General features: G+C 33.0%; 4 protein-coding genes and 1 non-coding gene across 5 annotated transcripts; 2 read left to right on the top strand and 3 right to left on the bottom strand.

Moving 5' to 3' along the window:
• Positions 1-20,673: 20,673 nt before the first annotated feature.
• On the bottom strand, positions 20,674-21,150 carry LOC131641735 (E3 ubiquitin-protein ligase RHA2B-like). Its single transcript, XM_058912037.1, has one exon. The coding sequence runs from the start codon at positions 21,148-21,150 to the stop codon at positions 20,674-20,676; it is 477 nt and encodes a 158-aa protein (XP_058768020.1).
• Positions 21,151-24,336: 3,186 nt separating this feature from the next.
• Positions 24,337-28,491, bottom strand: LOC131641732 (uncharacterized). The gene is made up of 5 exons (XM_058912035.1): positions 28,160-28,491; positions 27,082-27,975; positions 25,885-26,076; positions 25,363-25,514; positions 24,337-25,251 (listed from the first exon to the last, which is right to left on the bottom strand). Exons 2-5 carry the CDS (start codon positions 27,944-27,946, stop codon positions 24,532-24,534), a joined length of 1,929 nt encoding a protein of 642 aa, XP_058768018.1. The 5' UTR covers positions 27,947-27,975; positions 28,160-28,491; the 3' UTR covers positions 24,337-24,531.
• Positions 28,492-30,885: 2,394 nt separating this feature from the next.
• Positions 30,886-34,784, bottom strand: LOC131641731 (uncharacterized). The gene is made up of 10 exons (XM_058912034.1): positions 34,619-34,784; positions 34,509-34,540; positions 34,362-34,429; positions 34,100-34,165; positions 33,687-33,727; positions 33,433-33,569; positions 33,042-33,132; positions 32,646-32,717; positions 31,498-31,613; positions 30,886-31,272 (listed from the first exon to the last, which is right to left on the bottom strand). The coding sequence occupies exons 1-10, from the start codon at positions 34,687-34,689 to the stop codon at positions 31,082-31,084; spliced, it is 885 nt and encodes a 294-aa protein (XP_058768017.1). The 5' UTR covers positions 34,690-34,784; the 3' UTR covers positions 30,886-31,081.
• A 70-nt stretch (positions 34,785-34,854) lies between these two features.
• On the top strand, positions 34,855-34,938 carry TRNAM-CAU (transfer RNA methionine (anticodon CAU)). Its single transcript is given in 2 exon segments — positions 34,855-34,892; positions 34,903-34,938. It is a non-coding gene; the product is annotated as a tRNA-Met (tRNA).
• A 2,441-nt stretch (positions 34,939-37,379) lies between these two features.
• On the top strand, positions 37,380-45,608 carry LOC131641743 (MICOS complex subunit MIC60, mitochondrial-like). Its single transcript, XM_058912047.1, has 12 exons — positions 37,380-37,673; positions 37,912-37,975; positions 40,909-41,604; positions 41,842-41,964; positions 42,076-42,231; positions 42,336-42,413; positions 42,799-42,891; positions 43,023-43,142; positions 43,905-43,982; positions 44,132-44,311; positions 44,748-44,849; positions 45,056-45,608. Exons 1-12 carry the CDS (start codon positions 37,663-37,665, stop codon positions 45,287-45,289), a joined length of 1,935 nt encoding a protein of 644 aa, XP_058768030.1. The 5' UTR covers positions 37,380-37,662; the 3' UTR covers positions 45,290-45,608.
• The last annotated feature ends 20,847 nt before the right edge of the window (positions 45,609-66,455 follow it).

Genomic DNA, 66,455 nt, shown 5'->3' with positions numbered 1-66,455 from the left:
AAATTTCTAAGACCTAATCATTCATATCATAGATTGCAGAAGACTTTTAATAGAAAAAAGGAGTTTGGTATCGCTCAAAAGCCCTTAACCGAGAATGACGTTTTTAAAGACAACAATACATTAATGTTGTTTTTAGAAAGAAACTAAAAGGGCATGTGGAGAAAAATATTTGTAAAAACAGGTTGGTGATCTGTGATCTTTCATATTGGTCTAGCCTCGATGTAAAATATTGTCTTGCTATCATGCATTTGGAGAAAAATGCATGTTATAGACAAGATAAGATATACTAAGAAATAAAATATATTTTCCCCTAAAAGATATAAGAAATAGATATAAGACAAGAGTTATCCCTAAAAGATATAAGAAATAAAATATATTTTCCCCTGCATGTCACACTATGTCAAAAAAAGAATTGTTCCGATTGTTCACAGTACCGTTATGGAGTGTCATGTGGTTCAGTCAATGGCTCATTTAAGTGCATGGTACCTTACTGTATTTTTTATCCCACTTAAGTATGTTGTATCTTACAGTGTTCTACAATTCACGTAAGCTTAACCTACATTCACCTAAACCTGATGAAGGTCTCTTTGAATGTGCATGTATTTTGAAGAAAACTCTCCTTGAAGACAAAGACCCGAATGAAGACAAAGAAAAAGATCTAGATCAAATTAAAGAAAAAATCAAATATCAAATCAAAAAAACAAATAAAGACAACCATCAGTATCTACCTAAGTAATGGGTAACAACAATAGGTCATCCAATCCATAACATAGTATGGGACAGTTCAAAAGGGGTAACCACATGACACTCCCTTAATCAGGTATGTAACTTTATTATCTTTATTTCTAAAGATGAGCTAAAGGACGTCAATAAAACTCTCATTGATGAAAATTAGTCTCTTTCTATTCAAGAAAATTTAAATAAAATTGAGAGAAACAATATTTGGGAACATGTTCCCAAACCTTGGAATAATCTAGTGGTTGGAGTGAAATGACTATTTCGTAACAAACTTTATGAAAATAACATTGTTTTAAGAAATTAAGCGAGGCTTGTTGTAAAAGGATAAAATCAATAGGAAGACATATCTTTTGATGAGATTTAAACATATGTAGCTTTATTAAGGGCTATACGGATTCTTCTAGCTTTCTCTTGCATCATGAATTTCAAACTCTTCCAAATATATGTACAAAGCATTTTTTTTTTAAACAGTTACATCTAAGAGGAAGTGTACATTGATCAACCTCTTAGTTTTATGAAATTTCCTTTTCCTAATCAGGATTCAAAGTGGAAAAAGATCTTTACATTTTAAAACAAGCGCCCTTGATTAAAGATTTAAAAACTGTGTGGGAGAAAAATATTTGTAAAAAGAGGGTAGTGATATGTGATCTTTCATATTGGTCTAGCCTCGATATAAAATATTGTCTTGCTGACATGCATTTGGAGAAAAATGCATGTGATAGTTTGATTAGAACACTTATAAACATTAAAGGCAAGACAAGATATACTAAGAAATAGAATATATTTTCCCCTAAAAGATATAAGAAATAGATATAAGACATGAGTTATCCCTAAAAGATATAAGAAATAGAATATATTTTTCATGCATGTTACATTATGTCAAAAAAAGAATTGTTATATATATATATATATATATATATATATATCACATATCAGGTGAGATCATTTTTAAATAAGAGATGAGAAGAAGAAATATCAATCATTGAATTCATCAAAAGATAGAATGTTAATACATTAATGAGACTATTAATTTCTCTCTCTTAATGAATTCAATGGTTGATATTTCTTCCTCTCATCTCTCATTTAAAAATGCTCTCAGTTGATATGCTCATTATATATATATATATATATATATATATATATATATATATATATATATATATATATATATATATATATATATATATATATATACTAGTAGGAAACCTGTGCTGTCGCACGGGTCTGGTCGGGATCATATTACATGAATCAGTCTATCACTTGTAATGTTCCCTTATATAAATTAACAACATATATTTAGCCAAAGTGTTTTCCAAGTTTTAGTAAATATTAATAAATGTTAAACACATAATACACAACGGTAAAACAATGAAAAAGCTATTAATACATTCAATTTTGATGTCTTTAAATAAAAACAGTAAACATATTTGCTGGTATAAATATCAGATGCTATCTTCTTGTATGATTGCAACCAGCCAACAACATGCATCGTATACCTACATTATAAAATGTAGAAAACAGTATATGATTCAGAATAAACTTTAAGGCATATAAATATTGTGTGTTTCATATACAGATACAAAGATAGAAAAGAAGAATAAGCTTATCATCAAACAAAGTGATTGGAAAACCTCCTTGTATACAACATTTGTGGTAGTGGAGCACGGAACATTCTCTTTGTCGTGTATTAAGATTTTAAGACCACTTTTTGTAGTAACTCTTGAGATTGCAACATAAAGTTGTCCATGACTAAACACGGGAGAAGGCAAATACAAACCAACACTATCAAGAGACTGGCCTTGAGACTTATTAATTGTCATTGCGTAAGAGACAATAATCGGAAATTGTCTCCTAATCAACTTAAATGGCCACGGTGACTCAGAAGGTGACATAGACATTCGAGGAATGTAAAAAAGGTTACCTATGTTCTTGCCAGAAATAATTTTTGCACGGGTCTGGTCGAGGTTTCACATTACATGTATCCAAATATCACTTGTAAAGTTCATCTATATAAATCAACCATATATATTTAACCAAAATGCAAACAAATTTTAGTCAATGTTAATCCCAAAAACATAATAGTTAACAATGAAAGAGCTAATAATACATCAAATTTTTTAGTTCTTTAAGTATAAAGAATAAACATATGGATTCATATTACACATATCAATGACTAAATTATTAAATATGACATCATATTTTCAGTTAGATAACATTAATATATTTATACATTATAATCATTTATCAAAATTTAATTCATGTGTTTGGAATATCAAACATAATATAACTTATTTTGCAGTTGATAAATATTTACGTAATTTCAATCAATAAATGATATCTCATAGATATATTCACATCTACCCGTCAATTAATTTTATAACTTCAATATATATAAAACAGTAACAAAAGAAATAGTTAAAAGATAGACATTAAAATGATCCTTCAATCACTGGTATCTCATAGATGCGTTCACATCTACCTGTCAATTCAGATGAGTTAAGAAACGTCAATCACTGGTATCTACGTTCACATCTACCCGTCAATTCAGATGAGTTAAGAAACGTCAATCACTGGTATCTCATAGATACGTTCACATCTACCCGTCAATTCAGATATAGTATCATTACCCCTAGTCCAATATAGTTATGCCATTAGTAATTAAAAACTGACTTTTAATTATTTCATACCTATAATTATAAAAATATTAAAAAAATAAAAAATCTGATAATTATGTTTTCCACGTAAAAGTGGCATTATCAATGACGACTCAACTAACCAAAATATTACATTAATGACGACTCAACTAACCAAAATATTACAAATAATTTAGAGAGTGATATTTTTTTTATAAATAGAGAGTGACATTTAATCTAAATAAAAAGTTACACTTTATTCTATTGAAAATTGACTACTACACTTTATCACCATAAGTAATTTTTAAAGTACTATCATTACCCCTAGTCTAATATAGTTATGTCATTAATAATTAAAAACTGATTTTTAATTATTTCTTCCTATAATTATAACAATATTCAAAAAAATAAAAAATCTAATAATTATATTTTTTTCAGGTAAAAGTGGCATTATCAATGACAGCTCAACTAACCAAAATATTTTCCATGCATGTTACCAATATATATATATATATATATATATATATATATATATATATATATATATATATATATATATATATATATATATATATATATATATATATATATATATATATATATAAACTAGTACTTAGACCCGTGCGAGGCACGGGTTAAATATTTTTTAAGTAAAAATTTTTATTTTAAAAACACTTATAATTTATAAATTTTGCTTATAGTTAGATTACTATTGTAGATAAAATGTCATTGTTATTAATAATATATATAAAAAAGTTTACTTAACTAATTTATTTTGTAAATTATAAAATAATTTGGGCATTTCTTATTTATTAATAATTTGTGTAAATTTTAAAAAAAATTAACTCGTTAAATAATTGTATCAATAGTTGCATTTTTCCGTTTAATAAATATGTATTGATAGTGAGAAAACTTGCTAAAGAAGGAAATCAAAAGATAAAAAAAACATCAAATCTATTTGGAGGACGGCGGGTCGCGCAACGTTATTATAAGTAGTAAATAATTATGTTAGAGTAATGATTAAAAAATATAGATAAAAAATATACTATTAAAAATAATAAATAAAAATATGTCAATTCGTGCTTGTGATCCAAATATGAATTAATTGTATAGTGTAGAATTATTTTATTAATTTTTAAAGGGAAATTGTGTTAATTCAATAAAATTAGAAATACAAATTAAGTAGTCTCGGCTCGTATGTATTATCTATTTTAGTAGAAAAAATGAAATAAATAATAAAAAATTTAAGTAGTCCTAGTCCCTAGGGCATGTTTATTTTAAGTAGTATTGACCCGTAAAAAATGTATAAAATAGATCTTTTATTTAATATATAATAAAATAAATTGAACAAAAAGAATGACAAATTTGTGTTTTTCATAAGAAAGTTGTGTTTTTCATACATCATAATTGTCTCATGCCTAAAATAAATATTTATAGTAATTTTTAGTATAAATACAATTTGCATAGGTATATAATTATGCGTAATTTCAATGTAAATATTTTTAATATTAAATTTAAATATACCATAAATATTAAGTTGTATTTTAGTTATAAACTAAAACCCGTTTTAATATGAATCTATTCAATAATAATATATAATAATATATGGTTTATGTAAGAAAATTATATCATCTCATTCACTAAAACAAAAACAAAAATGTCAAACTACATTAGCCCCTAAAATATTTTACTAACACAAATGAAAAATGACTCTTACGATATTAGAATATAAAAAATTGAATATAATAAAATATATCAAATTAATTTATTGATCCTTTGTTAAATATAGTAAGAGAATATAAATTGTCCAAATTCTACAATATCAAATTTTATAATAATAAATTGATGTATTAATCAAATATTTTAAAAAAAATTTAGAATAAATATTAACATTTCATTTAAAAAAATACAAACTTTTTTGATAAACTAATATTTTAATATGATTCACTACACTATGATTGTGTTTGTAATTATAGTTAATATAGTACATATATTTTTTATTAAAAAATATCACAAATAAATAAAATTTATAGATACAAATTATTATATATTATTTTATTTATTTTTTAATAAGATAAAATATATTTTTGATGCAAAGTAAATTTTATGTTAAACAAATTTTAGATTCTCAAAATAATATTAAATTTAATAAATTATTTAATTATTGCTCTAAATTCATACTTTGGTTATAGGTTTAAAAGAATAAATATGTCAGTTAAACCAAGTTTCTATGTATTGGTCAAAAGAAAAAAAAACTTCAAATATAAACAAAGGGATAATATTGAAATAAAGTAAGTAAAAAGATAAGATACAAAGGTCTATTTCAATTTAATACAAAGTAAATAACTTATTCTACCATTGTTACGACACAAAAAAATGATAAAATGATAAATGTAATAAGATGGAGGTATATCTACATTGTAACGACAATAAAGCTAAGGATGGATTATTGTGGATTTTAAATATAATAGTAATAATGAAATACATTAATGAAATACATATATTAAAAAATAAAATAACATTTCGTTTTTATTTTTTTTAATTGGAATATATGTATTAAAAAAAAAAGAACAATCTTCATCTTCAAGTCTCAAAGTAACTGAACATTGCTATCAGTAATGTTATGGAACCCACCATTAATCGAACTGTCATCTCCTCTCAGCTTCTTCACGGTTCACACACACAAAATCAAACATTTTTAAATCTGAAAAATTTTAATAATCAAAAAGTTATCTCCAGAAAAAATAAAAAAAGCAACCAATGATGTGGAACTTAAGAAACATTATATACTTATAACAACAACCTTTGATATCCTTACCCTTACCGAAGTCAAATATTTTATACATAATTCAGAAAATCAATATCTACTAACAATTGCCCAACCAAACACCCAACCCAAACCTTTTCAATTTCATCCAATTGCGAAACCACCTAACCACCACAAACTTCACAAAAAAACCATTACGTATTAAAAAAATGGCTCTGAAATGGGATTAGGGCTCTCTCTGAAGTTTATATAGGAATATGTTAGAATTCAAAAAGTTTGTATTTTAATGTAGGAGGAAAATTCAAAAGCCTTGTTTGAATTTGAATAAATGAATATTTTGATTACTATGTGAAAGAAATATCAAAAGGCATGAAAATTGTTGGAAATGGAAAACTGAATTGATTTAGCGTAAAAGTCTATCATATTGGAAGCATTGGAACTTGATGAATTGTGAAAATGAGTTGGTTCACGTGAAAAAAATTTGGGGAAAATAAATGGTCCTTAATTATTATAAAAAATCTATAAATTAAATAGGCTGATAATTAATTATTAATTATAAATAATAATGATAAGACCTAAGTAAATATATAATAATTTTTTTAAAAATTGAATTATTAAATTAACAATTATAGTAAGATTTCCTAATGTAGGAATAATAAAAATAGTAAGCTCTCTAGAATTGTGACATTTGTCAAAATTGCCAAAAATCTCATTTTGCTTTATTATATTGTATGATGCTCTCAATATGAGACAAACAAATTGGATGCTTTTAAGATCTAGAAGAAAAAGAACCATTGCATTGAATAACTTTGAGTATCGAACCAAATTCTAATGGTGAGACACAAATTATAAGATGAATGTGATACCAAAAAAATTAATTGTTCTAAGTTGTTGTTCAAATATAATTTAATTTTTAAGAATATTATTTTCTAAACCAATTTTAACGGTTGTATGTTTAGAGAGAGGTAGGAAAAAGCAGGCGACCTACATGATATATAATATAGTGTTTTACCCGTCGGTTTTATATAAAATCTGAGGTGAAAAATGTTTTCTCCAGACTCCATTTAATATTTCCAAATATGAAAATCCTGGGGATTAAACCCATTCCCTTTAGAGTTTATCCGTCGGTTTTTTAAAACCGAGAGGTCAAGTTGCACATTATTATGACGCTCTTTGTTACATCGTTTATGTAGCCGAGAATAAATGTATTTTATGTCCGAGATTAAATGTGTTTTTATAATAGTGGTGGTACATTAGATATACTAATGTTTTTATGAAGTTTTACTTTTGTATTAAAAATTTTTATTTTCATTAAACATTTATTTAGCATTAAGGAACTTGCCATTTAAAATAAAAAATTTCAAATTTTTATGATGGGTGATTCGAGTCACAGGAACCCATGACTCAAATAAAGAAGAAATTATGAGGTTGGGATTTAAGTCACAAATTTTTTTGAATCAAGTTAAAATATTTTTTTGATTATACATATGATTGTGGGATATGTGACTCGAGTCACATACCCCCTTGACTCAAATCAAATATGACCCTTACAAATTTTTAAAAGGAGTGTTTGATAATGAAGCTTGTATGGCAACATGAATAACAACCTTACAACCTTTGAGGATTCAAATATCACAAGTGTTTAAGGATGCAAACAGATAAGTTAGAGTTTGATGATCACGACAAACATCCTTTAATGATGGTACTCAACTATAATAAATCTTAATCCTCATCTCCGAGAAGATTCAAGCAAGTGTCTATATGATTTTGTACTTGACAAGTTTTGAAACTTCAAAGTCTGAAAGAGAGAAAGTGTGAAAGCTCACCCTGTCGCGCCTGAGTGAACTGTGTTTTGTAAAAACACAAGGGCTTTTTCGTAAATTTATAAGGCTAAATCACACACACATACTAAAAAATGTTTTTAAGCCTTTATTTCTGAAGAAAATATTCCTAAAAAAGTTTTTGAAACGTGCAAGTTGAATTGAGAACTATAAAAAGACAAAAATTGTATTGTCTAATCGAATGGCACTCCTACCCAATCGACTGGGTTAGTGCAAAAGCTATCTTTAAAAATTTGTGATAGTGTATTAATGAACACCAACATCTCTTTATCTTTTATTTCCTTTTAAACAATCATAATATATTATTTTTAGGATTCCTTATCAATTAGAGCAATGTGTCAATCGATTGACTCGTAAATTTTAACCTATAGAAATTTTCTTTTTTTGCGCCAACCTCTAGACTATAAATAGAGAATATCCTCTTCACAAATTCACATCCATAAATGTGAGCATTCTATCTCACTCCTTGTTATGTCTCTCTAAAATACTTTCAACTTTCTCTCACATAATTTTAAACGTAGCGCTTTGAGAAAGTCCTTTTGGTTATATAGGTATTTTTGTATTTTGAAAAGAGAATTATTGTAAATTAATCAAGGAGTATCTTCTCTAGGTTGAATAATTTATCCGTAAGGGATTCTTTGTTTGGATTTAATGTTAAACCCTTTAAAAGCTTTGGTTTGGGTATGTAGGTTCTAAGTTGCCGGTTCGGTTCGTGAGCTCAGCCTGGTTCAAAAACTCGCCTTGTTTCGCGATAAGCTTGGTTCAAAATCTTATCTTGGTTTATGGTCAGCCAGGTCAAAACATCGGTTCGTGAATTCATCTTGATTCAAAAGCTCACCTTGGTTTGAGATAAGTAGATAGAAAATCCCGGTTTAGCTTGGGGACTAACCACATCAAGTCGTTGTTTAGAAAGAAGATTAATCGCTTCAATCCATTGTTTGAAAAGAAGACTAAATGCTTCAATTTATTGTTTAGAAAGAACACTAACTGCTTCTATATGTTGTTTGAAAGGAAAACTAGTCGCTTTTCTCCACAAGTTTTGTTTGGAAGTAAAATTAACTACTTATCTCTGTTGTTTGTTGTTTGGTTGGTAGTTAGCTTGAAACTTCATATTTTCTTGTATAAGGGGGTTAGAGAGTATAAACTACTAAAATATCTTAAGTATTACTGGATATTCTCAAGATCAAATATTAGGGACAAGACTAATTCTTCTTGGTTTAACCTCTATAAATTTCAAGTGTCTTTTCTCTTTCCCTTTTTAACATTTTATTTTCTACACCTTTAATATCCGCTGCTAATTTCCAATGATTGTGTTGAAATCTCCAATAAAGTACTAGGGCAAAGGGTAGTTGGCTTGAAGATTGGAGAGAACATACTACATGGTTCCTTCTTATAAGATAAATGCATCAATGTAAATTAGAGTTGAGTCTTGATCAATAAAAGAACCATTGTTTGAATTTTCTCGAGTTGGTAGCAAAAAGCTAAAGGTTTAAGGAATCCAGAAATTTAGGGGGAAAGTCTTGCAAATTCATCGAGGTTTCAGCTAGAAAATAAATGTAGGATTTATGTGTTTTTAGGATTTATCTATTATAAAAAAAAATAGTTAATTCAAGTCATATTTTTATGCGTTTTAAATTAGTTTATCCGGTCGTTTATCAATTTGTTTATTAACTATCTATTATAAAAAAAAAAAAGTTAATTATCCGCAATTTTTTATGAAAAAGTATCTTAGTGTGTACCCATAACTTTGTAGGTGAAATAATTGTAAAAATGAATAGAAAGATAATGAGAGTGCTTCGCTCTGGAAAAAGTACAAATACTAGTTGTAGAAATAAAAACAATGAGTTTTGCATTTAAAAACATTTATGAGCCAACAATAATACTATGCTCCATGCTTTCGTATGAATGGGAAGATGCTCACTGTCTTTTTCTTATTATTATTTTGAAAGCTCAATGTCTACTTTATTTAATTTGCAGGATTGATTTGTATCTTCTTGCCTATGCAAATAATGATACTCCATTCCCTCTTATTTATAAAAAGAAAAAAATTACACATATTAAAAAAAATCATGTAATAGTGTATATAAATTGTTGATGATTATTACTATACTAGTTTCTATATATAAATGAACAACATTATCTTTGAAGATGCGTAAGATGTACATAGCCTCAAAAATTATGTTAAAAAAGATTTTATAATAAATTTGTCCGGATTAAATTATAATTGTTAAGTGAAAATTGATGTTTCAAGTGTTATAACCGGTTATTACCGGATGTAATCTGTTATAGCTGGGCAAAATTTACTTCTGAGTTGGAAAAATAGAAAGTTCATCGTGGGCATAATCGGTTATCGTAACCAGTTACTATTGTATTGATTTTATTTTTATAACAGTTGTAATCTAGTATAAGTTTTGTGTAATCGGTTACAGATTCAAGAATTTAGTTTTTTTTCTTCTGTTATTTGACTTATGTAACTTGTGTCTCAATCCACTTGTATTGATTGTAAAAATGTCTTGGAGGATAACATGTATAGAAAGATAATGAGAGTGCTTCACCATTAAAAATGTCTCATTAATGTTAATGAAAAGATACTTTCTCACCCTCAATTATATATCTCTCTCACTCTCCACTTACAAACCCTCCATATTTACCAACCGAGTGATTCCAAGTTCTAACATTTGGCATCTAGATCCTGGTTTGATCCACCAAACACCTAGTGTACAACACAAATTTTGTCTCCAATGAAAGGATCCCTACAAACCTACATATCCTTGATGCGAAGAATTACGACAAATGGTGCAAGCAAATGAAAGTGTTGTTTGGCTGCCAAAATGTTCTTGAAGTTATCAAGAATGGGGTGAATCCTTTTGTCGAAGGTGCAATGGATGCATAACAAATAACGCATAAGGACGAGAAGAAGAAAGATTTTAAGGGATTGTTTTTATCCATCAATGTGTGGATGGTGACAACTTTGAGAAAGTTGGTGATTGCGAATCGTCGAAGCAAGTGTGGGAAATCTTGGAAAAGGCATGTGCAGGGACTAATAAAGAGAAGGTGGTCAGGTTACAAACTCACAAACGTCAACTCGAATTAATTTAAATGGAGGAAAATGAAACAATCAACGATTACGTGACGAGAATTACTCGATTATGAACCAAATAAAAGTATGTGGAGAAACTATTATGGAGCAGAATGTTGTCGTGAAAAATCAGGCATTCTTTGACAACGAGATTTGATAACATTATAATGGTGATTGAGGAATTGAAGGATCTTGCGGAAATAAGCAAAGAAGAGCTACAAAGCTCTCTTGAGGCTCATGAACAAAGGATGAAGGAGAGAAATAGTGACAAGGAAAGCGGAGATCGCCTTTGCAAGTTGTTTCAATGAGAAAAACAAGAAGTCAAAAGCAAAATGGCCTATGAAGAGTAAATGGAATTTTCAGAATTTTGGTGGAAGAGAATCCCAAAATTCAAAGAATTCTACTTGTCAAAAGGGTGAGAGCAGCTGCAACAAGAATGGTGGTCAATGCAACTTTAGAGGTGAAAGGAGAAAGATTGACAAAAGCAAGATACAATGCTTTAATTGTCAAAAGTTCTGCCATTTTGCAAGAGAATGCAACGCGAACAAGAAAGAACGTCAAAGGGATGAAGCCAAGGTTGTAAGACAAGAGTTTGATGAAGAGAACACACTCTTGTTCATAATCACAGAAGGTGAATGTGGCAGCAGTAGTTTCGAGAACGTTGCATAAATAAGTTGTAACTGGTTGCGTAAAAGCTGTAACCAGTTACAGGCAGAAAAAATGTAATGGTGGCAGTGAGAGAAGCAGTTCATAGCACTAAGGAATGGTATTTGGATTCTGGATGTTCAAATCATATGATGGGGATGAAGGATTGGTTTGTGAAAATTAATCGTACCACGAAGAACAAAGTGAAGTTTGCGGATGACACCACTCTAGCGGTCAATGCGATCGGTGATGTTTTGATCATGAGAAGGGATATTGGATATTCCTTGATCAAAGATGTATTGTACATTTTGGAAATCAAATGTAAATTTATAAGTATTGGTCAACTGCTTGAGAAAGGTTAGAAGATTCACATGGAGAACAAGGCGTTACACGTTATGAACGCAAACTGGGTTTTGGTCCTAAAAGCTCCTATGGTTGCCAATAGAAATTTCAAGTTTGATTTTAATGTGATGAAGCATAGATGTCTAGCTACAGTGGCTAGTCGAGAAGAGTGGATATGGAACTACCGTTTTAGGCATCTCAATATTAGAGATCTCAATGCTTTGCAAAAGAATAGAAGGGTAATGGGGTTGCTATAGATTAACGTATCAGATAAAATTAATGAAGAGTGTGTTCAAGTGAAGCAACACAGAGGTAAATTTAGCGAGGATGCGGATTGTAGAACCAAGCATGATCTTAAGGTGGTGTATTCTGATCTTTACGGACCGATGCAAGTTGACTCGATGGGTGGCAATAGATATTTTGTCACATTCATCAATGATTATAGTAGAAAGCTATGGACGTACCTAATCAAGAAAAAATATAAGGTATTCAAAGTGTTTAATAAGTCTAAGTCCATGGTTGAGCGGCAAAATAGTCACAAGCTCAACATTTTCAAAACAGGTGGTGGAGGTGAATACGTCTCAAATGACTTTAGTTGGTTTTGTTATCAAGAGGGGGTAGTACATAAGGTAGTACCACCTTATAAACCCAGCAAAACGGTGTTGCCGAAAGGAAGAATCAATAAATTATAAACATGGTGAGAATCATATTGAAAGGGAAGAACTTGCCAAAAGAGTTATGGGAAGAAACAGTATCCATAACTACTTATTTGTTGAAAGGGTGTCCAATAAAGAAGCTTAAGAAGATAACACCGAAAGAGGCATGGTTCAGATTCAAACCAAATCTAAACCATTTGAGATTTTTTGGTTTCATAGCATATCGACATGTTTCGGAGCATCTTAGAAAGAATTTGGACGATAAGGGAGAATTGGTGATACATGTTGGGTATCACTCCACCAGAGGTTACAAGTTGTATGATGCCGCAAACTAAAGAGTTATGATCATTCAAGACGTTGTTCTTGACGAAATAAATGAGAAACAATAGCCTGTAACTGCTTACATAAAAGCTAAAATCGGTTACAACATTGAAAATTTAGATTCTGCAAAGTTTGAGAGTGCAGAACCAACCCGTGTCAAAACCCGTATTGAAGAAAATGTGAGAAGATCAACAAGGCAAAGAGGTTTTCCTCCTAGACTCCAAGATTGTGAGATGTTATAGGCAATAAAGTCAATAATGATGGTTATTTCGTCAATTTTGCACTTATGGCCGAATCTGAACTGGTTAAGACGGAAAAGGCCTTGAATGATCCAAAATGGATTTGTGTTAGGACGGATGAGTTGGAATCGATTGAGAAAAAAATACTTGGGAGTTAATTGATCTATCGGAAGGAAAGAAGATGATCGGCGTTAGATGGGTCTATAAGGTGAAGGTAAATCTGAAGGATGAAATAATCAAACATAAAGCTCGATTAGTTGCAAAGGAATTTTTGTAAAGATAAGGCATAGACTTTGAAGAGGTATTTGTACTGGTAGCTAGAATTGAAACCATTGGACTAGTTATTGGTATTGCGAATAACAATAATTGGCCCATCTATCAAATGGATGTCAAATATGTATTTTTGAACATATCGCTTGAAGAGAAAGTTTATGTAGAATAGCCCCCTGATTTTGTTGTGAAAAACCAAGAGTTAAAGTTCTACAAGTTGAAAAAGTGTAATATGGTTTGAAACAAGCTCCAGAGCTTGGAACACAATGATAGATGGTTTCTTAAAGGAGATTGGCTTCAGGAAGTGTGTATTCGAACATGGCATGTATGTGAAGAGGGATACAAATGAAGGGGTGATAATCCCTTGTCTGTACGTAGACGATTTTTTGAATATGGGAAGCGACGAAAAATGAATTTCTAAGTTTAAGAGTGAACTTATGAAAGAGTTTGAGATGATCTACCTTGGCCTCTTGACATACTTCCTTGGTATTGAATTCCACAAGTCCAAGAAGGGACTGCTCGTACACCAAAGAAGGTATGCTCTTGAGATATTGAAGAAGTTTAAAATGGAGCATTGTAATGTTGTCATTACTCTAGCTGAACCAATGCTACAATTGTTCAAGAATAAGGATGAGCAAGAGGTGAATCCAACTCAGTAAAGGAGGTTGATTGGATTCTTGTGTACTTGTACAATGTGCAACCAGATTTGACGTTTAGTGTCAATATTGTGAGTAAATTTATGGAAAGACTGAGGTTGTCTCACTTGGCAGCAGCCAAGAGGATTCTAAGATACATCAAAAGATCTATTGGTTGTAGAATTCTCTTTTCTGCGGCAGACACGGGAAGAAAATGCAATTTACTTGGTTTTATCGATTCCAATTGGTGCGGAGATAAAGATGATAAAAAGTCTACAGCTGGATATATCTTTATGCTCACTGGAACACCAATCTCATGATATTCAAAGAAGAAACCGGTAGTAGCACTATCATCTTGTGAAGCCGAGTATATTGTTGCTTCGTTGTGTGGGTGTCAAGCCGTGTGGTTGATGAATATTTTGAAGGAGCTGGGCAGCGATGAGGGTGACGTTATAACGCTCATGGTTAATAATGTTTCCGCTGTTAATCTTGCCAAGAACCTAATTTCAGATGGGAGGAACAAGCATTTTGAGATGAGGTTTCACTATTTGGGAAAACTTGTTAGTGAAAGATGGTTGAGATTGGGATATTGTAGAAGTGGAGACCAAGTGACTGATTTGTTGACCAAGGGAATCACAATTGACGTGTTCAAAAGGTTGAAGATGAATTTGGGCATGGAAGACTTAGAGCACTTGAATTAAGGTGGTGTGTTTAATGAAAATTGATAATTCAAGTGTTGTAACCGACTACCACAGGGGTGTAACCGATTACAACTTGGCGAAATTCACTTTTAATCTGAAAAACAAAAAAGTTCACCGTGGACGTAACCGGTTACCACTGTATTGATTTTATTTTATTAACGGTCGTAACCAGTTACAGGTTTAGTGTAACTGATTACAGGTCCAAAATTTTAGTTTTTTTATGTAATTTGGCTTATGTAACTTGTGTCTCAATCCACTTGTATTGATTGTATAATTGCCTTTGAGGCATCTTCATCAATGTTAATGAAAAGATATTTTCTCACCCTCAATTATCTCTCTCTTTAATTCTGATATATCTTTGTCTTACTTTCCACATTCAAACTCTCCATTTTTATCAACTGAGTAATTCTAAATTCTAACAATAATTGAATATTATTTCAAGTTATTTTATTAGGATTAAACCATAGCTAATCAACAACATCTAAAATGTATTATATTTTTAAGATAACTTAATGATGTTGATAAAAAATTATGTATGTAGTAGATTTCAGAATGAATAAATGTTCCAAAGAATCTAATTGATTTTTCATCTATATCTATTATTGTTTATAATCATGTGAGTAAACATTATAAAGAAAATAAAAATCATGTTGACTTGTATTCTACGAGCCAAAGGTGTGGGTGCCAGTGCCTAAACTTAAATTTTAAAACAAAAAACAAAATGGATTACAAAAACAGAAGGGGGGAGGGGGTTTTAAAAAAGTGAAACTGGGTAAGGTAAGACTTAAGTATTTGCAAACCGTTTTTCTTCTCTTAAAATGTGAAAAATCAACCATTTCATATTGCAAGTTAATGCTGTACAATTGTTTCATATATTTCTAAGATACAAAGGACCACAAAAAAAAAAAGAGTTTGTTTCAAGCCACAAATTGGTCCGTATGTGCTTAATGACTTTTATAGCACCACCAGATAACTCAGCATCAAAGGTTGAGGCGGCACCAATATTTTCGACAAAGCATCCCAGAAAAGAAGCATGATTGTTCCTAAAAATTTCACCATAAACAAAAGAGATTGTATTAAAAGTCTCGACTATATTGACTTTAGTCTAACCAATAATTAGGGAGAGCAAATTATTGAAGTTGAAACTTTACACACAAGAATGGAGTGAATTGTGTGGTTTAAAAAAATTTGGTTTAGAAAACTTTTTGCAAATCAAAGTTTAAAAACATTTTGAAAAACTAAGCAGCGGAAAGTAAATAGCGCAAAGTAATTTGCAGAAATTAAATAGTTGAGGGAAGAAGAAGAAGAAGAAGAAGAAGAAGAAGAAGAACACCGAGAATTATATAGGTTCACCCAAAAATAACTTAGTCATGTCCTTAAGAATTAGTGTTGAGTGTTTCCAATATTTGTTGAGAGCATTTAGTAGGAAAGACTCACGAACCCCCTTATATAAGAAAATGATGGTTAAACTTCAACCAATTATTACAAGACGATAAATATGGGCGTTTGCGTCTTTTCTCCAATATATTGCTGAGAGTGAAGTGGTCAATCTTCCTTTTCAATGGTGGATTGAAGCAGTTAGTCTCTTTTCCACAAACCAGGACATTGGAGCAGTAAGTTTTCAAGTTCCATAATATATGAGCTCAATTCCTTTGATTTTAACATGACAAACCAAACAACTTGCAAGATTTTAAGCGGAATGATCTCTAATCTATGAAGATTTTAATATAAGGTTAATCTTCAACCTATCTTGGTTTTAACTAGGCTAACTAATAACCAATGAAGATTTTAACAATGGCTAATCTTCAACCAATTATAGGACTGGTCGTACAATTCCCAAACTCAAGCTTTTATCGGGTTTAGCTTCGAACCTCAAATAATCCTTAATTAGACAGTATTCAACCAAGGTGTATATAAACGATTCCCTTGGTGAATTTTAAAATTCTACGCTTTCTAGAATTACAAAAGTATCCTCATTCACAAAGGAATTTTTCTCACAAAAACATTTGGCTATAACATCTAGTGAGAGAAAGTTAAATAAAACTTTAGAGAGAGAGTGGAAGATTGAAGTGTCAAAACACGATTTTGGATGATTCTACATAGCTTGTACCATCGAATTTCCCCTATAATATTTCATAAAGCCCTTTTTCTTCTTTCTTTTCCTAGAAACGCACCTAGTAAAATTTCTCATCTTCGTTCTTCTACTTTTAGCGTTCATGGGAAAGAAAAATAAACTTATCCATGTTAAATATATTGTATCTCTGTACTCTACTGTAGACATGATCGAAAGTTTCGTCACGGTATTAGATTCTCCAATACATAATTAGAGAGAAATACATAATTATGGAACCTTGTTCCAAGGAGCAGAGGACAAACATGGATACTTTCAACAAACTGTCCCCTCCCTATTTCTACGTCCATAACCTCATCATTTATGAACTGAGAGTTTTGATTCTATTTACATCTTATGAAATCGAATTTTTGAAAATGATCAATGTTGTCCCTTCTTAGATTACCTCAAATGTGCGGGGTTTACTCAGAGCCTTTCAAATAATTTGTTGTAGCCTAGGCGGTGTCTCCACTGTCAAAGGGTGTATGTTGAAACTCTTTGCAAATCTTTATGAGGACTGGATTTGCTTATGTGTCAATCTAAGAAGCATTTCATTATTTTTTGTTGATTGTCCTCTTAAGAATAAACTCTAATTTTTTATTAATCCTCTTAATAATACTTTTTTTAATTTTAATTTATCGCATTCTATTCACATTTATCTTTCAATAAATAATTAAAAAATAAAAAATTTCTATCTTTTATATTTAAGATTTAAAATATAAATGAAATTCTTTTCTACAACAAATATATATTTAATTTTTAAAATATAAATTAAATTTATAAAGAAATATACCTAATAAATGAAAAAAAGTCTCTATCTTCTATGTTTAATATTTAAAAATAAATGAAATTCTATTCTCCAACAAAAATATATTTAAGTTTTAAAATATAAATTAAATTTAAAAATAAACATACCAATTTGAATGAAAAAAGTCTCTATCTGTTATATAAAGAATTAAAAAATAAAAAAATAAAAAAATCTCTCTCTTATTTACTGAAGTTTTAAAATATAAATTAAATTTAAAATCTCTCTCTTATTTATTGAAGTTTTAAAATCTCTCTTCTATATTTAAGTTTTCAAATATAAATTAAATTTATTATTTCATTATTTTTTTTCTTATTTATCCTCTTAAGAATAAACTCTTGTTTTTTATTAATCCTCTTAATAATACTCCTTATTTTAAAGTTTTAATTTATCACATTCTATTCTTATTTATCTTCCAACTAAAATTTAGAAAATAAAAAAAAAATCTCTATCTTCTATTTTTAAGATTTAACATATAAATGAAATTTCATAAAAAAATTTAAATACATCCTAATTAAATCCATGCAAGGCACATTTTTTTCCTAGAATATATATATATATATATATATATATATATATATATATATATATATATATATATATATATATATATATATATATATATATATATATATATATATATATAGTATATTGATGGATAAAAATAGATTTTTGTTAAAATAATAGAGATATAATTGAAAAAAAATAATAACAAGCTAAAAGTTACAAACTCAAAAAAAAAAAAAACTACTTCAAATAATTTTAAAAAAATTATAAATTAATTTAAAAAATTACAAGTTAAAAATTAAACAGAATTTTTTCAAGTTGAAAAACTAAAAATTAAAAATTAAAAACTCTTTTTAATCTTATCAAAGAGATTAAAGAGACTCTAATGTTTGCTTTCAAACAAATAAAAATCATAATTTTAATTCATTAATACCATCAATTTAAAATACATAACATTACCCTACACTGACAATCTAGAGGCAGTGGGCTTAAAATGTTTACATTCACACAATATATAGGATAATAGATTCTAATAATAATATTGATATTGTTATGAAAAACGATGTCAAGAACAAAGCATAGGAGGAATTAGGGAAGATAAGAAGAACAAGGAAGAAGAGGAACACAAGATTAGTTATAAGTGTTATTCTTTTACTTTCTCTTAAAACAAGATTACAAATTTACAAGAATAACAAATAACCTCTCTCACCCCAAATTAGGATTTGCAGCTTAGCAATGATGAGAGACTAGTATGCTATTTATAATAAAACCTAACATACTAACTAATGGGCTTTTTCCACAAGGCCCATTACACAAGCCAACTTAATAAACAAGCTAACTTAACAAATTAGGATTTAAACACTAAAACCTAATTTAACATGCTAACGATCCTAGCATCTTCGACACAAGCATGTGAACAACCTTCGACTTCATGCTTAATCCTGTCGAACCAAGAAGCTACCCTTCGACCATACTAGAGTTCGATCCAATATCTCACAAATCTCCACCTTGGATCTAACTCTACAACATCAAGGGAACAAACTAGCTTTCTTCATGCAACTTTATCAATTGCATACAATGGAAAAACTTGTAACTCGGCAATGTCTTCTCCGTTGCCGTCAATTCTACATTCATGGCTGCCTCTCCCTTCAATGCTTCCAAGCAACCCTGCTGAACCAGTAGGGCTTTCATCTTCAAGCGCCACAGACCGAAATCATTCACTCCGGTGAACTTTTCAATCTCATACTTTGTTGAAGGCATCTTCTCCACGCTCACCGCACCAATTTGTTGTGAAAAACGATGTCAAGAACAAAGTATAAAACAAGGGATGAATAAAGGACAAGGAAGAAGAGGAACACAAGATTGGTTATAACTGCTATTCTTTTACTTTCTCTTAAAACAAGATTACAAATTTACAAGAATAACAAATAACCTCTCTCACCCCAAATTAGGATTTGCAGCTTAGCAATGATGAGAGACTAGTATGCTATTTATAATAAAACCTAACATACTAACTAATGGGCTTTTTCCACAAGGCTCATTACACAAGTCAACTTAATAAACAAGCTAACTTAACAAATTAGGATTTAAACACTAAAACCTAATTTAACATGCTAACGATCCTAGCATCTTCGACACAAGCATGTAAACAACCTTCGACTTCATGCTTAATCCTGTCGAACCAAGAAGCTACCCTTCGACCATACTAGAGTTCGATCCAATATCTCACAGATATTTATCAGTTGAATTATAATTTTTAAGTTATTCGAAATATTCTTCCAATACTATTTTTTAAGTGAAGTTTATTAACAAAAGAATGGTCTAAAATCTTATAGAAGGTCAACTGGAAAAAATGGATATAATATACAGCTCATTGTTATGATCTTGCATGTGTGTGACCCTAGGTGGTGGGCACAAGCCACATTAAATACAAAGTTGCTCATACCCCTAAGATTGTTTCAACAAATAAATTGAGAAGTCACTGTTTCATGCATGATATTCTTAACTGCTTCACCTACATTTTATCAGTCTATTAAGGAGCTTCTCCATAAAATCTCCATATCCATTTACTACACCTAGTAGTAGCTGGACCAAACCACCTCTTACTCAATCTTTTTGTTTTTTCACACCAATGTTATCTACATTTTTCAATATCTTCAATGCCGACACCAAAACTTTGAGGGATGATATTTTAACACAAAAATTTGATATTGTATAAGAATTTGGTATAAAATATTACATCTAATATAAGAAAGTTGATTTAATTGAAAAAGAGAGACAAAAAAAAACAATAAAAATCTAACTATTTTCTAACAGCAAAATTTAGAATCTTACATTGTAAGAACAAGAACAAGAACAAAGTTAAGATAATTATGAATAAATAATCATAGATATCTATACCAAATATCACCACTACCTCTTAATGAAGATAACAAACCCAAAAACTGATCATCAATCCCATCAAACTCCACCTGATTTTGAAGCAAACAATACTTAGAAGAAACATCATCTGACAAAACCTTGTACCTACAAAGTGGACAAGTAGCACAATATTGGTCTTGCAAGAACCACTCATCCAAACAATCCTTATGAAAGGTGTGTTCGCAATTCAAGTTTCTCACAGTGTCTCCTTCCTTGAACTCTGATAAACAAACCCTGCAATCTATATGGTCTGTTGTAGCCTTCTTCAGTCTTCTTGTTGGGTTCTTCTCTTCGATGAAACTGAGGTATTGGGTTGTGGTGATTGGGTTTTTTGTAGACTTGAGGTAACAAATGATGAGGATGAGTTCTATTAGCATGTATGTGAATAGGACTATTGTTTTGACATATAGCTGGTATAAGAGCTCAGAGAGAATTGTCATTGTTTGTTGCTGCTATTGGATGTACTATTACTTTTTCTTCCTTTATATACAAAAAGAATGAATGCAGATTGGTCAAGTGCATTTCACCTTTTGGGGAAGGGAGTTGTTATTTTCACTTTTATTTGTATGTACTTGTAGTTGTGAAAATATGTGGTTTCATTTTTATTTATTTTTTGAAGACAACTTTGGGTAAGTTAGTTACCGTAATTTAACCAGAACAAATATATAATTTTAACAGAGACAAATTGAATCATACACCTTGCAGATTTTCAAATACGGCTTTGCAGTAGATTTTCATATTAATTAAGATTAGGGGTGTCAAAACGACAGTAAATTTTTATATTATTTAAATTAGAGGTGTCAAAACGGTTTGGTCCGGTGGACATGTACATTTTATCCGCACAATTTAGTAAGGATTAAGACTTGTATCTTCTCCGTCCTCATTTTTCTTTTGTAGGTTTTCGTAAGTTGAGAAACTGAAAAATGAGTTTCATTATTTATACAATCAAATACTGAATTTGAATATCAAATGCAACCTGTAGTGCAACTTAAATATAAATGTTGAATTTGAATTGCAACTTACAAACTTTAAATTTTATTATTATATTAAATCAGTGTTTTAAAAACGAAACCTAGCATCAAACTGGTGAGGATACTGAATCATTGGTTTATTGGTCGAACCATTGGGTCGAACTGCATGACTAAAACGAATTAAATCGGATAACTCAGTTGAATAAACAGGTCGTTATAACAAAACTATATAGATATAAAACATGTCGATCCGGATGATTCAGTTTCTACAAAATATAAAATATAACTAGCACTTATATTTTTTGAAAATATCATATCATAAATAAATTCACAACACAAGTTCATAATTTAAATTAATCCTTTAAAATATAATTAATTAAGCCTTAACATATAATTAATTAATTAATCTTAAATTTTAATAATAATAATAATAATTAAAATTAATATAACTAGCACTTATATTTTTTGAAAATATCATATCATAAATAAATTCATAACACAAGTTCATAATTTAAATTAATCCTTTAAAATATAATTAATTAAGCCTTAACATATAATTAATTAACTTAAGGATTAAATATTAATATAAAATATAATTAATTAATTAATCTTAAATTTTAATAATAATAATAATTAAAATTAATCTTTTTTTTAATAAATTAGGCTATATTCTCCACACAACTGCGATGCGATCTGGTTAAATTCAAAAAAAAAAACAAAACCTCAGCCATCTCATCTGAGTACTCTAAGCTATAATTAAAATTAACTTTAAAAACATGATTTATATATATATATATATATATATATATATATATATATATATATATATATATATATATATATATATATATATATATATATATATATATATATAGAGAGAGAGAGAGAGGAAGCATATCAAGTGAGAGCATTTTTAAATGAGAAATAAAAGAAAGAAATATCAACCATTGGATTCATCAAGAGAAAGAAATTAATAGCCTCATTAATGTATTAACATTCTCTCTCTTGATGAATCCAATGGTTGATATTTCTTCCTCTCATCTCTCATTTAAAAATGCTCTCACTTGATATATATATATATATATATATATATATATATATATATATATATATATATATATATATATATATATATATATATATATATATATATATATATATATATATATATATATATATATATATTGAGAAATAAAAGAAAGAAATATCAACCATTGGATTAATCAAGAGAAAGAAATTAATAGCCTCATTAATGTATTAACATTCTCTCTCTTGATGAATCCAATGGTTGATATTTCTTCCTCTCATCTCTCATTTAAAAATGCTCTCACTTGATATGATATATATATATATATATATATATATATATATATATATATATATATATATATATATATATATATATATATATATATATATATATATATATATATATATATATATATATATATATATATATATGAGGAGGGTTATGTTGACTCCAAGAGTAAGTTATAATAACTTACTCCACATCTTGACCATTAATTCTTTTCAATCTAATAGTTAAAAATAATAAGAAATAGTTTTCTCTTTCCACATTTAATGACTTATTATTTTTAACCATTAGATTGAAAACAATAAATGGTTAAGATGTGGAGTAAGCTATAATAACTTACTCTTGGAGTAAATATAACCCTTATATATATATATATATATATATATATATATATATATATATATATATACTAAAATAAAATAATTAATTTAAATTTTATCATTCTCATATTTAAAAAAAATATTTAATGAATTTAAATATGAGATTTTCAAATCAACCAATCTAGATTGATAAATAAATTATTAAAGTAAAAGATATAAATAAAATAAAAAGCAATTGCACATTGGTAACTCGTTAAATTTATTATTAATAAAACTAAAACTACCGTTCTTTGTGAAGCAACGGTTGGTAAGTTGGTCTTTTCCTCTTTTCTTTTTTTTTTTTAAATCCCCGTGTATAAGGATTTTCCAGTGCGATGTATGATCTTCATCATCATGATTTATAAAACATGTGACATGTATTTATTGTTTATTTAATTTTATGCACCTAAAACTATAGTAATGGACCTTCCATTTCTTTTTAGGAAATGGAGTGGATCTCTACTGCATCATCATCCCCTTACAATGATTAAAAATATGAGCTTATCAACCTCATACGAAGATTTGCTGACATAGCAACGCGATTTAAATAACATTTACGTGCCTCAAACTGATATTTTTCTTTGATTTTTGTCTCTTCAAGACCCTATATAGCCAGGAACCCAACCATTACCAATGTTAGTAGCACTTAGCAAAGGTGATTTGCAAATCGGTTGCCTCTTTCGCTGTAGACATGAGTGTGACTTTTAACAAAAACACATTTAATTTGAGGAAAGAAATTAAGTATGAAGCAGTTTCATTTTTAGTCTCTCTTGAATTTGGGCAACGGTTTTAGCTGGTTTTGGCAACGGTTTTTTTGTAAAAACCATTGTCTAAAGGCAGGGAGGAATTAAAAATGAAAACTAAGTTGTAATATTTATAGGAACCAAAAACTTATTTAACTCTATTACTTTTTATAAGGTAATATATAATCTTCCTGGTGTTATGTGAATTCAACATCATCAATGTCAAATATCTTGCAAATTTTCATGGCAAAAGTACATTATCTATCATATATTTACAAAGTTCGGAATGTTTTGGTCAAGGAAAACCTATCACTCAAGTCAAGTAGCTCTTAGTTGGTGAAGTTCTTTTACTTGCGTAGATTTGGTCTCAACCCATGCAACGGTACCAAGAACCCTGAAAATAACCATTGGGAAAAAACACTGAACAATAGCCCTACTGCATAATGCTTCTGCCCATTGCTGCCAGTTTTGCTGCAACTTGCTCGTCGGATAATGGTAAATAATAGATCCGAGGAGTTGCTCTGGTTTTCCGAAAGACATCATCAATTGTAACAATGGGTTTGTCAACTTTCTTTGGGAGAGGTGGTCGCGACGGAATCAGTTCTCTAGCATCTGGCGAGAGATTTGATGATGGTGGTGGCAGTGGAAGCCATTCTCTAGTTGGTGACAGTGGAAGCCATTCTCTAGGTGGTGGCGGGAGCTCTGACAAAGGTGGTGGTAGCGGAAGCTTTTCTCTAGCTGCTGATGGGAGCATTGACAAAGATGGTGGCGGAGGAAGCTGTTCTCTAGCCGCTGGCGGGAGCTTTGTCAAAGATGGTGGCGGCGGAAACCGTTCTCTAGCCGCTGGCGGGAGCATTGGCAAAGATGGTAGCGGAGGAAACCGTTCTCTAGCCGCTGGCGGGAGCATTGACAAAGATGGTGGCGGCGGAAACCGTTCTCTAGCCGCTGGCGGGAGCCTTGACATCAGTTGCTGAGTATGTGGAAGAGCTATTGAATCATTGTTGACAAAGTCAACAGGGGGAGGAGGTTCTAGCTTCATTTTCACATCCTCGGGCTCAACATACTCAGCAACTAAAAGGTGTCCAACATTTGGAGGCCATTGAAGATTATAAACAGCATTTCGGGTCTCAACGGCTTCTTCAACAGTTGTGTACTACATCACGTCATTAGAAGACTACTTAGAAGTATGTATCATTAATTACAGCAACAGCCCAAGGGAACCTTACTAGTATAGAAAAACAGAGATAAAAGAACTAAGCCTTACACTGACGTAGCAATGGGTTTTTATTTCATCCATCCAAAAACTGGTGAATTTCCCAGTTTTACCCAAAAGTCCTTGCACTGCATTTAAGGTAAAAGGTCGGAGGAAACCATCGATTCTGAGGGAATTAGTTGGGGGCCATTGTGATGGTGGAACTAACATGATAAAAAGCAACACTATTAGACATGAAGCAACAGATACAAAAAACACAAAACATAAGGAGTAAGAATAACATAAAACATTCAGCAATTTGCCAGCAAATATGAACAATTATTGACAGTCAAATAATGAATTTTTATTTATGTTACAAAAAAAAAAAAAAAAATAGATCAACTACTTTTATTAGTGTACTATTAGACAAGTAACAGATTAGATTTAAATGGTTTGAGGAACTGTCTATGTTTTCCAATTTTTCTAATTTAGAGCTACGAGACAGAAATTAAAATTTGATACTTATTCATTCAAGACCACAAGATAATCAATTCTTTATAGTTTACACCCCAAGCAGAATAAATGTTGACTTACCAATGCGTTCTTTGGGCGCATCATCAATTGCCGGGGAATCAGACCAGGAGAAATTGCCCTTCAATGAAATTGGCTCACCCATTGGTGCAGTAGCCGGTCTGACAGTTGACCTTTGCATATTTGAACCTTTAACTGGTTCAGAGTTCCACCTTTGTCGTTTTGCAGGATTGTTATTCTCAACTGATGCTTGATCTGAGGCACAATTCTCCAAATTAAGAGGGAGGAGAAAAACATAAATGTGCTCATTATTAAAAACAAATACATTGCATGGCAGAAACGCGGAAAAAATTACATATTTATTTTTTTGTTTCTCCAAAGGATCACCCATAAGAAGAAAGGCCACGTCAAAGGAATTGCAAATGGAATACAGCAAGCTAATGGATACAAATAAGCATCTGAAACTATAAATACTGTTATAAACTATAACATCTGAAATTACAAGTATCTGAAACCATCAACACAATTGTCATAATGAAGTAGTAGGCAACTAAGGTGCAGATAAAATGAACTCTTGATACTTCACATCTCTTTTCACTTGCCACTAAAACTGTGAGAGTAAAAATTGAGACATGGTGAAATTTTCTCGCAAGAGATCTTTTGATCCATGGTTTGGATAAGATATAATTTATATTAGAGCATTATTGTGCCATTTCAGTCATATAGCGAGCGAGATAAAGCTTACTTGCACGGAGAAAGAAGGATAGAGTTCCCCAAACCAGAGAAAAATTGTTTGTATTTTATTGAAAGTTGCATACACAGAATTTGGTATTTATATGAATACCATCTCTCTAACTACTTCTACCTGAGTAAATTCAGTTAGTTACAATTAACTCTGGTTTGTTATGTTGACACTGATTAGTTCAGGACAGGTGAAAACAGATTTTGCAATCAGTTATTCAGTTAGTTAGTTAGTTAGTTAAATAACTCTAGTAAGTTGTTGGCTGATGTTGAAAACTCTTTTGGGTAAAAATAATATAAAGTAAAGCCTTAGGTCTAGAATCTACGGATCAATTTCTAGTTTCCACATGAAACCAAACTCCCACGCTACAAATGATATATATCACAATTCAACATGATTAGAAAATACACAATGTATATTCAGACAGCCAAAGATGTAATACAAAATACACAACACTGAAATCAAATATGCCATGTGAAAAATGAAATCAAGAATAAAAATATGTATATGAAGCATACCTGGAAATTTGTGTTTCTTGACAAGGGAAACAGAAGAAATATCATTATTATGGTAGGCACCACCTTCTGAAGATAGACCATCTCTTACCACAACAGTATCATGCTCCTTCACATTTGTTATTTCAACACTCTCCCCTTTCTCTCCAAGTTCATTATTAAACTTAGAATCAAATTGCTTGCTCTCCGGCATATCCTCATCCATGGACTCATCATCAGAATTGCCATCCAAGTTCAACTTTTCTGGATAGCCAACATCTTCATTGCTATTGGTCATGTTCAGGTTTGGTCCTCTGTTGATACTGCTATTTCCCTCAACAGATACCTTTTTCTCGTCTGGCTCTTCAACATTCATCAAATGTGATTCATCATAAACAGACACATCAATTCTGGAAGATGGTTCTTCCACCATCTTTGACCTAACAATTTCTTGTTCTAATTTGTCACCATTAGCAATTACAGTATTCTTTTGATTACAAGAAACAGAATCAGATTTTACTTGTGACCCTAAACTAAGGATGACCTCAGATACCTGATTTTCAGGAAGCAAAGAGTTGGGTGTAAGATGCTCACATTGAGGCTTTAAGTCGCACTCCAGCTGGGGCTTTGAATCGTCATTCTCCTGCTTGGTTACAGAATCTTGACCATGGCCATTCCGTGGCTCTGCTATTGCAATACTATCATCGTCAACCGGCTCGATAACACCATACTGCTTGTCACTCTTTACAACTGGAACCATTTCTTCATTTTCTGTTTCAATTGGGTGAACTACAGCACTGTTACCCTTTTCATCTGTTTCAACAGTTTCAGAACTTTTCTTTACAACAGTGTCAACTACAGCATCAACTATGGTCTCAGTTGAAGACATTATATCCAAATTAACTCAAGCACTCTAATCTGAAATCAGTAATAAAATTAACACATGAGATTCTCAGCAACATATCGATAATCGATGCATTAACCATAAGAACACGTAACCATTCACGAGAAACAATGTTGAAATCTACAAACAGAGATACTCAAATTCAAGAAATGAGATAGCAAGATTGAAAGAGAATCATGGTATTAGAGTATTACTCACAGTGGAAGTAACAAGTTATGGTTGCGAAGGTACGATCGATGAGAAATGCGAAACCCTAACCTGAGAAGAGAAAATGAAGCATTAGAAGAAGAAAGAAACCAAGATATGATATTCTCACTCTGAAAAGCGAATGATTTATTATTTAAAGGAAACTGAGAAATAAGGAATGATGATGAAAAATTAATAGCGGATATTATATTTTTGGCGTCGTTTGGTAACGGTTTGTTGTGCATCATGATCATCGTTTTTAAATATGGGAATGTGAGAGAGTGGCCTTCTGGTGGGGATTATGAGGCGGGTCTCCTTTCAGCAATGCTAGTGTGTACCCCTGACTCCCTCCCTATCTTGTTTTGTTTGTTATAGTTAATATTTATTGATTGTGATACCCAAAATACCCTAGTACGTTGCTTTAAGTCCTACCGTGGTTTTTAAAATCTCATTGTAAATTTCATGTATTCTTGATGTAATATTATATTTAAACAAATCATATGCATTTGGATCTAATAATAAAAACATTAACAAATTCACATGATGGTACTATAAATAAACATACAAGTTTTAGAATTGTTAAATAAGTTTATTTAAAGTATAAAATTAATTTTATACTTTATGAAATATTTTTTTTAAAGAAGATGTGTTTCATTATTTTATAAAATTCAATAAGTTTAGTGAGAGTTTTGTTTTGTTTAACTTATCTACTTCTAACTCATATTGTCCAACTGGTTCATTGTATATTGTTACAAATTCCTTAGAGACCGGTGATTTAGGATCGATTTTGATTCAAAATCACCCCTCCAAATCGTTTTTGTTTCTCTATTAGTTAAATAAGTGGTTTTCAAATATATTTAGTGTTTTTTATTGTGATTTCGTCATTTTACTGTGTCGTTGTTTGTTTTGATTTTCCGTATTTGTGCGGTGTATTTTGTTTTTCTGTCGTTGTGCGTAGTGTTCATTTGTTTCAGGTTGAAAGATGAGTTTCGATCCAGTGCAGATCATATCTATAACTTTGGTGCCATTAACGCTACATATCTGGAGGCATGAATATTTCAGACATTTCAATATGGTCATAGTTATATTCGTAGGCATATGCAATTTGTCTTTTTATGCTATTAACATGGATGCTTTAAGTTTGTTTGCAGATTCATCCTTTTTGTTTTTGGCGATTTTTAATTTGTATTGCAACAATGTACTTTATCGATTGGAATAAATGAATATTTTATTTTGTAAAAAAAAAAAAAACCTATCTACTTTCAATTTAGTGTCTATTTATGAGAGATAAATACAAATGATAAATTAATAGGAATCATTAGTATTTATGAGGGATAATTTTTTTTAAGAATTTGGGATCACTTTCCCCTTTTGGAATTGGGGTATAATTAAAAAAAGTCCTTGGGGATGGTTCAGAGAACAAGAAGAGCAATTTTTCCATCTTTCGATCGAAGATGTGGAAGTGGAAACACTAGATCATTTCAGTAGTAATCGTGGAGGTCTGGAGGACCACAATATGCAGTAAAGTTCTCTCTCAAAAGAATTTAATACTGTTGAATTTCTAGGACGGAGTTCAAACTCAAAACCTTTGATTAATTTGAAAAGATCTCTTACCATTTCATTCAAATGCTCTTGAATTTCGATGTTCTCCTTTACTCATTCATTACTTGATAAAGTTATATCACAAATTTTCTTATTAATTTTATACATAAGTATATAAAGCGTTAATAAATACATCAAAAGCCTTACGAATTCTTTCAAAGTCATCAAATTAAACTAAATGAAACTCAACCATTTTAATTAAACACAACAAATGGGAAAATATCAAATGTTAAGCACAACCTTCGAAAAACTTGAATGATCGAAAGAGAGACGCGAAGACATAAATGGTAAAAATAAGGATAAATGAAAAGATTTATAAGCAAAAGAATGGGTATGTTTCATCAACAATTGCAAATGTTTCAAAATTAATCATTCCAAGACATCACACAAAATTAGTAGACCCAATGGTCGTGAACGCATCCGGAAAAATAGAAATTGCAGCATTCAGATGAAGCAACAGTGTATCAAAATGCAAATCACAAGGTCATGCAAACAACCACACGACAACCAATAGAAATTCATACACTTCTTCCTCACCTCTAAGTTGCAAGTCTATGAAAGGCTAAAGGTACCACATTGTAGTAACTCATAAAACCTCCAAATTAATTTTTTTTTAATTTCTTCAAAATCTTTAAACTGTTAGATCCATTACAAATTAAATTAGTTAAGTGTTTAAGAGGTTTGTATAATAGTATAAGTTAGACTTGTTACATTAGTAAAATAGTTATGTGTATAGGAGGTTTGTATAATAGTATCAGTCTAAAAGATCTAACTCAAAAATAATATGATGATCCACTAAAAAAAAACATTTTAGGGAACAAAACATATTCGATTATGAAGTTCAAATGCAAAAAAAAAAAAAACTGTACAATTTTTACCTATAATAAACCTAGAAAAATGGGAAAAAATATTTAAAAAATGTAAATATAAATATTTGTACAATCCATGAAAAATACTTTTTCTTTTAAGAAAAGGTAAAAATAATTTGATATTATTTAAAAATATGTCAATAATTTAATCCATGCGACCTACCTTACTTAATGGAATAATGTTTGGTTGCTGGAGAAGTTAAACCTCAAAAAATTACACATAATGTTATTAAATAAAGACCAAGGCTTTAAAGCAGGAGATACATGTAGTGGACACTCATCACATTTTATATTTAATTATTTTAAAATATATGTATAAGCAAGATTAACTGGAAACCAAATACATATCTCAGCTGAAAAGCTTTCATCTAAGCAATTCGGCGTTGAGCAAATGTCCAGATTGATTCTAGTACAGCTACACTGTTAGAGAAGTATCCTGTGCCATCACAGATTTAAAACAAATCTACTCACTCTCCTCGTCACTATTTTCTATGTTCAAATGATTCATGTTCCTTTCAAGAGGTGGGAGCTCATCTTCACTCTCTTCATCACTATTGTCTATGTTCAAATGATTCACATTCCTTTCAAGAGGTGGAAGCCCATCTTCAGAATCAGAAGAGTTTTGAACATTATCTTCATTTTCATGCAGAACATCTATGTAGCAAGGGAATAAAAAACACGAGAAAAAGTCACGATATATTAGAGGTATCTCTATATGTCTGTGATACAACAAAAAAAACAGCACTGAATGCAGCCACAAACCAAACTTTTTTGTCACTAGATAAGATTGATCTACATGGATCAAACAACTTCATGCGATGTAGTCCACTGTCCACCAACATGTAAAATAGATATATAGATATTACATCAGACACATACCTTTGCCATCAGTAGGAGGAGTCCTTGGAACCTGACGTGCTTGTGATAGCCATTCATTTTGAACAGAAATAATTTCAGCACTGTTTTGGCATTTAGAGTAGGCCCTCAGTAATTCCCTGCATTGGTTAAATAAAGTTAGGCCCTCAGTAATTCCCTGCATTGGTTAAATAAAGTTAATATTGAAAAGTCTTAGAAGCCACAGGTAATTGAGAATCAAATTCAGTGAATCGTATGATAGTCACGGATCTCATGGAGACAAAACAACTTGAATGAATATGTAATATGTATCATCATAAACTCCTTTGAATACACAATGGCTTTACATAGAAACAGAATAACAGAGTGAAATTGTGTGCTAGGCTACTCAACTATGGTTCGAATACAATCAGATACCAGAGTAATCAGGGGACTAATTAGGAGCTATTGGCTTGCTCAAAACCTAACAATCACGTCACAGCTAGTGAGCCCTGGTTATTTATACATAACTAAATCAAATATAACATGAATGTCTCAAATTATTTTTTTACCAAAAAATCTGTTAATGAATCATGGCTACATGCACAAATTATAAGAGATGTTTTTTATTGCAGTACGCATCTGTAAGTACAGCTTACTTTAACGTCAAACTTATAAAGTATGCTTCATAAAAGACATAGAAAGCTATGTAAGCTACATTTCAGATAGTGTTTTTAGAATCATGAATAGCAGGGTTTGAATGAAATCAACAGTGGCTCTGTGCACCCTGTTGCTTTTATTATTTAATGTGTGAGAATAAATTTATGCCATGCATATGCTTAAACTCGGGCTATGTTTGGATAAACTACTTAATTTGCAGCTTATAGCATATGGCCTTATCATGACAACCGCTTATGGATATGGTATTTCTATAACAAAAGATAAAATAAATTTAAATTGTTTTCATATAAGTTATTTTGGAGGGTTTATGAATGTAAGATGAAAACAGCTTATGAATATGTCATAAGTTGTTTTCATAAGTTCCCTCAAACAGTCTCACAAGTGCTTATGGCAACAGATAAGCCCAAATAAGTCGATCCAAGAAGACCACTATGCCCTTGTAAATATCATGAGCGAAAATGATTTGGATGGAAAGTGAAAATATAAAATTAAATAAATGGATCATATCATACTTATTCAGAGACGTAAAAGAGTGACCCCAGTTAAACTTGCCAAGCACCAGATTTGCTGTTTCTTCTTCTCCACTGCAAGATCATAGCAAAGAACTTTAACCCAAATGTTTTCATTTCAACAACCAAGCATCAAAGAAGAATGAATAATCCAATGTATATGCTGCCAACTGCAAAGTCTATTGGGCCTAAATTTTTGTTCCATTTAAAAATACATTGGTGATAGCATGATCTGTTTGGCACAGTACATTGCAAGCAATTGTAGTTTAGTAGCAAATCAGCCAACATGAAACATAAGGTACACTAAATTTCAGTAACAAATTTTGCAGGGGATTGAAATGTAGGAACAACAAACCAAAACACAAGGTATCATAGTCATAGATAATATCATTTTGGTACCATATTATCAAAGCAGCAGACAAGGCCTCTACACAAGATAGCTGACACGGCCGACCATAATTTATTGGGTTTGCTGCTACAAGCCATGGCACTGCAATAAAAACAAATCATTACATTCCTTGTAAATGAAGCAACCCTAAACGCGGCAAAATGATTAAATGCAATGGTGCTAGAAGAAATCTATAAGTGTCATTGCATGGAGTTATTGCCGGAAGGTAGCGGCCAGTCGGCCACTAGCCCCTCCCCTACAACTATAACCACTATTGACAACCTAGTTTTTACAGTACAGTATTTGACTTTGAACAGAATATAATTAAATAACTATGTGAAACCAAGAATATAAATAATAAATAAAAATTAAATATAGTGTTTTCAGTGTACAAGTTCATACAGAGGCGAGGAGCAGGGCATCGCAACTTCGCAAAAGGCACATCATCTAAGCGTGCCCATGAGCAATCCACAACAGCCAATCCTTTAGTCTGGATTAAAGAGTAATCTTCTCTTGAGACACATTGCTGTCCAACAGGACTGTCAAAACAGAATTACAATAAATAATTACTTTTCAATGAACAAAGCAACTTGCAGAATTGCAATATAGTCAAAAGAGAATACATTGCTTCACAAAGATAATTTATGACGAACTACCTTAAAGCGATTCCCCCAAAACCATTACTCACGCGTAACTCCTGCACAAGATAGATCAGAATTAGTACCAGTGACATATTATATTAAGCATCTTTCAATAGTGTAATTATATCTTCATAGATTATAGAACCAACAACAAAAAGGAACAAACTAAGTATTGCTTCTGCTCACAGCACACACAACCATTAACCAACCTTCTATATCATCAATTTTTTGTTATAAAATCATAGATTCTTTGTCAATGATACTTACACTTCAACATCAAATTCATGCAGTTACAAGGTATAAATAGATACTTGCGCATTTAACATTTATATATCCATGCATATGCCAATGTGTGTGTGCGCACACACGACACCCATCGAATGTAAAAAATAACCAGTGAATGAAGAAAAAGGATAACAAATACTTGCTTTTAGAAAACCCAGTCTTGAGAGCTTGCGGCCGGTGCATTTTTTGGCATCACATTGACCAAAATCCTGAGTTAACAACGAAATGAAACATGATATTAGATTCAAATTCGGAGATTATGTATACATAATTACAATTTAGCTTCACTAATGGCAACTGATTAGTTACATAAAATTTCAATAAAAATAATTAAATTGAAAAAAGAAACAACTAAATTAAAAAATAATAATTGTAAAACAGAGTTTTATTTTATAGTATGCATACCCACATTGCAAGCTTTATTTTGGGTTTTGTGAGTTCCTCCGCTTCTTCATTATCACCGTCACGAGTTTCTGCATGTTAGATAGATACATGTGATGAAAACGTTTAGTTTGAAATAAAGTAGTAAATGATTTGAAGAGTGAAACGAACCTTGAACGACGGAGCTTTGAGATTCGTTGTCTCTGAAAAAAATGGATATAGATGAATAAGAAAAGCGGTGGCGTAAATAGGAAATAAAAAGAAGCGGGGGTTACACTTACAGTGAGTGTCGACTGGATTGAGCGTGGTTCTGACGGTGGTTTCTGAAGCGGTGCTGGCGGTTATTGCCCATCGCTGTGGAGGAATTTGACCGGAAATTGGTTCACTGTGGTTGGCTGTATCTTGCTTGATGTTTATGCTTGCTGTTAGGTTTAAAATAAATGAATTAAATTTGTGCTAGTTTTAATTTGATTGTTGTTTAGCTGTCAAAATTGTAAATTAGAAAAATTTAACAAATGGGGTGGTGGCGCAGTTGGCTAGCGCGTAGGTCTCATAGCTTAGAGTAATCCTGAGGTCGAGAGTTCGAGCCTCTCTCACCCCATAATTTTTTGTTTCGATTAAGTTTATGTTAATTGATGGAATAGAGCGCTTACTTTGGCATTAGAAAGGTGAACGATATAGACTACAAGAGATTCATGCTTAAATTATATTAATGTTTATTTTTTTATTAATATTTAAATTTGTTAATTTTTTAGTAATTTAATCTAGAACTTTATTCATTCTAATTCTAGTATAATGTTATAATATTAAATATAGTAATTTAACTTTTTGTATATTCAAATCTATTATTATAAAGTAGAATTAAAACATAATATAAGTTGATTTTATTTTAAAAAATTGACTTAGTTGTTACTTTGATCCCTTGTTTTTTTTAAATGTCTTTTTACTTTGTTTTTTTTTTGTTTTTTTTACCATTTTTTCGTTTTTTACCGATCGCCATTTTTAAGTATTTTCTTTAAAAAATTTCAAAATTTTAGTCTCCATTCCCATATCAAATTTTAATAACATGATACTGGATGATGCATCATTGTCAAATTCAGAATCAAGTCATTTTAATAATATTTCATTAATATTAATAATATTTAATTATTATTGTTGTGTGTAGGGGTGGCAAAACGGGCCGCCCGCCCCGCCCGCCGCCCGCCCTGCTTTATGCCCGCCAAAAAATGAGCGGGGCGAGCATGCCCGCCAAGTAAAATGGGCATAAAAGTCATGCCCGCCCCGCCAAGATGGCGGGTTGGCGGGCGGCGGGCTTACCCGCCTATTTTTATTTATATTTTTTTAATAGATTAATAGGCTTTTTTTACCTTTTAATTAAACTTTTCACTTATTCTTTAAAATAATTTTTTATAAAAGCAACTTTTTAACAAATTTACTTAAAAAAATATTACATATATTTATAAATAAATGTATAAAATAAACCATCAAGAATTAAAATTACTAGAATTAACTAAAAAAAAGAGTGAATTTTGGAGGAGAGGCGGGTTTTGGCGGGCGGCGAGCTTTGGCGGGGCGGGTATGACGGGCGGCGGGTTTTTGCGGGGCGAGCTTTGGCGAGCGGCGGGCCTAAAATTCCAACCCAACCCGCCATTTTTTGGCGGGTGGCGGGCCGGCCCGGCGGGCCACGGCCCGTTTTGCCACCCCTAGTTGTGTGTTGGTGAAAGACTCAGGACTCATTGCTCTGCGACAGCCAATGACATGAGATCCATTTATCATTCATGTCCTGTTAGAGCTAAAGTATAAATACCTCTGTAAGGAATTTTAAGGTACACAATCGCTAATTTCCACTACCACTATCTTGAACACTAAATTTACTTGAGCGTTGAAGGCAACCTTTAATCCACAGTGTTGTCGCTTCGTAGTGCCTTGGAAGCTTTGTTCCCCGAAAATTTATCTCGAGATACAAAATAATGACATCCAAAGTCTTATCCACCATCTTGGTTTTTTGTGCTTGTGTCAGGCACGCGAGACATTGATGCATTACCCTTAAATGTTTCAATACATTTTTGTTGTGTTACACTTGCTTGTCTATTCACTTTCAATAATCTAAAATAGTTGTCTTTAGAAAACATCTTAATATCCCATTTATTACCCCACGATGCTCACTTGTAAGAAAAATCCAGTTGCCCCACGGTGTACGTCACTTACTATGAAAACTCTAACAATTATAGTGAATTTGTTGGTAGGTTCAAACATACCAAACTCTCGTTAAAACTAGTCTTAATATTAAGTGAGAGCATTTTATAATGAGAGATGAGAACAATAAATATCAACCATTTGGTTAGGAATCCACTTAGGTACCTCCAAAGATTTTCCAAATTTCCATTACACAATCATATGAGTTTCTACCATGTCTCTTTAAAAATTTTCTAAGATTGTCACCTCTTTCATCTGTCATTTAGACTACATTATGAAAGTTGTGAAGACAAGAGTGATAAACATACATACTATAACCACTGAAATCCAAAAAAATCCTTAATGGACAAAAACCACAACCCATTAACAAATAGATTCACGAAACGAAACGATTAAGCATGGTACACATGAACCGATATAACCTACCTAATGCGTGTCATACTCGAAGTACCCTACTGGACCCGACTAATAATTGTCGCTAGAGCTCTATCGCGGGAAGCCAAATCATCACTGTCAGACGGTCAGACCTATACTGGACGATTAGACCTTTATCGGATCGCCATTGTCGAATTTCCTTGCTTCACAATCATCAACCCCTACCACTAACCGCCGCCCATCGAATCGCCATACAACTCCGGCGTCTTTCGTTAATATTTTTATTACTTTTCGGCTTTATAATTTTTGACAATCTGTTTTATCTTCTTTCTTTTTTTTAAATATACATTTACAATAATAATCTAATATTCAATCCAACATATGATTTTTTCAAAAAATATTTATTTAATGTGATATTATTATTGAATGGTGTAACTCGCATCCCTCTAATTGTTTTCTTGTACCGAAAAAACACTAAATTTATGGAAACAATCCGAAATGATGTTTTACTAATTATGATTCCACCCCGATACATCCCTGAATTCCCAGAAACATCATTTTTGAGTTTTTGATGTTACGGGCTGGCTTGTAGACTGTAGCAGGGGCTGCGACACAACGCAACCACGCCATTCGGCTAACAAACTTCCTCACTTAATAACGATTCCCGATCTATCCACTACTTTCTCTTTCACTCCCTTTTTTCTAGTTCAGTCTTTTCAACAAACACCTTCTTCCCTATCTCTCCGAGGCTACCATGTTCCGGAGGTACACCTATCTTAACCGAAACCCACTTACCCTTTTTTCTATTCTCATTTTCCTTTTTTCTTGCACTGCAACTTAATGCGTTTGTGTCTAATCCTGACTCTGTGATACCGATGAATCGAATCTTTTCATTTAATTTTTAATTCCATTGATTCCGTAGCTACTCTTTTGATTTTCATTGTATACGACTTCAATTCGATTGCATTCTTCATTTGATGATATGTTTTCATGCTTATTGCAGGTCCATTTTGGAAATTTCATCTCGACAAACGTTTAGAAGAAACCCCAGACATTTTGTTAATCAGGTACCTCATTTCTACTTTTTTTTTTTTACGCAATTGATGAAAAATCTTCAACTAGTGTATAGTTTTATGTTAAATAGTAGCAATTGATTTGTCAATTGGAACCTCATATTATACAATATGAGCATTGGGTTTGGAATTGGAACTGACATTGTTGTTCATCAGGTGGTAAGCAAATTTTGCTTATTTCTTTTAACTAATTAGGACTGTTTTATCACTAACACCGATTGACATTGAGCAAGTCTGGACATGGGAGTTGGGATTGATTATTAGCTTAAACAGAACAATATTTGGACATAAGAAATATTAGTTTACTTTTCTAAGAATGTGGTTTCCTCGTTATTATAAGAATTTCACATATTCGATGTGTGGTAAGACTAGACAAAAACATATTAAGATTATAAAGGATAATATTAGAGATAGTGTTGGGACTTCGGGTAACTCTTATAGTAGGATAGATGGTGGAAAATAGACTTAGGTGGTTTGGGCATGTAGACAGAAGACCTGTAAATTATTTGGTAAGGAGAGTAGATCAGATGGAGAAAAGTCAAACAACTAGGGTAAAGGTAGACCCAGAAAAACTATAAGAGGAGTTATTAAGAAAGATCTTGAGATTAACAATTTGGATAAAAACATGGTCCTGGATAGAACATTATATGACGAAAGTTGATCCATGTAGCCAACCCCTCTCAGTGGGATAAGGCTTGGTTGTTGTTGTGGATGTTGTTGTTGTTTCCTCGTTACTCTTCACTACTTGCTTTCTATTCTAACCAAAAGAGGAACCAAAGTGTATATCATCCTCACTTTCAACGTTTATGCCACCCATCTTAATCTAGACACCAATAATAGAAAGTTAAAACCCTTCCATTCCATTCCATAGCTCTTCTGAAGTTCTTTTTATGTTCTTAATATATGTCTGTTAAGAGCCAATGCTGGCGATGGCTAGGGTGGACCATCCCGACGAGTGCTCGACAATGATCAAGCCTCAATCAACAATTCTTTTATTATTTAGAGGGCCTTTACTTTTATAAATTTATTTTGGTTTATTCCTAAAAAAAACCTTCTGTGTCCCCCTTTTATCTATACTTCTGGTCTGCCCATTCCTCTTCCACTGCTCACTAAGACGAGACCTTGGAGAAGTGAGACTTTGAAAGAAAAAACGAGGGTTAGACAAGGACGATGATATAAGATGACGATTGGATTTTACTAAATCAAGGAACAACAAAAACACCCTTAACCTTGAAATGAAGGTGCTATATATGTTGGTATAATTGTACCCACACTAAATTTAGGCTTCTGCAATCTGTGCTCCGCAACAAAGTTTTGCCCTCCACGTCTCTTCCACATGAGAGCCAGTAATGGAATTTGAAATCGCCTCTATTGCTAGAAATGTGCATAAGATGTTTCCACGATGCCTCCATTGTAAACCGGTGTCCATTTTTTTGTGTGCATTTTCCTTTGCCTATACTTATTCTATTTATTTTCTTAGAACACCAGTGATATGACTCTGGATTTCATTGGGAATGAGACTACTGGTTTTAAAAGTTTGTCGTGGAGTCCTCTCCGTGAGTTACATTACATACCTTGTCACTTTCTCCATTGTCCGAATGACTTGGCAGATGATATGAGATTCTCTTCATGGTTGAAAAAGAGTTAGGCTTAGGTTTAGACATTAGAGTCATAGGTCATAATCTCCCATCGTCAATCTCGTCTAATGCCCTGCTATGTTTCAGATTTATGACTGGGTTAGGGAAAACCTTTAAAATTAAAAATAAATAAAGAATTCCAAAACAATAAAGGAATCGTAGATCAAGACAAATTCATAGTGAACCATCTATTGACAGAGTCCACCCTAGCCATTGCCGTCATCAATACTTGCTACTTTGTAAACTCCTCAGAGTAAAACATTTATCATTATTTCTAAAATCCCAATTAAATTTGTCTTAGCTGTTAGACCAGGTCTGAGTTGAAAAAATATTTTTTGAATTGGACATGTACAAACGAGTGAGTATGTGTGAGATGTGTCTAATGCATGGACAAGGTAGCAAAATGGTGACCATGCTGCACCGTGGTAGATGTAAGAAAGGTTTAGTTTGCAAAGGAATGGATTTTGGGTACTATATCCCTTTATCTTCACTTCTCTGTGCTAATAAAAAAATTACACACTTTGTGTGAGGATTTATCACACAACCAGGAAGGTATCTTATTGACAACAAATAAACACAGAGCTGGTAAGCCATTCCTTCTTTGGTATCGCATGTGCATAGCACAAATGATCAGCGACTTCAAATACCGGTATACTGCAACACTGGTGATTGAGTAGATGTGAATGTTGCATTGAATGTGTGGTAGTATGACTAAACAAGATAGTATTAGCCTATTAGGAATAATAACATTAGAAGGAGAATTGGGATAGCACCTATCATGGAAACGATGATGGAAACTCGGCTTAGGTGGTTTGAACATGTAGAGAGAGGACCAGTAGATTCTATAGTAAGGAAAGTAAATCAGATGGAGGGTAGTCAAATCGCTAGAGCCAAAAAGAAGATCTAGAAAAACTATAAAAGAAACTATTACGAAATACATAGAAAAACTACAAGGGAGACTTTTAAGAAAGACCTAGATATTAATGGGTTGGATAGAGATATCATATATGAGAGAGCATCATAGTTCAAATGTCGCTTTAACCATGTAGCTAGCTGTCCGTATTAAGTGAGATAAGGTTTGGTTGTTATTGATTACAAGAATGTTGGCCAGTAAAGGTGCTAATGTTGAAACCACTTAATATAGATACATTCTGTAATTTACTACTTGTGTTCACAATACTAACTACTTAGATTGTTGATCTGATAGTACTCATTTCCAAATTTTAGTCTGCTTTACATGTTATCCTTTTCTAAGTTTATTACCGTTTGCTTCTACATTACATTTTTCAGAAGATACCTTCTCATCTATCTTCGCGAAAGGAATTCTCCAATGCATCGAGACCAGCTGGTGCCTCAGCTCCTGGTTCTACAGGAAAGCCGCCTGAGTCCCATGGTTCTCAATCAAAGTTTTTAATTGGAAGTGCTGCTGTAAGTGCTGCTCTTCTGGCAGCTTATCAATTTGGTTTCTTAGATAAATATCTTGAGAAGGAGAAGCTTAGTGACCCTCAGGAAGCTCTGATAGATGATGCCATTGGAGATTTGAAGAGTGGACAACATTCAATAGAGGAGTTAGTTTCACCCAGTAGTGAAAAGTCTAACAATGAAAATCCTGCTGTAGAGCATGCAGAGCAGAAGGTTGATACCGGTTTTTCGCAGCCAGAGATTGTCATAGAAGATTCTAGTGATAAACCGATTCCTGTGCAAGACATTTCTGATATTGCTGAAGATCGTAATGCTGGTGCCAAAGAAAACCAGTTTCTTGAATATCCTCAAAGTACTCTAACATTGGATGATCCAAGTAAAGAGTCTGTGGTGCAATCCGATGTGATTGTTGGCATAAAAAGCACAGAAACAGATGTTTCCCTAAAACCGGAAGAGGAAATCCAACATACATCGACATCTACCGAGAACAATGCATATCTAGATGAGAATGTGACAGAAAATATTCAACCGAAGCAACAGGAAGAAATAGTGGAAAGAAGTGAGGTATGTGTAATGTGTGAAATAGTCATGATATACAGGTTAATCATTAACATCATCTATGATCCTTTTTTCATTAATCATGCTGGTTTAAATTTTATAATAGAATGTTGGCTTATCAAAATAATCAAATGATTTGGTTATTCCCTTAACCAGTGACTTTTTTCCTTACATTTTTTCTTTCTATATTGAATTTTGGCATTTATTTATTATTAATATATTTCCTTTGTTATTCCATGGAAGATTGTATTGGCTAAAGATATAGAACAACCACCTACCCTCCTTGAGGAATATCACTTAAGGAATAAGTCAGAAGGAAGCCCTCCTATTTATTCACATGGTCATGGCTTTCCTGAAGAAAAAGAGGTTTATTTATGATCCTGCTTTCATTTTCTATTAACTTTTTAGTGGTACAATTGTACATTCTCTTGTGATTATGATCACGTGTGTAACTAAGCTAACTTATTGAAACACTAGGCACTTAGTGGTGCAATAGAGGACTTGAAAGATGGTTATGCCACGTCTAAGGATGGGAAACTGGTTATTGAATTCGTACAAGCCATCCATGCTGCGGAGAAAAGGCAAGCTGCAATAGATGCGCGTGCTTTTAATGAAGAGAAGAAAACATTGAAGGTTAACTTACTCTCTAATCTATGCGATTCGACTTATCATTTGTTGCTCTTTTTTGTTTATTTACGAATTTTTAATATTAATTTTTACTTGCAATTTTGTGCTAGGAAAAATATGAAAAGAAGTTAAAAGATGCAGCTGCCAGAGAACTTAAGCTTGCTGAAGAATCTGCAATGTTGGACAGGGTAAAGATGTTTTTAGTTTTCTTTCCTTTTTGTCTTAAATACCCGAGTCTGAAACAACAAGAATAATAATTTCTGTATGTGGGGGCAGGACTATAGTTTTGTTGTTCAATCATTCAATGTATATAGATTGAACTTATTAGTTATGTGGTCTCGATTGAGCATAACAGTTCATATTTAAAGTCAAGGTACAATTATATTGTTTTGACTTAATAATGATCACACAAAAATAATCTGAATCAAATTTGAACTATCAACCTGTCTAGGTTCTTTCGTAATTGCAAGGTTTGTCCATGGATCAAGTCAAACCATTTTTTTTATATGCGCTGTTTGGCTCTACAAAGTTACTAATTCTTAGTCCTTTTTTTTTTATCTCAATATTTTTCAGGAGCTGAAGAGAGAGAGGGCAAAGGCATCACTTGCTATTAAGTCACTTCAAGAAAAGATGGACGATAAACTAAAAATAGAACTTGAACAAAAGGTGCACATTATTTTTTATTGGTAATACAAGTACCACCCCCTCCCCCTTTCTCTTTATATATCTACAATGACTAGTCTCTGTATATATGATACAATATTTGTTAAAATCAGTTGCATCATTCATAATTACAGAATATCGAAGCAGAATTAAAGTTGAAGACAGTTCAGGAATTAGCACAGGCAGAGTTAAATGCAGCTATAGCAAATGAGAAGGCAACCCAACTTGAAAGAATGTCTGAAGCAAATATTAATGTAAGGCTTCTGCTTGAATCAAGGATGGGTATAGATACACCCATATTTAAATTAGTCATAGCTAGCTTTAATTACCTTACAATAATGAATATGATTTTCAATAGGTAGTATATAGAGGAATACAATAGCCGTAATAGTTTCTGAACAGAGGATAGTTTGTTCACCAATGTAGATTTTTGGTATATTTAATAATAATCTGCCTGTCATTCTTAGCAAACAAGTGCTCCACATGCATGTACATTTCCTTTAAGTACTGATTGATTCCAGAGAACTTCCTTTTAATGATTTTCGTGCCGTGAATCAAAATAACAGCAAACTTGTCACCATTTTAATCTTCTTTGGTCTGTGATAGAGCTTTTTGTACATCCCAAAGATCAAAACAAATGTTGAAACTATAAAAAGGTAAAACACATGAGTTTATCATCTTCATTTATTTTTGTGTATGGAATTATTTTCTTTTCATAATTATGTTTTGTTAGACATCTTCAACATAAGTGACTAGAAATTATTGGAAAATCGTTTGGTTGTACAAACATAAGCTTCTAACTAGTTGATCAAGGAATACTCATATTACAAAAGGCTGAACTCTGGTAGACTTTTGATAGTTGCAAAGTTCACGTCATACTTTAGCTAGTGAGACTTGATTTAGAATTCTTATTAGTTTGCACGTTGACTGTCTAAATTATCAATACTTTTCACGTGGCATATATCAAAGTTGAAAATTGACTTGGTTCAAAAATTTCTTTCCCTCCAATTCTCTAGATAAATGCCTTGTGCATGGCATTTTATGCTCGATCTGAAGAAGCCCGTCAAAGTCATGCTGCACAAAATTTTGCTTTGGTAATTTTTTTCCTTTTGTTTCTGTGTTATTTTTATCTATATTTCATACATGGAGCAGTTTTTGATGAAATATTAGTTTATAATATTTATTTAGTTCCAATCCGGCTAATAATTATCAGTTTCTTGTTATTTGTGGATGAATCCTACAGAGAGCACTTGCACTCGAAGATGCATTGTCAAAAGGATTGCCAATTCAGACGGAAATAGAATCTGTGAAGTCGTATCTTGAAGGCATGGATAAAGATTCAGTTCTGGATTTGGTGCTAGAGTCCCTTCCTGAAGAGACAAGAAACAAAGGCACTGACACACAACTTCAATTAAAGCAGAAGGCAAGATGTGTTTTTGTTTACTGTTAACTTTTTGGGTTACTTGTTCTGTCAATTGATTATAAAATTGATACATTTGTCTGTCAATTGATTTTCTTAACCTTGCAGAACTTTCCTTTGATAATATGCTAAATGTTGTATTTTCTGGATGCTCATAGAATGAATATGAATGTCTTTAATTTGATTTCTTTACTTTTATTAGCGACCAATCCCTTGATTGTCTTTGACATTCAGTAATGATCATATCTTTCCAAGCTGCCTTATAAATGTGTATAAAACAATTGAATTGACTACTGAAGAAATTTCTGGAATTATTGAGTATTGTTTGCGATTTCCTGAAATGCAGTTGACGACTGTTACTACTCTAAATTCTAGAGTAGATCATATAATTTTAAATTTAAATCTTGAATGTTTCTAATTTATACATATTATGTTGCAGTTTGATTTCTTAAAAGGCAATATACGACACTTCGCGTTCTTCCCACCAGGAGGGGGAGGTATTTTGGCACATTCTTTGGCACGTGTAGCATCCTTGTTGAAGGTACGCAGATAAGTGGTGACCAACATGGCATTTACATCTAAGTGTGTGCTTAATGGGAAAATAGAATTTGATGGGGGCAGTGAAATTTGAAACATAATTTGTGCTTTGATACATTCACTACCTTTATTTCTTTCCGGCTCCCAAATTCTCTCATTTTCACCTCTATTGGATTCATCCTGAAGTACAATTTGATCCTCCATATTCAGGTTAGGGAAGCTGACCAATCAGGTGATGGGATTGAATCTGTGATTAACAAAGTTGAGAGTTACTTAGCTGAAGGAAAACTGGCTGAAGCAGCAGATTGTCTAGAAGAAAGTGTGAGGGACACCCAAGCTGAAGAAATTGTTGCAGGTTGGGTGAAGCAAGCAAGAAACAGAGCTATTTCTGAGCAGGCTGTACTTTTTCTTCAATCCTATGCCAATTCCATTAGCCTTTCATAATCATCAAATTTTGATTATTTACAAGACTCTGTTGATTTAAAACTTAAAGTTGCAGAGATTATTTGGTTCCTGGTTCCGCCTAGGATGCCAACGGGATTTGACTTGACCCACAAGCAAAAAAGTTAGCCTTTTACTTTCATACCAGCTGAAATTTGTTGATTCTGTGATATCTATGTAACTCCACTGACTTTGGGGTTTGGACCAAAGCGATATCATTAGGCTCTGTATATTTTTCTCCCTCACAAATGATTACAATGTTCCATTGCTTAGAATGAAAATTTCAATAATACAGGCGACAAGGACAAGGTTGGACCTCAAATGCCACCATTGCTCTCTTGAGCTGTTGTAATTACTGAGCTTTTCCACCTGCAAAATGTTACTAGCGTGGTTACATTCATTTTCCGGTTAATATTAGTGGTTGGTTAGGTTTTCGGTTGGATGGATTTTTTGTTTTTAAGATCAAGGCATTGTTCATGATCACCTACAAAGACTAATCTTTCGAGTTAATCTGAAATCTGTTTGAGAGAATAGTCTTATCTGACATTTTTTCATATACACTGAGCACCTAAGTATTCAATATCATGTTGATTAAGTGTGTGATAGAGTTTTCCCATTTTTGAGTTGCAAGCTTAGAGTGTTTCATCAGACATTTTAGTCAGCTCATAATTTATTGGTTTAATTATAAATTTATCAAATCAAAATATAGGTGTTTAATAAATGACATTGTACTTGTCAAATAAATAATAAAAGAGAAGGTATTTATTTGTAGCTATCCTTGAATTGGATTGTTGAAAAAATTATACATAATTTTTCATATTCTAGCTGTCTAATGAAAATAGTTACTAGTATATAGCCAATGAAGGAGTATATGATGCCAATGGAAAAAACAAAATTATTACTAATTTGATATATTTTTTTTCTAAACATTGCACATGAAGCAATCCAACTAAGGAACACCCTTGGTGACTGGCTTTAAATAAAAATAGTATTTAAAAGGGAAACAGTGGTTGTTTGGTTTCAATCATTTTATCATATCATAGACCACAATCTCAATCACTAGCGGTGCCATATCAACTTCTCTTAGTTAATATTTTGGGAATGAAAATAAACCTCTCTTCTTATAATAAAAAATAAAAAATATTGTCTAGCGTAGCTTGTTAACATGTTCTATATAATCTTTATTATATATTTATTATACATAGCATAAACCAAAAAAAAACTGTTTAATGCAGCATTTATTTGTATTTTATTAACAATAAAAAAAAAACAAGTAACTGGTGTTTTTTAGCTAGCTGAAATGTCATAATCATCATGAGAATAAAAACAGCAAATGCCTACGGCGTGCATCTGCAAATAACATGGCTTGCTGCTTCATTTGATTGCATAATTAATTTTATATCTAAAAATTAGTAGCTAATACAGCTTGTCCAATTACATAATTAATGTTAATTATTTTTTACACCGATATGAAAATAGATAGCTTTTGTTTTTATGTTGTCGTTTTAAGATGTAAAAAATAACTAATGTAACATTATTTACCATCATCAACCCTTCGATTCAGTAAGGAACTTAACATGTTATAAAAAAAATCAGTATAGAAAAGCTCATAGACTTGTTAAATAATTAATCAATTAATTAATTAAGGTAATATTTAAATGGCTTTCTGGTTAGTTAGGCTTGGCGATAGTAACGAGCTCGGCTCAAACCCAAACTCGTGTGATTAATAATTAGAGTTTGATTATTCAAAAAGAATAAATAAAGTAGAGTTTGGTTCCTAACTTTAGTTTTTTTGGTGAAATGTTCCTATCTGTAGTTTAAGTTGCTAGAATAGGATTCAAACATTTTATTTGGATTTCCCACATGTTCATACATAATTGTCTCTCTTTCTGATCTCTATGTTTCACTTTTTCTATTTGCTTGATCACCAATTAAATGGCTTGTGGTTCATTGTTAGAAACCGAAATTTATTTTTTGGATGCTTTAGTTTAAAAGTTTATATTTCTTTACTCTAGAAAGTCATTCATTGATGAAACTGAATTATAGTTTTCATTTTCTAAGAGTGTTGAAAAAAAATAATAAAGTTCGAGTGAAAAGAATTAAAAGATTTGGGTTGAGAGCATTTTAGAGGATTTGCTTTTATTAACACTAAAAATTTTATAATTTGGGAGAACTAATTTTTTTTATTGAAAGAGAATTTTACAGGGTTTCGGAGAACTTACATAATTTTTTTTAAATATATATAATGTTGTTATAGTATCGTAAAAAAAAAAAATAAGGGTCTTGCTAACCAGTGCCCTCAGGGCAATGGTTAAACATTCCTAAAAAAGAAAATATTTTATAAAAATTTTAATATTTCAATTTCCAAGACATTAAATATGCAGATTACCGAGATAAAGTTACTATTTAAGAATGCTTAACTATTGTCCTGAGGGCACTTGTTAGCATTTCCCAAAAAATAATAATAAATTAACTCTCTTTTATCATTCTATACAAAATATTTTTCTGTATTTTTAAAAAAATTCATTTTCAGAAGGAATCTCACTCATCTCCTTCCCTCCAAACTCTCAAATAAAGTATAATAGTTAATTGATTTAGATCACCACATTTAATTAAGGTTAAAGACTCTTTTGCCTAAGAAATTAAAATTACAAATTTAGTAGAAATTTAAGAAACAATTACAAATTTAGTAGAAATTTAAGAAACAACTCAGGGGTTGATTTAGGCTCATGACACTATTATTTTATCCGATGCCTCTTTGGAGAATCTCTAATTTATCAGGCTATTCTCCGGGTGTTCGAGCTAGCCTCGAGCTTCAGGTGAAATTTTGCCAAGAGCAATCTCATAGGGGTGAACTACGACCCTGCTTTCTTAGAGCTTGCTTGTGAGTTTCTCCATTGTCAGCTAGAGTCTTTCCCATTCAAGTATCTAGGTCTTTCGGTGGGGTGTAATACGGTGAACTGACTTTTTAATCGAAATGTTGCGGTTAAGCAAGAGTCGCCACCGACTTTTATTTTATCCAAATTAAATAGAAAGGCTAAAAGAACAGAAAAAAACCTTTTAAATAAAATAGGGTTCGGGGGGTAATTTTGCAAAGGGAAGGTGTAAGGCATCCTTTGCATCCATGGTTTTCCATGGGCTCTTAATTGCTTTGCTCGTTTTGAAACCAAAAGTTTAGAAATGTATAGAAGATGAAGAAACAAGGACTTTAGCTCGTAAATGAGCGTAGCCTTGAAAGTGTTTGTTTAAGAAAAAGTTGATAAAAGACATTTTAGCCAGAGCAAGGCAATTAGGGGCAATTACCTTATAATTTGAAAAAAAGAGTTCTTTTAGCCTTTCAGGGTGAAAGGGTCTATCCTTGCCATAAGAGGGCAGGAAGCCTTTCATTTGGAGGTTAAAGGGTCGTCGCAATGTCGTTCGCCATAAGACTGACCCATGCCATAGAGGGGCAGGTAGTCTAAGGGAAGGACCAGAATAGCCTTTTCGTAGGCAGCCAGAAGATACCTCAGCCTTTTTCGTAGGTAACTTCCGAGGGTCGAGGTCATGTTAGTGTATCGAAGGCAGCATCATTAGGGTCGCATGACCTTTTTATCGAGACAGCATGGCTGAGGTATCCTCATATTCGAGGGACATGGCTATTCTGCAAAAAATACACAAGGCAACAAGCAACAGGCAACAGGCAACAAGGCAACAGAGAGGTTACCCCAAAAGTGTGCGTGGGTGCAACAATCACGTGATTAATTCGATTAAATTATCTTGTAAATTTAATTATCTAATTCAATTTACAAGACTTGCACTCCCTATGATTACTAACCACGCAGTTTAATATAAAGCAATAACAATAACAATATGGGGAAGGGGAAAATGAAACCAGCGGATCCCCAATAGGGTTTGGCATAAGTAATAATTAAAACATAAACTATTAGGGTTAGGGTTTAGGGTTACCAATACTCGTAGCTTTGGCAGTCGACAAACCCTGAAAATCGAACAAGAAAGAATAAACAGAAAGGGGTGAGTGCATTATCGGTTCGGGAGCAAACGACATTAACCCTAAAAAATATAAGATAAAGAAATCAAACAAATAATTGTATAAACAATAAAAGGGCACTTAGCTTGGCATTTGATCTGATATGGTTGGCGGTCGGAGGAAGCCTCAGAGGTAAACCTTAGCTTCGTGTCTTGAAGGCTGATGGACAAAGGTTTGCCTTGAGCCTTAAGCATTGACCCTGACCATTTAAAGAATTGGAAAGAATAGAGAAAAAAGTAAGTGTAGGAGAAGTTCTATTGACAAGGGCACTAAACCCTGATTAAATAGAATAAGAGGTAAATAAATAATTAAATAAGAGAAGTTAGAACTTAGCTTCGAACTTGACGTGGCGCGTAGTCGGAAGGCCCTTGAAAAGTCGACCCTGAAAAAAGGCATGGAAAATAGATATTTTTAGTGTAGGGAACGATCGTTGAAAACCCTGATTAGGGTATAAATTGAAAAGAAAAAGAAAATAATTTAATTAATTATTGGTCTGACGACCTAATTAATTAAATCGGGTCGAAAAATAAAATCGGGCATGAAATATATTTTTAAGAATATAAACAAAATATATATGAATAATATACATAATTAAATCTATAAATAAAATAAGGAAAAGAAAATAAATGTAATTAAATAAATATATAATAAAAATAAATATATAAATATATAATTAAGAAAATAAAACTAATATAAATAATATATAATAAGTATAAGGAAAAGGTATATATATAATTAATAAATAAATGAATAAATAAATAAATATATTATTTATATAACAAAAAGTTTTTATAATAAAACACATAATTAGTTTATTATTATTAAGATAAAAAAATTTAATACAATATATATATATATATATATATATATATATATATATATAAATAAAATAAAATAAGGGTTTATGCAATTAAAAAGAAAAAAAATTAGAAACTTAGCGTTTGGATCCAGTGTGGCAGAGCAGCGAAGGTCCATGGTATGCCAGCAACTGCAGGAGCGTTGGATCTGGGAAGCGTACGATCAGAAGGATGCGTGTTGAGGGTGCACCACAAGAACGTGCGTCTTGAAGCACTGAATCCCTGAGTTTGAAAACCAAAGCAGCGCGCGCGTACCAACCAATGATGGCGTGCCACGAGGTCATCCCTGACCTGGCTCCGTCGTCTAAAGTCTGATGACGACTTTTAGTGACGGTTCGGAAGTGTCACTACAAACTTCCTCCTACGAATACAGTTAAACCGCCATGGAAATGTTTCGCGATATCATGAATGAGATCGTCTCATCCTCACGATCACAATGGTACCTGCAATTGCTTGTAATTTGCCCTAAAACAGAAAGCCCTAATTCGAGGTCTCAAACCCCATTGATGGCAGATTCCTCATATGGTTAGATAAATGCAATTATTTTTCCAGAAACGATCAAAACATCATAGTGAACACAAACATGACATCTAATTCCCAGAATGATGCGCGAATGAATGAAATCGAATTGAAAAAGATAACGACTTACCTTGGATGATAGGAGGATTTTCTGGGGGTGCTGATGCAGGGCAATGATCCCAATCGCTTCTAGGAACACCAAGGAACGTGATTGAATCTCTTAAACCTTCTGAATTAGCCTCTAGTACAGAAATCGCAGTTGGCCTTTTTTCTTGTTTTTGAGCAATTCTGTTAGGGTTCTCTGCAGCCAATTTCCAACCATTCTTCACCAGGGTTTGTCAAGTATATATAATGGATCACTTTTAGGTCATAATCTGAATCAAATATCCATTAAACCATGAGATTGGATTTGGAGAAATTTGATTGAGAATTGGTATTGAATGTTTCTATTTTTGACCTTAATTGATTTAATCACCATATCCATGAAATTATATTGGCTATATGACATAAATAATGATTGAATTTGATTCCCATATGCTTTTAAATCAAATATTTGATTTTTACATAATTTATATGAATTACTTATTACTTTTAAATGATTAATAATTCATAAAAATCAAATAAAAATATAAGAATTCGTGGCAAAGGGATTTGGGGCCTTGGATATCATAAAGATGAAGATTGGGCCAAGAAACATTGGGTCCTTTTGCAAAAGAAATCAATTTGAATCTTTTTTCTTCACACTTTTCCCTCCAAAATGGTCCAACTTTGACAAGGCCTATCTCTCTCAATTTTTGAGGTATGGAAGTGTTCCAAGACTTTTTAGAAACCTTAGAGAGTCCTTTAACCAATGTCTTTGGTCTCATGTCAAAATTATTTTCCATGCTCCTTGTGTGTCCTTTTGAAAACAGTGACTTTTTGTTGACTTTTGAAAAGGACCTGTAATGTTTTGGGCCATATCTCTCAAATGAAGCATTTTTAGACTTGGCATGTGAGAGACAAAATTGTAGAGAATCAAATTTCCTTCAAGATGAGCCTTGGATGGAAAATTTCTGATGTTCCATGTGAGAGTTATGGCTGGTCAAAGTTCAGTTGACTTTTCCTATGCAAAACCCTAATTTAGAAACTTTTTGAATTGTTGATTTTTGATCTTTCCTTGATGAACCATGATCAATTCTTGATCAAATGGTGAATGAGGATCTTGTCAAAAAATCAGGAGTTTTGACTTTACTTTGACCATAGTTGACTTTTAGGTCAACCCAGTCGACTGTTGACTTTCTGAACAATTGAGTGCCCAATCCTTTGACTTGAGACTTGATACTTGTCATGGAGACGGTGTTTCTAGGAGCTTTTGGTTCAGAGATTTTCCTTTGAATAACCCAAACCCTAGTTTCAGAGTATTGTAATGGGAGAGAGTGTCTATGAGCTTTATGTACTGATTTGTATTGGAATGAGGAAAAATGTATGGGCAAATTTTGGGGTATGACAGCTGCCCCTGTTCAATTGTCTTAAACCTGAAGATGTAGAGTGGTTTGTATGCCAGTCGGTATCTGAAGGTGGAAGATGATTGAACACTAGAATACCAAGAAATTTGCCTTTGTCGGGGATGGGCTTGAGGATGCCATCCAGTTAATCATGCATTTATGTTTGGAGTGTTTGAGAAGTAGTTGTTTGATCGTTGATCGTTACGGAACTACTTTTAGTTTTTGAAAAGTTGGTTTGTTTAAGGAATCGTCTGAGATATCGACTTAACTCTGAAGATAGGTCGTTAAGGAATCGTCCAAGGTATCGACTTAACTCTGAAGGTGGATCATTAAGGAACCGTCCAAGGTATCGACTTAACTTCCAAAGGTAGACCATTAAGGAACCGTCCAAGGTATCGACTTAGATCTGAAGGCAGATTGTTAAGGAACCGTCCAAGTTATCGACTTAACTCTGAAGGTGGATCATTAAGGAACCTTCCAAGGTATCGACTTAACTCCAAAGGTAGATCATTAAGGAACCGTCCAAGGTATCGACTTAGATCTGAAGGTAGATTGTTAAGGAACCGTCCAAGGTATCGACTTAACTCTGAAGGTGGATCATTAAGGAACCGTCCAAGGTATCGACTTAACTCCAAAGGTAGATCATTAAGGAACCGTCCAAGGTATCGACTTAGATCTGAAGGTAGATTGTTAAGGAACCGTCCAAGGTATCGACTTAACTCTGAAGGTGGATCATTAAGGAACCGTCCAAGGTATCGACTTAACTCCAAAGGTAGATAATTAAGGAACCGTCCAAGGTATCGACTTAGATCTGAAGGTAGGTTGTTAAGGAACCGTCCAAGGTATCGACTTAACTCTGAAGGTGGATCATCAAGGAACCGTCCAAGGTATCGGCTTAACTCCAAAGGTAGATAATTAAGGAACCGTCCAAGGTATCGACTTAGATCTGAAGGTAGATAATGTTTATTTGACTGCAGCAGTAACCTGAAAAGGTAAAGTTAGTTTTTTATGTTATGTCATGATGCATGTAATGCGTTTATGTGACGCGATTCTCAAAATAAATGAGAACCTCGCATGTTATGTACGCACTTGTCGCGATGCTTTATGTATTATGTATGAATATGTATGCACTTGTATGACTATGTTTATGACATGTGGTATGTGAATATGATTTGTGTTGTCTTGATTGAGAAAATAAATCTCTGTATCCTTGTGGTTTTATTGTCCGATCTTGTCTTGAAGATGCTTAACTGGGGATTTATGGTTTCAGCTTGGGGATGATCAGTAGTTTGATGTACCCTGATTTAGAGATATTAATAAACCATGTTGGAGAAGAGCAACATGTTGGATGACCGGTAGTGTTGAAGATGTAATCTCTGTTGGGGAGCCATGTCTTTGTCGGGACGAGTATGTTTGAAGATATCTTCTTAATGATTACTCTGTGGGGATATAATCTTATGACCGTGGCTCTGTGGGGAGATGTGGGTGTCTTGAAAGTTGCCCCCAGTATCATAGTAACTTACTACTTGATTCAGGACACGCCACTGAGTATTGATCAAGATGTTGAACTGGACTTGCATAGATTTGCCCCAGTTAGCAGGAACTTTGGAAAGATTTGCCTCGCGAGGACTTTATGAGATGTTTACTATGGGCGATATGCCCCCAGTAATCATAGGCTCATGACAATGTCTCACGTTGATTGGGGAGTAGCTTTAGATATACTTGGATGCATGCCCCTGATTGTTCGAGCATCCATGAGAGATTCTCGGAATCTTGACTTGATTGCCCTAGATTGATTGGACAAAACATGTCATGCCCCTTGTATACGTAAGAGACATGGCTTCTTGGAGTGATTTTGTTTGTCGGGATAACTTTCAGTCATTAGCCATACCCTGTGCAAATTTATTCTGACGCTAACATTTGAAATTAGGTAGCAGAATATGTTTAATAATGAATTCATGAGATGCAATGCATACGTTTGTCTTGAGTTTTTTGAAAATCATTAGCATGAGATGTAAAAGAGTGATATTTGTAAAAATATGATGTTTGTAAAACAAGATAACAACTCAGCATTTATGGAAAATCTTAAGGAGTCGGGATACCTTTTTGGTAACAGTATGCTTTCGAACTAACCATGCTTCAGTTAGGACTTTCAAGGGTTGTAGCGTGGCTTGGTTCACGGTTTAAGAAACAAAGGATAATGGCTCAAAAATTTATTGTACCCACCCCTCTTCGTGATGATCTTCCGTCCTAAACTCCGTTAATTCAACTTATGCATTCAGGTTCCAAGAGATTTCTGGATTTGCGCCTTTGATAATGTTGATGGTTCGCAAGCAAAGAGAACTTTTGAGATGGCAGTCACTTCTTCCTTTTGGTATTCACAACTTTGAGTTGTTCGGGAATTTATTGACTTCTCTTTTTTTTTCATCTTTTTGATATCCCTAACTTTTGCCTGAACTGTCTATTTTGAGCTTACAGTCAGCGGGATGCCTTGATTTTTGCGTAAGTCATCGTTTTGATTTTTGACTTAGCGGGTTTTTCCTTGTATATATGTTTTTTCATTTTTTTTCTTTTGAAAGATATTGACTGCCTTGCTTAATGATTGATGAACCATTATTGGCTTTTGATTGACATCTCCAACACTTCTTTGATGTGTGCGGATGAACGCTTGTGATTAAAACCTTTGTTGAAATGTGTACTGAATGATTCTCTTAAAATAGAATGCACAGTCAAATTAACAGAGAACTACCCTGCCCCAGGTTATGATCAAGGGTTTTAATTAATACAAGAAAGAAACTTCTACTTCTTAGGCTCAAAGGGGTTGACGAGGGATTAACATCCTTATATCTCCCCTGTTTAGGAATTGAAACAATGCCTGTACATCGTCAGCATAGTCTGTTCAAAAGCATACTGTATGAAGTTGCGGTATCGTTTTCGTCATCCTCCCTCAAAAGGCGTACAGCTTTAGCAGGAGTCGAGTATCACAAAACATATGCAAAGTAAAGACGCAATTTAAAATGAGTGATAGCGAAATGATTTGTTCAAGACAAACATATGCAATGCACTAATGGTGATTAGTAAAACAGATAATGTCTATCATGAGTCAAATGTTTAAACAAACAAAAAAGAAACTTGCAAATGAAAGTAGATCTAATGATCCAAAAGTTCATCCGTCTAGACGTCAATCAGTCTTGTCATGACTAGGCATAGGAGCGGTGATCACCACAGGAGTTTCGGGAGGGTTGAATTTGATTTCCCCGTTATCGATTAGATCTTGAATCTTATTCCTCAATGTCCAGCAATTGTTTTTGTAATGTCCAGGAATGTTGGAATGGTACACGCACCTCGCATTGAGTTTATAGCCAGAGGTGTTAGAATTCTTAGGAGCATCCCTCAGAGTAATCAACCTGGTCTTCAATAGATGTTGTAATGCTTGAGCCGAAGACATATTGATTTTGGTGAATTGACGCTTAGGTGCATCTGGCTTGCGTCGTTGTTGTGGAACTGGTGTTGAGATTTAGAGTATCCGGGGTTCGAGCTTTCGGAATATGTATCTGATAAGAATGTTTCAGAATGTCCAGGGTTCGAGCTTCCGGAATGTATATCTAATTGGAATGTTTCAGAAGTCTGGGGGTCATGCTTCCAGAATGTTCATCTGATTGGAACTTTCAGAATGTCCAGGGTTCGAGCTTCCGGAATGTGTATCTGATTGGAATGTTTCAGAAGTCTGGAGGTCATGCTTCCAGAATGTTCATCTGATTGGAACTTTCAGAATGTCCGGGGTTCGAGCTTCCGGAATGTGTATCTGATTGGAATGTTTCAGAAGTCTGGGGGTCATGCTTCCAGAATGTTCATCTGATTAGGATTGATTTGTTAATGGTATTTGTCTGACTAGTTGGTCGACCTGAAAGGAAAAGTTAGTTTTATGTGATGTTATGAATGCAAATGCAATCTTTTCAAGGATCTTTAGGAATTTAGTTAGCAACATTAGAAAATGGTTTGGTCGCGTCTTTGTCTGAAGAATTCTGATTTTTTTGGATGTTCTTCTATGGGAATCAAGCTCACCATATCGAGTGGGTCATCACCTCTGATTCGGGACACTTCTGAATTTGAAGATACATGGCTAGAGGAAAATAAATCCTCTTGCCCCTTGATAGGTACTGAGTCTTTGAATTGGAAGGCATGCGGCTTAAGGAAAATAAATCCTCTTGCCCCTTGATTAGGAATTCAGTCCTTGATAAGAGCACCTGAAATAGTGCGCCCTAAATCCCTAAGATCCTTGAAAGGGTCAGTTAAATCATGTTATGCTTATGATGTCATGATGTCATGAAGTTATGCAAATGCAGTTCATTAGGCATAGTGTGGGGTAGTAAGGACAAAACAAGTCCTTTTAACAAAACCTGCAAGGAAACGAAAGTTAGTAGCAAACACAAACAAGTCACGCAAGTCACACAAGTCACACAATTTTGCCTTATGGTTAGGCTTGCACGTGGTCAAAAGGTATGTACCCTCCTCCTGAAGTTTAGTTGGTTCAAACCTGTCCTATATAAAGATCGGGTTCTAGGGAGCTCATATCATTGACCTTTCTCGAAGGCGCTTATCTCAGTTCGGCAATCGAATTGCCAACCGAAAAGGTCCTGAAAGTCCAGTCCATATGAGTGTAGCTTCGAGTATCAACCAACTTCAGTCGGAACCAAAGCCAGCCATCTCGCTACTTTCTAATAGGCTAAAGTCAAGTTCGACTAAGGTTCTAAGGGCAAATTAGTGCTTAATGACACCACGCGGCAGCCAAGCATTTCCTCAGGTCGGATCCCAAGGAACACCAGGACAAACCAATGTGTCACACTAACGATGGCCATCAGATCAACCACATCAGTATACGCTGTGCAGTCTCCTTGATCTCATGCCATATACCTAAGGTACTCAGATCTGGGTTAGGATCTTTCACACATCAAGATACCCAAAACAGCCCTGCAAAAATAAAGCAAGCAAAGCAAACAATAGAAAACATTTAAGGTGAATCCTAAACTTTTAAGGTAACCCCTCTTTTATCGAAATTAATCCCCAGCAGAGTCGCCAGTTCTGTAATACGGTGAACTGACTTTTTAATCGAAATGTTGTGGTTAAGCAAGAGTCGCCACCGACTTTTATTTTATCCAAATTAAATAGAAAGGCTAAAAGAACAGAAAAAAACCTTTTAAATAAAATAGGGTTCGGGGGGTAATTATGCAAAGGGAAGGTGTAAGGCATCCTTTGCATCCATGGTTTTCCATGGGCTCTTAATTGCTTTGCTCGTTTTGAAACCAAAAGTTTAGAAATGTATAGAAGATGAAGAAACAAGGACTTTAGCTCGTAAATGAGCGTAGCCTTGAAAGTGTTTGTTTAAGAAAAAGTTGATAAAAGACATTTTAGCCAGAGCAAGGCAATTAGGGGCAATTATCTTATAATTTGAAAAAAGAGTTCTTTTAGCCTTTCAGGGTGAAAGGGTCTATCCTTGCCATAAGAGGGCAGGAAGCCTTTCATTTGGAGGTTAAAGGGTCGTCGCAATGTCGTTCGCCATAAGACTGACCCATGCCATAGAGGGGCAGGTAGTCTAAGGGAAGGACCAGAATAGCCTTTTCGTAGGCAGCCAGAAGATACCTCAGCCTTTTTCGTAGGCAACTTCCGAGGGTCGAGGTCATGTTAGTGTATCGAAGGCAGCATCATTAGGGTCGCATGACCTTTTTATCGAGACAGCATGGCTGAGGTATCCTCATATTCGAGGGACATGGCTATTCTGCAAAAAATACACAAGGCAACAAGCAACAGGCAACAGAGAGGTTACCCCAAAAGTGTGCGTGGGTGCAACAATCACGTGATTAATTCGATTAAATTATCTTGTAAATTTAATTATCTAATTCAATTTACAAGACTTGCACTCCCTATGATTACTAACCACGCAGTTTAATATAAAGCAATAACAATAGCAATATGGGGAAGGGGAAAATGAAACCAGCGGATCCCCAATAGGGTTTGGCATAAGTAATAATTAAAACAGAAACTATTAGGGTTAGGGTTTAGGGTTACCAATACTCGTAGCTTTGGCAGTCGACAAACCCTGAAAATCGAACAAGAAAGAATAAACAGAAAGGGGTGAGTGCATTATCGGTTCGGGAGCAAACGACATTAACCCTAAAAAATATAAGATAAAGAAATCAAACAAATAATTGTATAAACAATAAAAGGGCACTTAGCTTGGCATTTGATCTGATATGGTTGGCGGTCGGAGGAAGCCTCAGAGGTAAACCTTAGCTTCGTGTCTTGAAGGCTGATGGACAAAGGTTTGCCTTGAGCCTTAAGCATTGACCCTGACCATTTAAAGAATTGGAAAGAATAGAGAAAAAAGTAAGTGTAGGAGAAGTTCTATTGACAAGGGCACTAAACCCTGATTAAATAGAATAAGAGGTAAATAAATAATTAAATAAGAGAAGTTAGAACTTAGCTTCGAACTTGACGTGGCGCGTAGTCGGAAGGCCCTTGAAAAGTCGACCCTGAAAAAAGGCATGGAAAATAGATATTTTTAGTGTAGGGAACGATCGTTGAAAACCCTGATTAGGGTATAAATTGAAAAGAAAAAGAAAATAATTTAATTAATTATTGGTCTGACGTCCTAATTAATTAAATCGGGTCGAAAAATAAAATCGGGCATGAAATATATTTTTAAGAATATAAACAAAATATATATGAATAATATACATAATTAAATCTATAAATAAAATAAGGAAAAGAAAATAAATGTAATTAAATAAATATATAATAAAAATAAATATATAAATATATAATTAAGAAAATAAAACTAATATAAATAATATATAATAAGTATAAGGAAAAGGTATATATATAATTAATAAATAAATGAATAAATAAATAAATATATTATTTATATAACAAAAAGTTTTTATAATAAAACACATAATTAGTTTATTATTATTAAGATAAAAAAAATTTAATAATATATATATATATATATATATATATATATATATATATAAATAAAATAAAATAAGGGTTTATGCAATTAAAAAGAAAAAAAAATTAGAAACTTAGCGTTTGGATCCAGTGTGGCAGAGCATCGAAGGTCCATGGTATGCCAGCAACTGCAGGAGCGTTGGATCTGGGAAGCGTACGATCAGAAGGATGCGTGTTGAGGGTGCACCACAAGAACGTGCGTCTTGAAGCACTGAATCCCTGAGTTTGAAAACCAAAGCAGCGCGCGCGTACCAACCAATGATGGCGTGCCACGAGGTCATCCCTGACCTGGCTCCGTCGTCTAAAGTCTGATGATGACTTTTAGTGACGGTTCGGAAGTGTCACTACAAACTTCCTCCTACGAATACAGTTAAACCGCCATGGAAATGTTTCGCGATATCATGAATGAGATCGTCTCATCCTCACGATCACAATGGTACCTGCAATTGCTTGTAATTTGCCCTAAAACAGAAAGCCCTAATTCGAGGTCTCAAACCCCATTGATGGCAGATTCCTCATATGGTTAGATAAATGCAATTATTTTTCCAGAAACGATCAAAACATCATAGTGAACACAAACATGACATCTAATTCCCAGAATGATGCGCGAATGAATGAAATCGAATTGAAAAAGATAACGACTTACCTTGGATGATAGGAGGATTTTCTGGGGGTGCTGATGCAGGGCAATGATCCCAATCGCTTCTAGGAACACCAAGGAACGTGATTGAATCTCTTAAACCTTCTGAATTAGCCTCTAGTACAGAAATCGCAGTTGGCCTTTTTTCTTGTTTTTGAGCAATTCTGTTAGGGTTCTCTGCAGCCAATTTCCAACCATTCTTCACCAGGGTTTGTCAAGTATATATAATGGATCACTTTTAGGTCATAATCTGAATCAAATATCCATTAAACCATGAGATTGGATTTGGAGAAATTTGATTGAGAATTGGTATTGAATGTTTCTATTTTTGACCTTAATTGATTTAATCACCATATCCATGAAATTATATTGGCTATATGACATAAATAATGATTGAATTTGATTCCCATATGCTTTTAAATCAAATATTTGATTTTTACATAATTTATATGAATTACTTATTACTTTTAAATGATTAATAATTCATAAAAATCAAATAAAAATATAAGAATTCGTGGCAAAGGGATTTGGGGCCTTGGATATCATAAAGATGAAGATTGGGCCAAGAAACATTGGGTCCTTTTGCAAAAGAAATCAATTTGAATCTTTTTTCTTCACACTTTTCCCTCCAAAATGGTCCAACTTTGACAAGGCCTATCTCTCTCAATTTTTGAGGTATGGAAGTGTTCCAAGACTTTTTAGAAACCTTAGAGAGTCCTTTAACCAATGTCTTTGGTCTCATGTCAAAATTATTTTCCATGCTCCTTGTGTGTCCTTTTGAAAACAATGACTTTTTGTTGACTTTTGAAAAGGACCTGTAATGTTTTGGGCCATATCTCTCAAATGAAGCATTTTTAGACTTGGCATGTGAGAGACAAAATTGTAGAGAATCAAATTTCCTTCAAGATGAGCTTTGGATGGAAAATTTCTGATGTTCCATGTGAGAGTTATGGCTGGTCAAAGTTCAATTGACTTTTCCTATGCAAAACCCTAATTTAGAAACTTTTTGAATTGTTGATTTTTGATCTTTCCTTGATGAACCATGATCAATTCTTGATCAAATGGTGAATGAGGATCTTGTCAAAAAATCAGGAGTTTTGACTTTACTTTGACCACAGTTGACTTTTAGGTCAACCCAGTCGACTGTTGACTTTCTGAACAATTGAGTGCCCAATCCTTTGACTTGAGACTTGATACTTGTCATGGAGATGGTGTGTCTAGGAGCTTTTGGTTCAGAGATTTTCCTTTGAATAACCCAAACCCTAGTTTCAGAGTATTGTAATGGGAGAGAGTGTCTATGAGCTTTATTTACTGATTTGTATTGGAATGAGGAAAAATGTATGGGCAAATTTTGGGGTATGACATGGGGCTAACCCCGATTATCTTCTACGTGAGAACCTTTCATTAATTTCATTTCTAGAAGGCTTCACTCATGGAGAAACATATATGTGTCTTTGGGCAGGAAAGTAATCCTTCTTAACTCTGTTCTCAATGTCATTCTTATCTTCTTCTTGTCTTTCTCAAAAATGTTGGTTTAGGTTTGAAAGAAGATTGTGAGAATTCAAAGGAATTTTCTTTGGGGTGCAGTTAAAGGAACTTCTAAGATTACTTGGGTTAGGTGGTCTAATGTGTGTAAGCCTATAAAGTTTGGCGATCTTGGGATCCGTGACCTTCAGGATGCTAACCTTGCCTTCTCAAGTAAGTAGATATGGCACTTGTCATTGGGTCCTTCCAGCATCTAGAGAGAGATTTTAAGTGCTAGATGTGGAGTTACTCTAACCTCTTCTACCATGTGAGGGAGGGCGAGGTGCCTTCGATCTCTGTATCTTTGGTGGAGAGAGGTAACTTTCCTTAGAGCTAAAAGGGCCAATCCTGCAGGCTGGTTTCAGGATAACTTGATTAAGAAAGTTGATTTTGGCCACCAGACTTCGTTCTAGAGTGACCCTTAGGTTGGGACATCCCCCTCAGGGTTAGGTTTCCTAGGTTTTTTTCTTTCTCTGATCAAAAATATCGCTCTATAAGGGATATAGGGAGGGGGCGGCCAATTGAGGCTTTGGGACCTTAAGTGGATGAGGAACGTATTTTCAACCATGACTAGGTGGTGATAATTGATCTCCTTTTGGTCATTAGCGACTTCATTCCTTCCACTCAGTCCGATAAGAGGTGGTGGTGGCATTTTTCAAAAGACAATGTCTATTATGTGTCCTCTACATACTCTTTCCTTATCACCTAGAAGCTTCCTTTAGATCGCCATATATATACTCATTGATGCATCATTTTTCAATTATTGAAATAAAAAATATACACAAAATTGTTCATCATCTTCATTCCATCTGTGCATACATACAACAACTACACATTATCATTTTTGTTGTGTTATCTTGAGATAGTTTGATAAAGTCCAATTAGGATTCAGTTTAATCAATTGGGTTGGAAATTTTGTGGGGGTTTCAAGATAAATCCATTGGGGGTTTTCTTCCAAGATCAAGGATTGATTTGGGAGTTTTTCAAAAGATTGCACAACTTGGATTCCACTGAGTGAAAATTTTGAAGAACGAGGGTTTCTATTAAAGAAGTAATGGTAACCGAATGATCACTTTGGTAATCTTGGGCCAGGATACGTTCACAATTTGAATTCAGTCGAGTGAAAACTTCGAAGAAAAAGATGTCAAAGGAGTAACGGTAACTGGAGGATCAAATTGGAATTATCGCGTTACTTGATCGAGCTCAAGATTAACGGAAGAGAAGAAGATAAAATCAACATCGACCATAGGATTTGGAGGGTTGGATTGCTACTTTTTCCCTTGTAAAACTACATTTGTAAAGGTTAATTTACATTATCTCAATTCCTTTGGAATTGGGGGCAGACATACCCATAGCGAAGCCGATTGGGGAATTGCATAAACAAATCCTTGTGTGTGTGTGTGTCTCGCTCTCTCGTTTATGTGGAAATTGTTAAACCATTGATTGTGTGATTGACACATAGATAATTTTTCTTTATCTAATACTTCTAAAAAATTTGTTGAGTTAATAACGATCTATGTGATTGTAATTGGGGTTTAATATCAACAAAATTCAAATAAAAATCTGGTTTGAATCGATTTCACACAAAGTGTTCGACAAATAGTTTAAGTCGTTTTTGTTTGTTAATTTTTTGGAAATAAATTACTACTGTGTGATTTATATTCAAACACAAATTGCTGAAAATATATTGATTGTCTTTCTCATCTTACAAACTCGTTTGATCAGTTAACGCATATTCAATCTCTTCGATAACAGTTCGCGATAGACGATTGTCGATCCGAGATTGTTTCAGCACTCCTTAGTTAACACATTTTTAAAACATAAGTTTTGTAAGAAAGTTTCATTTGCGATCTATTCACCCCCATTCTAGATCGTAACCTATTGCTAACAAGTGGTATCACGAGCGTCTGTCCATCTTGTGTTTTGAAATCACCTATTAGATAAAGGATTCCGAACCTAAAGGGGCGCATAAAAGAGCGCCTGTTTTCAATAGCGAAAACTATGGTTATTGAAAAAGTTGAATGCATATCCATATAAATTCCATTAATATGAAAATATGGAGCGCCGTCCAAAATGATCCCTTTGAAATTACTATTACCAATGCAGCCGACGTTGTTGTACCTAAAGTGGAAGCATAATTGGATGCGGAAGATGAGAAAAAGTTAGTGCATACTTGATTAATGTCTAACCAAGACATGGTTAATGGGATTGCAAAAAAAGGAACGGAGGTAGTATTATACACGTATCCAAACTGTCGTAGTTCACACTTTGGAAAATACAGGTACGTGATGAGAATACACACCTGATCCATCCTGAATACCAACATATATTATCCAATCAACACATATCACAATGGTGAACATATGGGGAAACATGTATTATTTGCTAAAGCATAATCCAACACCTATATTTGGATATACAGTCTTATGCACTTAGCGGTAAAAACACGCACACCCGTGGTAAAAATTCATCGTACTCATTACAACATTTATGTGTCTAATATAATTCAGGTACATAATATATGTATAGGTGACACTTTTGTCAATAAAAAATGGTTGTGCGAACCAAATTTAACGAATAACACCTGATCACATATAATATGTGTTGATTTTTGAGCTTTTCATCAATTTAACGATGAATTTTTACCACGGGTGTGCGTGTTTTTACCGCTAAGTGCATAAGACTGTATATCCAAATATAGGTGTTGGATTATGCTTTAGCAAATAATACATGTTTCCCCATATGTTCACCATTGTGATATGTGTTGATTGGATAATATATGTTGGTATTCAGGATGGATCAGGTGTGTATTCTCATCACGTACCTGTATTTTCCAAAGTGTGAACTACGACAGTTTGGATACGTGTATAATACTACCTCCGTTCCTTTATAATTGTCACTTTTGTGAAAAAATGATAATGAGTCAATGAGACCTCCGAATGACTCTTGTACAATTTTTCCAACCATCATAACCTAATTGTCATCCTTCCCACAACCAGTTATTAAATTTTCCACCAACATGTTCAATGCCTCAAATATATGAATCTACAATCAACAATTGACCAATGATGGACAAGTGGAGTATACATAACATATCATCCAAACTAACTGTCGTGTCAATAATACGTAGATGGAACACATGTGTATCGACTTGCCATCTCTGAGTAAGTGATGACAACAACTCATGACTGATTTTTTTGTGTAACTAGTCCATGCTACATCTTTGAGATACGGTGTAGTTAATATGTTCTGAAAGATGTAGTTTTAAAATATATCTAAAGAAATCTTGCGATCTTGGTTGACACTTTAGTGTACCATATTATTGCCAAACCAAATGCATTAAAACTAAGTAATCAATATGTATTCCATGTTTAAGTGATATATCAAAATTTTATACAATATTTACATCTACAAGCCATATATGGACAATATTATGCTTGTGAAATAGGGGCACTAACATCATGTCAGATAAGCCTTTAGGAAATGCTAGAGGATGTTAAGACTATAGTTGTATTGTGTGGTTTACGCAGCGAGCGAGAGGAATCAACATGTGGTTGAGGCTCTGTTTACATCGATTTTTGGTAATATAAATAATCATTATCCATCAACACTTTAGGATTGGATAAAAGTCCTTTTACAATATTTGTTCAAGTCTCGCGATTTATGATATCACTTCATGCATTCTTTAAGAACAAAATCATGTTCTTATTAGTGTTAGAACTTATTCCAACAATTTTTATAAAACAAGTTGTCTCATGACAACATAAAAGAAATAACACTCAAATGAGCATTCAAAAGAAAGAAAAATAAAGAAAATGTAGAATTGCAAGAGAAAAAGGAAAATAAACAAAATAATCTTAAATTGGTTGGAAATGTAAAGGATGGGTGGAATCCATCTCCGTTCATCCCTGAACCCGTTTGCCTCCGCGACGTGGGTGTTACAAGGTTTTCAGAAAATATGATTCAACCCCTAAATACATAGTAATTACAAATATTTATAGATAAAAGGAAGTAACTTCCCACATCCAATATTTTGACAAGTGTCTTATTTAATAACTTCATTAATCTAAAATTGACACATGTCCCTTTAGATAACTACTTATGATAACTTCCGATAACTTCCTTGTAGAAGTTGTTTGCTTGATCAGTGCAATATGTCAATATTTGACTCTTTGCATGACTTCTTCGAATGTCTTTTCCAAATTCCTTTTTGGATATATTATAACATATTCCCATTGTTGAAATTGAAGCCTTCGAAAGCACCATAGTATCTATCGCACCAACTCAAATTCCTTCGACATCCATCAATCTCTTGGATATAATTTGGTTGACAATCGGAATACAAAGACTTTACTTTTATATATTAACAAGCTCATATTGAGAAGTTTGTCTTGGATTATTCCTATGTTTTTCCACATGTTCCCTATGAGCAAAGGTAGAAGGAACCAACTTACCGTGTCTTAGAAGACCGTGCCTTTCCATTTTACTGTAATCATTTTTAAGACTTTATTCCAAATTAAAACGCGACTAAAATTTTAAGATTGTACCTTAAAAAAATGAAAGCCTAATAAAAACCCGTCTTCCGATAGATCTGGGGTGGGGATTAAAACTTTTTCCTCGATTATAAAAAGATCAGGTAAATTTGAAGGTCGATATGTGTTAGTTTTTTCGGGTTCATCATTTTTTTAGAACCACTTGTTGGACTTGAGACTTCACACACAAGGAGGGGGTGAATTGTGTGGTTTGAAAAAACATGGTTTTGAAAATTTTCCTAAAATCTATTAGAGTTTAAAAGGTTGTCTTAAGACTTAGCAGCGGAAAAAATATTTTTGAAAGATAAAGTGCGTAAAATAAAAAGCTTAAGGGAAAATAAGAACACCACAATGTATAGAGGTTTAGTCATAAATAAGAGACCTACTCCTCTCCCCAAGGTTTGATCTTGAGAGTTTCCATTAATTACTTGAGAGCTTTTAATAGGTGTGAAACTCATGAACTCCCTTTACAAGGAAATGATGATTGACTTACAACCATATTTATACAAGACGGAGGATATGATCAATTGCGTCTTCTCCTTTGAAATGCTGAGACAGAAGTGGTCAGGCTTCCTTCC

The sequence above is a fragment of the Vicia villosa genome, unplaced genomic scaffold, assembly GCF_029867415.1.
Source record: "Vicia villosa cultivar HV-30 ecotype Madison, WI unplaced genomic scaffold, Vvil1.0 ctg.004003F_1_1, whole genome shotgun sequence".
Lineage (NCBI taxonomy): Eukaryota > Viridiplantae > Streptophyta > Magnoliopsida > Fabales > Fabaceae > Vicia > Vicia villosa.
The sequence above is the reverse complement of the archived record's forward strand: the minus strand, read 5'-3'. Positions and strand labels throughout refer to the sequence as shown.

Coding starts and splice junctions, on each gene's coding strand:
- LOC131641735 (XM_058912037.1), bottom strand. CDS start 21,150: ATGACAATTCTCTCTGAGCTCTTATACCAGCTATATGTCAAAACAATA.
- LOC131641743 (XM_058912047.1), top strand. Junction 41,965..42,075: donor GCTTTCCTGAAGAAAAAGAG/GTTTATTTATGA, acceptor TTGAAACACTAG/GCACTTAGTGGTGCAATAGA. Junction 42,414..42,798: donor AATCTGCAATGTTGGACAGG/GTAAAGATGTTT, acceptor AATATTTTTCAG/GAGCTGAAGAGAGAGAGGGC.
- LOC131641731 (XM_058912034.1), bottom strand. CDS start 34,689: ATGGGCAATAACCGCCAGCACCGCTTCAGAAACCACCGTCAGAACCAC. Junction 33,570..33,686: donor TTTGGGGGAATCGCTTTAAG/GTAGTTCGTCAT, acceptor CTGTTTTGACAG/TCCTGTTGGACAGCAATGTG. Junction 33,133..33,432: donor ATGCCCTGCTCCTCGCCTCT/GTATGAACTTGT, acceptor TTTTTATTGCAG/TGCCATGGCTTGTAGCAGCA.
- LOC131641732 (XM_058912035.1), bottom strand. CDS start 27,946: ATGTCTTCAACTGAGACCATAGTTGATGCTGTAGTTGACACTGTTGTA. Junction 25,515..25,884: donor TGCGCCCAAAGAACGCATTG/GTAAGTCAACAT, acceptor TTATCATGTTAG/TTCCACCATCACAATGGCCC. Junction 25,252..25,362: donor AAACCCATTGCTACGTCAGT/GTAAGGCTTAGT, acceptor GACGTGATGTAG/TACACAACTGTTGAAGAAGC.